Source organism: Pan paniscus, chromosome 5 (genome assembly GCF_029289425.2).
Source record: "Pan paniscus chromosome 5, NHGRI_mPanPan1-v2.0_pri, whole genome shotgun sequence".
NCBI classification, from domain to species: domain Eukaryota; kingdom Metazoa; phylum Chordata; class Mammalia; order Primates; family Hominidae; genus Pan; species Pan paniscus.
In genome coordinates, this window is record NC_073254.2 from 111,737,887 (window position 1) to 111,809,975 (window position 72,089).

The following is a 72,089-nucleotide window of genomic DNA, read 5'->3' on the forward strand; positions in this document are numbered from 1 at the left end:
AGAGAGAAGACCGCTTGACTTTCACAGTACCCCAGGCCAGAGTACAAGGGGAAATCCTATAGATGACTTGCCCAGCCTCCTGCTGTTTGGAGCTCAGCAAATTTGCCTCATGGGAAGCTCCGTTGTCTCCCTTCCTCTGAGTCCCCTCTACTCTGACTGGTCCCTGCCAGCACTGCCTGTTTGCTGTTACTACTTCCCAGTGATCAACAGCTATTTTATGTTTCCTCCCATTGTGCTTCATTGCACTTTTGTGGCCCCTCTGCCCACCTACCTGCAGCTCACCTTCATGTTATTGAAGGGCGGTTGTGTTTGTGGCTTGTTATTATGTTCTTGAACAGCCCTATGATGTGGAACTTAAAGGGGCCGGGTTGTAGAGGAACATCCATTATCCATCACTTCTCTCCATATTTCTCACTTTCACTAGGTCCTTTATGATTGTCATATACTGGGAAATTTAAATCCAAAATCTGTAGTCTGGCTTAAAAAAATTATTGGTTAATGTTATCTTTTAACATTTGTTGACATTAATTGAACATTTGCTATAAGAAAAGCAATATGCTAAATGAATTACGTAATTACCCTGTTTAAATCTCAAAATGACCCAATGAGGTGAGGTTTTTTGTTAATTTCATTTTATAAACCAAGAAACTGAAATTTATGGTGATGAGGTAGTCTGCCCAAGGTTACAGAGATAGTAACCTGCAGAACCAAGATTCAACCTCAGATCCGGCTCACTGCAAAGTCCTAACTCAACCAAAGTATTAACTCTACCAAATTAACTCCACCTACTTTGTGCATCTGTATATGTTAATGTAATTGCTGGAGTCTTGGTCAGTTTCATCTTTATATTCACAGTTTTCAGCACAATCCTCACTATGAACTCTGATAAATTAGCAAATTTATATTGTGGCAGAAGGATTGAGAATCAAAATGCAAATTATACACTTACCATCACAAATCTGATGCTGATTTCTTGGATCAATTTATAAAACATGGACCAAATTTGATTTGTTTTTTGATATGCCTGTAATCAAAAATATTTCTGTAAAGATATTTCTGTAATCAAACAAACCTGGTTCTATTATCTAACAGACTGAGATCCTTGCTGTGTGGACACAATTCAGACCCGCCTAATAGTACCTTGGGTCAACAGAGGGAAGTCTGCAATGGTACTGACAAGTGTGTGTGTGTGAAGCAGAATGTGTTTTGCAGTGCAGAGCTGTCAGACTAGAAATAATGCATCAAGATGCACGTTCTGGGCAACTTTAATGATGCTCCCATGGGTATTCTTAGTGCTATGTTAAGCATGGCACTTATAAAAACCTCACAATGGTGCTTAGAGCTTCTGGAAAATAGTTGAATGTTTTGTTGTGTAGCTAGGCTTGCAGATCTTGGTTATGGCTTGAAGGTAAATAAGAGATTAAAACCTCCACTTCTAATTACTCAATTTTGACATTAAATTTCAATATTTATAGAAAAGCTAGAATTTCATAAATATCAGATTATGCCAATATCATCGATGAACTGTTTTCTTGGAATTACTTAGATCAAGCAACCAGTTCTGAAGGTTACTTTCACAATTTTAATTAGTAAAAATGCTTCTTACTTATTGAAAACTTGAAGCTCAAGCAATAATCTATCTATTGGTAATAGAGAAGCACTGCTGAATAATGTTCTGTGTCTTACAAACATATCTTATTGTTTTGAGCCATTAAATGCTGATATAGTAGTTGCCTGCAGCATGCTGAAGCGATAAGCCATGATGAGGTACTGTACCACTCCTTGATGCCTGGGGTACATCGTCCAGAAGAGTTTTCTAATCACGCAAAAAGGAGCAACTCCCAAATATATTATGCTAACTAACTGTTCCTTTCCTACATGATAATCATCTAGGTTGTTTATTATATATCTGTTTAAAGAATTACTATGTATCGTAAGTCAAGCAAAACCACATCAAATATTTGCATCCCTAAACAATTAGAAGAAAGAACAAGAATTCTGATGCGCATATCCTGCTTTGGGTATTTCAAGTTTTGTTTCATTATTTCATGCCCTCAGCGCCCTCCGTCCAGGGATTTTGTCTCTCTTGTATCAAGGCTTCTTTCACCTCTGTCTGCAGTAACACTTTCTTCTTTTATTTTAGATTTTTAAAAAGCTATCTCAGGAATTTTGGTGTAGCTCCTGATTCAGCTGTATTGATGGTAATTGAGAGGGGAATACAAACTGAACTCAAGTGCAGCTCCACTTAAATTTACTTCCCCTGAGAGAAGAATTTCCAAAGCTGCCAGTCCAAGGGTTTCTATAAAATTTGTGTTTGTAAGAGCAGCACTTCATTATATTTTGTTCTTTTTGAAATCATCTAGAGTACTATGAAAATTATCACAGCTTCCAAAGGAGGTTGGTAAAGTTTGTCTGTCTTTAAAAGAAAACTAATGGGTCTTGAGAGCTTTCCCTTTTGTTTAAAAATAAACACTGATATTTCTGAATAAAATATCGTGACTGCACTGTCATTCTGTTTATAGACCTCTCCACAGGGACATTCTTCTGCACTGAGAAAATCTGTGAAGATCATTGCTTTTGGATTTAAACATGATGGGTAGCCCCTGTCCCTTTTATATCTTTATTTCTGTATCTGTAGATATAGATGTACATATTACAGAGCTAGAGATAGTGATATTCACACTGGTAGATGTAGATATAGATATGAATGAATTCAACAAAATGTCTGAGAGATGACTAGTGGCCCCTCACAAGGACGTCTGACTTTTGTATGGTATGTACTCTTTTGAATGAGATATGGTCACAATGACACTTAAAACAGATATCATTTTGAGTGACAAACTGTGCCATCCTTACCATTTTCTTATTCTGCAGTAGTCCATTGGCATTAAAGCTGCCTGCAAAGTTGTAGGCTTGGTGATCTGAATGAGAAGAACTAGGGAATAGATTTCTATAAAAACCTGACTGCATAATTTAATCGGGCACACATTCAGGGTATATGAAATCAGAGCAGAGATAAGTAAGAGTGTCACTGCATTTGCATGTTCCGATTAGATAGAACAGCATAAAGAAAAAGATTTCTTATCAGAGAAGACTTCACGATGGAAGTTACATTTCAATAGTAATTTGAATGAAAGGAGAATTGATGAGTTGAAAATTGGTAGGATACCACATTATGTGATTTAAATAAAAGGCTAAATTTTAAAATGTTATCTGGAAATTTTGGAAGACTATGCTTTTTTAAAGTATTACATTTTTACTTAAAGTATTAGGATTGTACTTAATCACACTCCTGCATTCCCTGACCGTGAGTTGCATTAATGTGAAATCATGTAAACCAGACGAGAAATGGGAACAGTCTTTAGGATGAATGTTACCCATGATTTTTGCTTAGCCCTAAGGGTGACAGAAATTACTCTATCTGTCTTGTTGATCAGTCCAGGGTCTTCTTTTCTATTCTCTCTGTCTTCCAGAAATATTCTATCAAAATAAGCTAACATTTTCTTGAACACCTTTTTTTCTCATTAGAGCTTCCTTTCTTCACTTTGGTATAATTCTAACCTCCTGGTTGTTAGCTGATTTGACCACTTTTTCTCAGCACTTAGCTATTCTCTCACTTACTAAGCGACTTAGATTTTTGACTTACTCCTGTGCTTTGTATTTTAGCTTCTACTCCACAGGGGTGTTTGGTTCCCTGTTCAAATTCTCTCTCTCTCTCTCTCTCTCTCTCTCGGTCTTTTCTTTTGTTTCTATCTTCATATTGGAGGAGGCAGAGATTATTATTTAAGAAGTACTATCTTCCTCTTCACTACCGTTTTTTCTCATACATCTCTTTGTAAGTGCTATAAGCAGTTTGGGCTGATGTTGAGCAGGAAAAGGAGACTCTACTCTTCTTTTGATGAGTGGTGTCCCTTCAGGATTCATGATATTTATAAGCAGAGGGAGAGGGAGAGGTGGGGAAATGCAGACCATTAGGCTAGCACTGGAGAAATCAAGGGAAAAACTGAGATTCAGTCAAGACCAAACCAGGGGGTACACGCAGGTAAAAGAAGGGACCTCATATTAGGAATAGTCCAAACCTGGGACTGAATTGAAGGTGATGGCTGTGATGTTCCGCCTCTGTTCCCATTCAGGACTTTGGTGCTTTTTCTTCAAATTCCTGAGTTTGCTGCTGACAGTTCATAACAAAGTCTCTCTTTAGAAATTGTTCTTGGCTAGAAGAAGCTTCCTTGCCCAATATTATGCCCCCTTTATAGGAGCAGCTTATATCCAAATGACAGCTGATGCAAACCTCAGTGTCTCAGAATTTGGGGAACTTGGGCTCTGGCATGTATGATCCAAGATTAAGACAAGATAATGTGTTGTCCATATATGCAACAACATGTGGTACATCATTTCCACATAGTTTATGAAATAGAATTTAGAGAGTGTACACATGTAATGACTTAGCCTCCAACATATTGGGCAGGAATTCATAAAGCAGCGATGTCCCAGACTTTGGGTGTGTGAAGGGGAAAGAATAATAGTGCCAACACAGAGTGCTACCATCCCATACTGTTCAAATAAAGTAAAGGGATCTCTGTTTGAAATTCTATCCCTAAGCAATAAGTGACTCTTCCATTGAAAACAGTTTAAATCCTCTCAAACAGCATGCCGATCCCATTGAGAGCTGACACAAATCATATGCTTTTTAACACAGAACACTTGGTCTAGAGTCAATGAACCATGGCTGCAGAGCCACTCAACACAGGGAAGGGCATATGGGAGGAAGGGAAGTCTTCCATGGAGACCGATGAGTAATTACTTCACAAAGACTGCAATTTGATCAAGGACACATTTTAAAAATCAAAATATTATAACACAAAATGACCTAAGAAAACTTAGTTATGCACACAACTCTTAGGGTATTTTTGGTGAGAGTGTAGCTGCTGATTCCCATACTTCCCAACCAGATAATAATAAAAGCATGGATCAAATTCTGCCACCTACACTGACATATATTAAACAGTCACTTATTGGCAAAAAGGCACAAAACATTTTAAACAATACCTACTATTTGAGATGAACAAAACCCCAGTCTCTTATCTTTGTAGGTGCTACTATTATGCTTTGCACAAAAGAGGTACTTGAAGCCCCAGACATGACAATATTCCAGAGACCAATACTGGACACAAGACCCTTGATCAAACCTCAGTCACCATTCCTGAGGGTACGCCCTAAGGGGTTTGCTAGAGTTTCATAGGCTTCTCATGAGAGAATAGAGATTGTCTTGGAAATAATTAAGCCAGTCCACATATCTGAATAGGACTATTTTAACTGAGAAAGCTGATTTCTAAAATATATTAACATCTGCATCAAATCACCAATTTTACCAATGAAAGCACATTTTAAAATTATATTAACCTAAATAGCAAAGCTCTATGCTGATCAAAGTTATGAATTGCTGAAGTTATTACATTCCTTTAACCATAGGAAATTGATAATATTCAACCATGTTTGATCAACAAAAATGGCATCCGGGAGTGTATTATTTTTTAATTAGATATTTGATGACTTTTGGAGTGAATTTGTAATTGGGCAACTGACTACCTCTAAAGTGGCTGTCGTCTACATGGCCTACAGTGAGATATATTTTAATGAATTCTAACTATAGTATGAAATGGTAATAAGGGAACTGAAAGACACAGCAGATATTCTTAATAGTCCATTTCTTGTGAGAGAAAAAGAAAGTGGGAGAACAGAAGAGGGTAATACTGAACCACAGCCATTTGCCTTGCTGGCCATGCCACAGATGACTATCACCAATTTGTTAGCAAGAAGGCATGGCTCTCAGGAGAGCGTGTGGGATAAATAAATTTCAGTGAATCCTTTGATTATTCCCATAAAATTCTGGGTAAAAAGAGCCCATCTAGGTACTACTCCATGTAGATAAGTGGACCTCTCTGACTACTACAGTCAAAACCCTCCTCTGCAGCCCTTGTATTTCAGAGAAAGCTGTCTTATGGAAGCATATTTATTTATTTAGATGTGAAATAGGTTAAACTATAGAGTAATAGGAGCAAGGAGACAGTCAAGGCCCCTATAGGTTAAGAGAATTTAAGAGTTAATACTTTTTTAAAGATCATCAAATTGTACTTTTGAACTGTAATTACAGATATAATAAAAACTCAATCAATAAAATAGACATAACAAGACTCACAAGACTACCATTCATTGATTTTGTAAGCATTCCACTAGTACATTTGATGTGCATGGTGTCTCCAAGTATTACTGATTTAAGAATCTGTTGCAGGTTGAAGAAATGCTAAATCAATCTTGAGAATGGTGACATTTGTGCAGAGTGATTGGCCTTTGAACATCATTTATATCTCAGAGAGAAAACACATTTTAGTACTAATAGCTAAGAATCATGTAGGTATGTATCTCTATAAAAACAATTCTCACAAAAAGTAATCTAAGGGAACATCAGAATCCTCTTAAATTTTGGAAGGAAGTAACTTCCAAAGGAATAGCACTGTTTTCAAATATCTTTTTTTTTTTTTTTTTTTTGAGACGGAGTCCCGCTCTTTAGCCCAGGCCGGATTGCAGTGGCACAATCTCGGCTCACTGCAAGCTCCGCCTCCCAGGTTCACGCCATTCTCCTGCCTCAGCCTCCCGAGTAGCTGGGACTACAGGCGCCCGCCACCGCGCCCGGCTAATTTTTTGTATTTTTAGTAGAGACGGGGTTTCACCGTGTTAGCCAAGATGGTCTCGATCTCCTGACCTTGTGATCCGCCCGCCTCGTCCTCCCAAAGTGCTGGGATTACAGGCGTGAGCCACCGCGCCCAGCCTCAAATATCTTTTATCTTTAGTGTTTATTTTTGGTATTTCATAGGACCAGTAAGAAATATGAGAACATTATAATAATCAAAGTACCTGGCTTTTCAACATTTTTTTCTCAAGCTCTATGAGTAATAATCTCTGAATAAAGATCATGTGAATCATAATTATTCTTATCTTTTGTTCTATAATTGCTTTTGGGGGATATAATTTTCTCTGAAAAATGTTGAAACTAAGACTAAGAGGTGTTAAATGAGTTGGTGAAGGACACATGGTTCCTTAGTGGTTTCTTTTTTTTTCAACATACTTCATTTAATAAGCAGGTTTTCATGGCTAAACTCTCTTTTGCTACAAGAAACTACTTAAAGAAGAAGAAAAAATAAAATATTTATTGAGCACCATCTATATGTTATACACCATTTCATATATTATAAACTACCTATTCTCCTTTTGTAAACATGAGATTTTGCAAATTAGTGTAATTAAATTAACCTGGCTAAGGTCACAGCATAGCTCAAAAGTCCTCATTGAAATCTAGTAGTCTGACTCCAAAGCCCATGCCTTTTCAGTTGACTAAAAGTTTCCCTTGCCAAAATGAAGACACCTGTCGTCAATCATCTAAAAATGTTAATAAGTCATTCCTGTTTTCCCTCTGCTGAGGCTGCCACTGTCACCTAGCAAAATAATTATCTGCTATGAGTGCTATGAGACATTTGACTTTGCTGCTCTGACTCTTCAATAATGAAATATTTAAAAAATGGAAGCTAGGAGTAGCTTTAGATAGATGGCAAATAGCCAGGGAGTGTTTGTAGGACTATTGCCCAGGGAGTGTAGGACTATTGCCTTGTCTAAAGGCTGGCTCTAGAACTTCAATTATGCTGCACACTCTTTTTTTTTTTTTTTTTTTTTTTGAGACAGAGTTTTGCTCTTGTTGCCCAGGCTGGAGGGCAACGGCACAATCTTGGCTCACTGCAACCTCCGCCTCCTGGGTTCGAGCGATTTTCCTGCCTCAGCCTCCCGAGTAGCTGGGATTATAGGCATGAGCCACCACAGCTGACTAATTTTGTAATTTTAGTAGAGACGGGGTTTCTCCATTTTGGTCAGGCTGGTCTCGAACACCCGACCTCAGGTGATCCGCCTGCCTCGGCCTCCCAAAGTGCTGGGATTACAGGCGTGAACCACTGTGCGCGGCCTGCTGCACACTCTTTAGGTGCCCAATGACACTGGAGGTGATGGAAGCCCCATCGGCACCTATGACCAGAGCATGCAGCCTTCATTCCCACCTTGTCAGGGATGTTCTCAAGACCAGAAGCACCATGACCAGTTTTGAAACACTTTAGAGCATAAGTTGGCCTTTAGCTTCCACCCTAAGGGACTTCATTTTTGTTCCTGTTGTACATAAGCTCCATTTGGAAGCCATTCCAGGTGACTACACTGACAAGGCAGCCTAAGTTCAGGGAGGGAAGCCTGACACTCATCTACTTTAAAGGCATTTTCTTGCCACCTGGTGCTGTCCATCCAGGGAGAACCAAATTAGACCAAACCACTTATTGATCTCCTTTTTCTTGTTATTAACGTTTTACTTTAATGTCGGGGAGATGTCTTCTTTTTCAATTTTCTTATTAATTTTTTTTATACTTCTTATAATTGCATTTATTTGCTTATTTTTTGGACATGAAAATTTTAGGGATACATTTTTGTTTATTTAAGTGCTATAGAAACTAAGGGGAGAAATAAAAAGTGTCAAATTATTGAGTTTTGCAAACAAAACTATAACAAAAATCCAAATAAAACCTTCTTTGTTTGGGAAAAGTAATAAAAAGAAAATGGATTTTAAAATCAGGCAAGACTGAAGTTTGAATGCTGGCTTCACCACTTGAGATTCAACATCTGCTCAGACCCATAAAATTTATCATTTTGAAAGTGGGAGAAACTATCTACATTGCAGAGTTGATAAGAGCACTAATGATGATAATGTATCTGATGTGGCTTGGCTGTGTCCTCACCCAAATTGCATCTTAAATTGTAGCTCCCATAATTCCCACTTGTTGTGGGAGGAACCTGGTGGGAGATAATAGAATCATGGGGATTGTTTCTCCCATACTGCTCTCGTGGTAGTGAATAAGTCTCATGAGATCTGATGTTTTTATAAGTGGTTTTCCCTTTTGCTTGGCTCTCATTGTCTCTTGCCTGCCGCCATGTAAGATGTGCCTTTTGCCTTTCACTGTGATTGTGAGGCCTCCCCAGCCACATGGAACTGTGAGTACTTTAAACCTCTTTTTCTTTATAAATTACCCAGTTTTGAGTATGCCTTTACTAGCAGCATGAGAACAGACTAATACAGTGTCCATCACAAATACCTAGCCTGTGGGCAGCATTTAGTTAATTGTGGCTCTTATTATTTATCTGTATTACTGGTATTGTTGTTTTCTTCACTGGTCCATTGAGAAAGTTACTGGATCAGAGATTCATGAAACCTCAAGCAATAAGCCATGGTACATGGCTGAGGTGGAGCAGGCTGTCATGTCTATTACACTCCAGGAGCCTCCAAGGTGCAAAGCACATTCTGCAGGGTATATCAGAACTGTTCTCTCTTCGTTCCTCTCTCTCTTTCAGGTTCAAAGTCCCCAGTGAGTCACTTGGGTAAGTGAATGCTCTTGGACTTATGTCAGTCTCCTGGCCATAAATAGTCGTGATCAGGCAGGAATAAGTAGAGATGTACAGAGATCAGAGAGTGGTGTTTTTACTACCTTTCCAGATCTACCACATCCTCTACATTGTGGCTACTGTGAAATATTTAGAAAGTTTTTCATGTCACTTCCTGCTTAAATCTATCTATACTTGGTATAAAATCTAAATTCTTCATCAGAGTCTAAAAGCCTTTATGTGACCTGAAACTCCCTGTGTCTCTAAGAACCTCCTATATGAGACCACTTGTTCATCCTAGTCTAGGCACCTCTTGCCTCATCTTAGATTCTTTCCTTTCTGTTTCCCCTATGTGAATCAACCTGTCCTTGGTGCTTCAAATGGCTGGCTCCTTCTCAAACTGCATATCTTGACTCAGATATCTCTCATTTGCAGAGACCTTACAAACTCCTTCTCTCTGAATGAATATTACCCAAGCCCCCTATTATGATTATTTCCTTTTGTTCTTTTTTTTTGGTCTCACTCTGTTACCCAGACTGGAGTGCAGTGGCGCCACCTCTGCTCACTGCAACCTCTACCTCCCAGATTCAAGTGATTCTCGTGCCTCAGCCTCCCAAGTAGCTGGGACTACAAGCGCCCACCATCACACCTGGCTAATTTTTGTATTTTTTTAGTAGAGACAGAGTTTCGCCATGTTGGCCAGGTTGGTCTCAAACTCATGACCTTAGATGATCTGCCTGCCTTGGCCTCCCACAGTGCTGGAATTACAGGCATGAGCCACTGCACCTGGCCCCTACTGATTATTTTGTATTATATTGCCATTTATTTTTGCTGTGTAGCTTTCTGAAAAGATACAATTATAATTTACTATCTTTTCTATGCTTTCTAGAAGAAATGAATTTGAGGACAAGAACCACCATATACTAGTACATAATAGGCATTCAATAAAGCAGTTGTTGAATAATTTTATGTTCCTGGAATGCAGGTGTGTAAGGTGAGAATGGCAAGAGGTGAGATGAGAGAGACACACCTAGGAGCTACAACATAACAGCTCTTATACTCCATACCAGGCTAAATATTTTTTTCCTTTTTATTTTCTTTTCCAAAAGGAATGGAAGTTTAAGGACTATGAACAGATAATAGCATAGTCAGGTTTATATAATATCTCAGGTATAATATAATTTATATATGGACTGAACAGTGGTAGGTAGATAAAGCAGAGGTGAAGAAACCAAGACATTTTAAAGATATAGACCTGATAGGAGTTGGTGATTTATTTGAATAAGGAAAGAAGAATATTAGAAAGTAATTTTTGATCATGAATTGTTGATTATTCACAGAATCTTATTTATTCCTGTAACTGATTTTACAATTACTGATAATCTCTGTAAAAAGAGTCATGGTTCTTCACCTATACAGACATAAACTTTTCCTATCTTATTGAATGTCAACTTTAGGGCTGATTTTAAAAATACATAGGAATTCACATATGTATTTTCAGCTGGTATAATATAATATCATTTCAACAACCCCACAAACTCAGCTTGATCCATAGTTCAGATTCATACCTTTGTATTTATTAATAGTCTATTATTTTTTTTCCACGAACTGTTTTAATAAGTCATTACTAAATCCTGTGGCCAATGGTACTCTTCAGAGATCTCTATGTACAATGGAACTTACTATGACAGAAATATTTTACAAATTGTCTGCTGCCTATTGCTTACATTTCAGTTTTTTATCTGGTTATTTCCTGAAAATTATAAGAAAACACTTCAGAAAAACAACCAAACACACACAATTATAAATGAGCTTATGAAAGAAAATTTCAGTTGGAAGAACTGCACCATCCCAATTGCCTTGATATTCTCGTTGACTCTTTTTCTTTTTCTGAATTTCCCCTCTCACAGGTTTTCTCTTAGAGGTGATTGTGGGCCAGATGAGTCTAGTAGGCAGTGTACTGTAATTCTATGGCATCGTGGAGTTCTTCTCCAGTAAAAGAGATTTTTAAACCCAAGCCCAGGGGTTTTGTTTGAGTTAACCTATCCATCAGTTACATGGATGCTCTTTGTAAAACTTGACCCTGAACAGGGACCAGTTTTATTTGAATATTGTTGAGCTTATTAGCATGACTCCTTTGAAATGCTATCTTTTATGTTACATGTTTTCTCTTCTTTTGTTTCCATTCTTTCCATAGACTTTAAAAAATTCTGTTTCGGTGAATAGAAAACTCATTTTTTTTTTCTTAAATCAAAAGCTCTTGCTCCTAAAGAATATCGAGTGCATTCATATTTTGCGATTCAGGGCAGTGCTTGGTGTTACCTTTATAAATCAGATAAGTTTGGCCTACCTGGAGATGAGTGACATTCAGTGTGTTACTTACTAACTCCTGCCAGTTTCCCAGTTAACCCCTAATGATCAAGCCAATCTCGTCACCTTCATATCCTCTATAAGGGGAAAGTCTAGATAGAAAATGGCTTTCAATTTAGGGTCACAATTTCACTTAATAAGAACATTATAGTGACCTTGTTTTACAATGATTTATTTTTCTCCCTATTCTAAGTCTTACTTAAAACACATATGCACCAAGAAAATATTTTTCTTTGTATATTTTAAAATAAGATTTCTCTTATTATAATAAAGGTGATAATAGATCTTTAAACTGACATATTTAGAAAATACAGGGAACAAAGAAATCACCCTATATGTCTTTCTGGCCTAACATCCTTCACTCATATAGCAAAACTGAACTTCTCATCAAGTCTTGTGACAGTCCTTTATATAACCTGCTGCCTCATTGGCCCAGCTTTTGCAGTTTTCCAGGAATTGGGGCTTCTTTTCTGCTTTGAGTGCTCTTTCCTCAGAACTGCACATGCCTGGCTAATTCTCAAATTTCAAGTTTTAATTAAAATAATTTCAACAGCAGGACGTTTCCACCTAACCCATTCGACTATCCTGAAGTTTTGTCAAATTTCTCAATCTTCCAGCAAAAGCCAGAAATTCGGATTTTTAGGTGAATATCTCCAAATTTTGAATGTTATCTAATTTAATTTAAAAACAAATACTATGCAAGTCAAACAAAACTGGCCATCTGCTAATCATATTTGGCCTGTTGATGACCAGTTTGGAACTTCTGGCTTACCACAGTCAATGCCTAGTGTGCTTATTTGCTGTTTCTTTAAAAGTTACCTTCTATTGGAAAGTGAGCTCCAGGAGAGCAGGAGCCTTATTTGTCTTCTCGGTGCTATTTCCTCAGCACCTGGCTCACAGCAGGAATTCAATTAATATTGGTTGTACAAACGAATCTCAAAACCCGAAAACAACATTTTAGTATCTATGTATTACCTTTTCCTCCAAACAAACATTAACAAGAACAACAACAATAAATAAGAAATTTTTACAGTATGCATTTTCTGGTAACTTGATCTCACAGTTTTTCAACTGCAATTCCATTATTACTGTATATTCTCCCACACTGTGGATAGTAAAATATTAGATTTTAGCTGCTCTATAGAATTGCCAGAGGACTTTGTTGATTGCTTTCTACCCTCATTATTCTACACATTCTCAGCATTTATATGCACCATGAATATTGTCATTTGGTTAGTGTTTAAATTGTAGCTCTTTTTGAATATTTTCCATGTGCACCTGCTTTTCTATTAGGTACAGAATTCTTCAGGAGGCCAGAGACATAGTTTCAAAATATGTATTGTCCAGATAGGGTAAGTTAAAGTATAGTTTTAGTCTGGTTAGACACATTATACCATGAATTACAAAACAAAATACAACTGGGCCATTTTTGGAAGCCTGAGTTCAGGTTGTTGACCGAGAGACCTGGGTTCTTATTCCAGCTCCACTACTAATTATGCAGCCGAAGAATTTCTGTCCCAATATTTTTTTATGTGCAAAATAAAGAAGCTAAAGTTAATTGTATCTAAGTCATCTCACTCTAGAATGGCTACTACCAAAAAAAAAAAATAATAAACCCAGAAAATAACAAGTGGTGGCAAGAATGTAGAGAAATTGGAGCCCTTGTGCACTGCTGATGAAAGTGTAAAATGGTGAAGCCACTGTGGAAAACAGTTCCTCAAAATTAAAGAAAAGGATTACCACAAAACCCAGCAATTACATTTCTAGGTAAGTACCTCAAATAAGTGAAATCAGGATCTCCAAAAGGTATTTGTACACCCATGTTCATAGCAGCATTATACACATTAGACAAAATGTGGAAGCAAATCAAGAGTTCATTGACAGGTGAAGAGATAGACTATATATGATATACACATACGATGAAATATTGGTCAACCTTTATAGAAAGGAAATTCCGACATATGCTACAACATGGATGAACCTTTAGGACATTATGCTAGGTGAAATAAGCCAGTCACAAAAAGGAAAATACCATATGATTCCACTTATGTAAGGTCGTCAGATTCATAGAGACAGAAAGTAGAATGGTGGCTGCCAAGGGGCTGAGGGAGGGAGATGGGGAGTTATTGTCTAACAGGTATTGAAGTTTCAGTTTTGCAAGGTAAAAAGCATCCTGAAGATGGATAGTAGATTGTCATTATTGCACAAAAATGTGAGTGGACTTACTACTGTTGCACTGTATACTTAAAAATGGGTAAGATAATTAATTTTGAATTATGGGTATTTTACAAGTAAAAATAATTAAAAGTGTACCTGAGGACACTTCTTGGTAGAATGTTTTACAATTCTAGAAGTTCTCATGGAGACCATGCAAAGAGCAACTTTCAGGCTCTTCCTCAGCCTGGTAATGTATTCCCTAAAGGGGAGTCAGGCTTTTGGCAGGTCCTCAACCTCCGTCATCTGTCCCCCAGTTCTGTGTCCCAGAAGACAGAATAGACACCTGATTCTCTCCACCCTGATTACACGTTTCCATGAAAACAAGCAAGTTCTTGTAAATGATCTTTTCTTCTATGTTTAAACTGAAGGTTTATTCTTCCTTTTCTACTATGACTAACACATTTCCTGGCCCTTAGCCTAATCAACCTCCAAGCAGAGTCATGGCTTTTTTTCATAGGCATTTTATCCTTGCGTCTCAAAGAATCAATCCACCCTCTTCTTTCTGCTCCTCCTGCACATTCAGTTCCCCTGAGCTGTGTTCAGCTGTCTGCCTCTGCAATGAGCGGCACCGATTCCCCGAGTTATTAGGGAGCACTTGGAGCGTCTCTGCAACACTGATACTGACAGTTGAACGCACAGGAGCAGCTGGCTCAGTGGGGAAAGAGAGGGGAGGGAGTAAGAGCTATTCATTGCAGTGTATTTATAACTTGGCCCGGAAAGCAGGGATGGCGGTATTCAAATAGGAAAGGGTGAAAAGACATTTTATCCTAATTAAAAAGGTAATTAAGTAACACACCGAAGAATTTAAATCAGTGCTTTTGGTTTTTATGACAGGTCTGATGGTATAACTACCCAGAAATCTTTTTGGAACAACAAATGCTGCTTCTTAAGCTCTGCTGCTTGCTGAGTGGCCACCTATGGATGACAAATTACAGTAGGAATCCTAGGCAAGAGTGTCTGAGATAAGTAAAGATTTCTCTCAAAGGAAAACATTGTATACAGGCATGAAATCTCCAGCTCGCCTAGATTAAAACTCTGTGCCCACGTCATCACCACTGTCTCCTCTCTCCCTACCCACACTTCCCATCCAAACTGACCTGATCAATTTAATGATTACCTAGAAGATCTTCTAGTTTTCCCATACTCACTTCTTTTTCGTCAGCCTATTCTAATTTATGGCATTTCCTGTTATGGTCTTCAGTGGGTTTTTGTTTCCAAATATTTACAAATTAAATGTAGTTTTATGTATATATATATATGTGTTTCTTACCATTTGATGCTGCATCTCCTACTGAGGTATTTTTTAGAGAGTGAGGAAGTAGGCCATTGATTTCAATATCAAGTTCAAATGCGTGAAAATTCCTAAACAATTGCTAGTCAGCCTTTGAAAATTTCAGAAGTTTCTTTGCAACTAACAGTCCTGAAACAAAAATTTAATTATCTCTTACAAATATTATTTTAACCAGGTGCTCTTATACATTGCTGATTGTTTTGAAGTACCATAAGTTCATTATTTTTAATCCATTCAATTTCTTACTTTGTGAATACTAGTTTATTGTTTTCTTTGGATTACACCTGTAACAAGTTTATAATTATCTTCAAATTTATCTGAGTTTATTGTCCTACATATAAAATAGTCACATGTGTGTATTTATATATAATAGTGTTTTGTTTCTACAGATGAAAATATAAGACATAAATGTAAGGCTACACACATGTACATACAGTGTGAGATTTAATATATATAACAAATATTTTATGCTATTTAACATGAGAAATATGGACTATCTCTTAGGTCAAAATGATATGACAATTACCTTTTTCTTTTCTTTTTTTTTTTTCTTTTGAGACAGAGTCTCACTTTATCACCCAGACTGGAGTGCAGTGGTGTGATCAGTGCTCACTGCAGCCTCGACCTCCCAGGTTTGAGCAATCCTTCCACCCCAGCCTCCTAAGTAGCTGGGACAACAGGTATGCACCACCATGCCTGGCCAATTTTTCTATTTTTCCTAGAGATGGGGTTTTGCCCTGTTTCCCAGGCTGGTCTTGAACTCCTGGGCTCAAGTGGACAATCACATCTTAATGTGACTTACCAAAACAAAATACAATAAAAAATATTTGGATGTGAGTTATCCCTATGAAATGATAGTCCTCATTAATTTGCATATACATTCTTTGGACTACTCAGGTTATTAAAGAAAAGTGGAAAAGATGTTTATAATACTGCATTTGTTTCCTATATGAAATGAACCATATCATAGCAAACAGTCTTTGGGTTACGAAGAATATTGAATTTGTGCTTTGCCAAAGTAAAGAGCAATGTCAACAGTTTTAGTCTCACCTGAAAGGATTTATCAGAAAAATATATATATATATACAGCACATTCATATTATTCATCGTAGTTATGTCCTGTAAAGTCTCTGCAAACACTGAATTAGTGAATACTGAACCATTGCTCCTAGAGGAAACGCAGGGTTAAGTTCCTGGCAGCCTCTGGTCGCAATTTTATCAACTGTTCAATACATAACTTTCTTCTATGTGTGTTTTTTTTTTGTTTAAAGACCCCTTATTTAATATGTATTGTTGATACATTAGCTTTGAACTCACAGCCAAAATGCTATAGCTCATAAATGAGCAAAGCTTATCTAACACATGTATTTTCTCCATAAGTCATATCACAGTCTACTTTTCCCTAAGAACACTAGAGAGTGCTTCAGGATTATGCATGGGGACCATTTTAAATACTAAAATTATCAACAAAAGGTAAAAAAAAAAAAAAAGAAGCATAAGACATGGCACTAAATAGACTGAAAAAAAGGATACTTGTTTCCAGTATGAAAACTGAAATAGGAAGGCAGAGAATCGTCTTGTTCAACTAGGAATGTGAGCATTGAGTGACTCAAATTTTTCACTGTTGTGTACATAAACACAAATTACCACAAAAGTAACATGAATATTAATTCTGAGGGTATGAGTGCATTTTAGAATTTGCAAATATAAAATCTGTAATGAGGACCAACTCTATCTTTAAGTTTCAGAAAACTATTAAATTATCATAAAAACAACTATTTTGTTAATACAGTAATTTTATCCACCCATTTACATTTATTTTGATTTTCTTATAAATGCCCAAATTAAAAATGAAAGAAGATAAATAATTTTTGACAAATGAGGATTATTGATTCTAGTAAGAATCAAAGTTCTCTTGGATGTAGGTCTGCACCCTGAATTGGTTCCAACTTCTTTGTCAGTAACCACATTGTTTTTCCATTTTCATGGTAGTTAGAAATTCTTCTGGGGAATATAAACGGATTCCTATTTTTACAGCCTGCACCAAATGTCTGAATAACCTTGGTGGACACACTATTGGAATGTGTGGGTTTTGGGGGATTCAGGAGGTTGAATCTTCCTATATCCTTAAAATGAGCAACCTTACTGCATTTACATGTTTTAGGAACTTTTTATGATTTCAAAGAGAAATGTCCAATATTTTGTCAAGTGCTAGAAGAAATTAACATAAAAGAATTTAAAATGATAAAATATGGATAACTACAATGTTAAAGTTATTATTCGATAATTGGGCTTAAAATCTCTTAATTTCCGGGTAAAGACTATACAAAATATGATTATGTATCCTACATCTACAAAATGACCTATATATTCAAATATTTTTGATCTGCAATTTGCTGGAAAGCTTATTTAATTTGAAGTGCCAAAGTTGTATACAATTGAAATCAGGTTAGTTTTAGGAACTTTGCTTTAATTCAGTTCTATTGAAAATTTTTATGGGCTGTATGGTGCATGGATCATCTCTAAATGTGGGTCCATGGCTCCTGCTTTACAGACCACCATAAAGAAAGCATCATTTTGGGGAAAATAATACTTATATTTTTACCGATTTTTCTCAATAATATTTGTCCCTAAAAGATGTTCCTAATTCAAATCCAAGGAACTGATCAGAATTTTTTTTTATTCCTACCTTGTTGTTTCTTTTCTCTGAACTTAACACTGATATTTTCCAAAGGCAAACTATAGGAACTTCCACACAGCATTCTTTTCTCTCTCATCTACCAATCTCCATACCAAAAAACAAAATGACAAAAAAAGACATTAGACTCTAAATTCTAACTTACAAATATTGGCAGTTTTCAGTATTTTTTTTTTCTCTGCATCTCAAGCCTAATGAGGGTGAACAGTAGTGAGTTCATGAGCTTCTCCAAGTGAGCCTAGAGGGCCCAGCTTATCCCTGATGAGCTGTTCTCTGAAGCTCTGGTGTTTACCAAATGTGTCAGATGGATAATGTTCATTAATGAACCTGAATATCTTGAAGCAGAGCGATTCCTCCAAATATTATGATGCTTTAATGACACTTGTAATAAGACCGCCAAGGACTACCAGCAGCTAACAAATACACATTTCCAAATGTAACATTAGTAAATGTTTGAATGCAGCAAAACCTTAAAACTGGTATATGAAAGCCTGCTTATTCTGCCTCCTGAGGACCTCATAAATGAATAAGCGATGAGTGAGCCAGTGCCACAAGCAGAACTGGGGCTTCGGGGAAATGGGCAGCAATGGCATTTACAGCAATTTGCATTGAATATGTGGAAAAGGGAGAAAAACCAAACAGACATATAAGTGTAGAAGGGAGCAGAGACACTAAAAAGGGTTATGAAATATAGCAAACTAAATGACTTCCTGTATATTCGCACAAGAATCACTGTGAGAATGTGACTGAAGTGCCATTGTCTGGTCCAGCTTTCTATTGACCTCCTTATACCAAAGCGTTGTCCTGGGATTGCCTGTCTGCTTGTGACATTGCTTTCTTCTTCCTACCCTACTCCAGGGTTCTGCTAAGCAACGAGTCTTAAGTCAGTCTCTTTCCAGCTTCATGGAGAGAAAACAAGTGCATTCAACTTTTCAGTGCATCTCTGTGGACTTCTATAGGCAGCTTTCACATCCTTGAGCTTGTGTTTTCATACATGAGTTGAATATGGTGGTTGCTTTTACTATTAAGTAGCCAACAGGATATTATTTGGAATCTATGTCTGTTCTTATTTTTTTCTCCACAGCAATTCTTACTGAAAAAATACTGAAAACTAATAAATCTAATTTCTACTTCCCCACAGAAAGGTTAGTGAAATGTTTTCTGAAGGGTAAGAAAGGGCATGACTATTAATAAAGTGTCAGGTGGAGTTCACAGTCTTACACTATTTTATATATCCTCTTTGAAATAAAACCTATATTTACCTATAATTCATTCATTCAATAAATATGTATCAAGTGCCTATTTGACATAGAGTGATACGTGGATGATTAGTAAATTATTTATAGGAAATATTTATTACATGATACAAAAGGCCATAAAAGAACATGGGACATTCAAAAATTTATCAAATTGCTATCCACCAAACTTAGTGCAGCTTTTACATATTTGTGTGCAAATATTTTGTAAAATGTGACAAACCTTATGTTTATTAGGAATGTAATGTCTTTCTTACCTCCTTCTCTGTCTCTTTCTTTCTTCTTTCTTTGTAATCTTTAATAATATTTCTTACTTGCAGATAACAGAAAATATTTATAAAAATGTTTCTCCTTTCTCCTTATGTCATGTAGATTTGAGTTCTAATTTTTGTTCCTACATACGTGTAGGTAGTTACTGATTGAAATACAATCATTGTATTTATACTGTGTATATATTCTGTGAGTATAAATTGTATACTCACAGAATATAGTACACCCAGATTCTTCAAACTTTTCGACTCATTATTCTACTCCCACCAAACTTTATACGTATCCAGGACAGCCCCTCTGAGCCTTCTTCGTGCTATCACTAAAAGCTATAATTATACGTGTAAAGTTTACAGAAACAAAGATTAATTAGTCAAATACTTTATTATACTGCTTCAGACACTTATAGTCTTAAGGGTGACTAAAAATAAGTAACACAGCTGCTTTTATTATGCCTTTAGTAAATAAAAATAAGTTTATATTTTCCTGTCATCATTTTGTCGTAACTAATTAGATTCAGTAAACACTATCTTAGCAAAGAATACTAACTAAGGTTATGATTTGGGAGCAGATTTAAAGACAAAAACATTGCTTATGGGTTTATATCTTGTTTTTCCTTGTTATCTTTCTCTTTTTTTTTTTTGGAGGTAGAGTCTCACTCTATCCCCCAGGCTGGAGTGCAGTGGCGTGATCTCGGCTCACTGCAACCTCTGTCTCCCGGGTTCAAGCGATTCTCCTTCCTCAGCCTCCCTAGTAGCTGGGATTACAGACGTGATCCACAACGCCCGGCTAATTTTTGTATTTTTAGTAGAGACAGGGGTTTCGTCATGTTGGCCAGGCTTGTCTTCAACTCCCGACCTCAAATGATCAGCCTGCCTCGTCCTCCCAATGTGCTGGGATTACAGGTGAGAGCCACCGTGCCTGGCCACCTTCTTCTCTTAAGGCAATGCCATGCCTATTAGTAAGTTTCATTTTGTGAGTTCTTAGAGAAATGAGTTAAGACATGGTCTATTACATTTAACTTAAAATGTTTATCTTGCACTTACTGTTTTATTCACTACCTTCGTCAACAGAAATATGAAATGAGTCCTAAATTTCATTGTCATGGATTTTAAATTTCATTTCCAAATTCCGTTTTCAGTAATATGGCAAAAAAAAATTGACCCTAATAAGCCTTCATTCCTCACAGCTATCTCCATTAGAGTATATTCTTTTCAACCCAAATATCCAAATGTGGGGTTGACTTTTTTCTTGCTTCCCACTGCCATATTTGTGGTAGCAGTCTCTCCTGGTGGATTCATTCTTTTATCACCATTAGGATTCTTCCATGTTTACATTTATGCCTCTCAGCATTCTGCCATTTCAAGTTTGTGGTGTTATCTCTTTCAGTGATTTCTGTCTCCACCTAGTTACTGACTGACAAAACCACATCTCATAATGACTATCAATAAAGATGACACATCTCATAATGACTATCAATAAAAATGACTTTCCAATATTTCTTCTTAAAATTACTTTTCTGTGGATGTGATGGTTAATTTTATTTGTCAACTCGTACGAACTAAGGAATACCCAGATTGCTGGGAAAACATTATTTCTGGGTTCACTGTGAGGGTGTTCCCAGGAGAAATTAGTATTTGAATTGGTAAACTGAGTAAAGTATATGGTCCTCCCTGATGTGGATAGGCATAATCCACAGCTATCCACCAGCTTGAATAGCACAAAAGGAAAGGAAAGTTGAATTCACTTACTCTGCTAGAGCTGAGATGTCTATCTTCTCCTGCCTGCCCGCAGATATCAGTGTTCTGGGTTCTCAGGCTTTTGGATTCAGACTGGGATACATAACATCGGCCTCCCAATTCTCAGTCTCCTTCAGACTCAAACTGAGTTACACCATCAGCTGTCCTGGTTTTCCCTCTTTCAGACAGCAAATAGTGAGACTTCATAGCCTCCATAACCACATTGAGCCAATTTCTGTAATAAATATCTTCTATATATATTAATATATGGAGAAGTCTGACTAATACAGGTTTTGGTAACAAGAGTGGGATGCTACTAAAATAAATATCTAAAAATGTAGAAGTGACTTTGAAACTGGAGAATGAGTGGAGGGTGGAAGAGTTTAGAGGCACATGCTAAAAAAAGACTACATTGCTATGAATGAATTATTAAGGATGATTCTGGTGAGGGGCTACTTCTCAGTCATATTAATTATTTACTTGTGATCAATAGGGACCAAGTCCCTCACTGACAACACAACATTGTCATTCTGCCATTCATACCCAGACAACACAGTATTGAATATTCCCCACTGTTTACTTCCTTTTTTCTCCCTAATACTCACTTCCCAAGGTGTGTAATTAAATTTTGTATTCTACTTTCTTTGTCCTATTATACACTCAGATTTCAACTCCTGGTCTGCTCTTCATGGAATTTCTCTTGTCTTCTCACTTTTAAAGAACTCTTAGTTTCCTATTTCAAGGAGTCCTATTTAGAGGGTTAATTAGAGGTGATCCAGCAGAGTTTTCTAATTTTACAATATTTTAACCATAAATGGAAGCACTAACTGGCTCTTCACTAGAATTAATTTTCTTTTTTTTTTTCAGGTCACAACTAGGATCTATTTCCTGCCTTTTCTTACAGTTGGTTGTATCCTTGCTATTGAGTTCTATCTAACCAATGGAATGTGAGTGAAACTGATATGTGCTATTTCTGTTTCAAAGCTTTTAAGAAGCAGGCATGCAATATGCTCCATCCCCTTCCCCTTTTGTAAAATAGATCCAAATGATGAGGTCTTAAGGGATGGTGGATCCATAAGATGAAAAATATCTTCATCTTGCATTCAGAGATCTTTGAATCTCTATATGCAGTATATTGACCTGCTTTGATTTCTTATGTAAATGAGAAATCATCTTCTATTATGCTTGTGTCATACTTTTCTGCCTATTCTCTGACTATTGGCAAGACCCTAAACAATACCTCATTTATTAACAAGACAATGAAAGGGGGAAAAATGATGCCTCAGATTTTTTTGAGGTTTTAATTTTGTACTTTAGTCATCTGTGACTTGTAAAATTTTCTCGTACTGGATTTTAAGTTTCTAGAGAATAAGAACATCCATTTTATCCTAAACAAATGATGATATGTGTATAGTAGTCAAGTAGAAGGAAATAATATTATGTCTATAAAACTTGTACGTAAGTTCCTTAATATAAATGTTAAACACTAGCGTATAAAAACACTTGTTTAAAACATTCAATAATAAAGTGTGATAAATTATTTTAGTATAATGAAGTATTAACAAAAAGCATAAGACCAAGAAGTGTACACATAGAAAGTGCTGTATTGTGTCATTTATTATTTGCCACCCATTCTAATTATCATAGCTCTTATAGTTACCTACCATTCTTAAAAATCCTCAGAGAAAATGAATGTATAATCTGCTTTTGTTGAGTTCTTAATTAGCCATAGCATCTATTCACTTCGAAATTATGAAAAACTCCAGCAGGCTGTTTCACTTCACAGAAATCCTGCAGCAAGGCACCTGGCTTTCTGGTTTATAAATAACCTTGCTCTGTACTTTATTTTTTTGGTAAATGAATTCACTTGAGCTATATATCATTAAGGATTTTGTTTATGAGAGGTTCAGAAAGAAATAGCCAACATAAAGTAGCAGTGGCAGATAATGAAGCAAGTCATGAAGCATATGACAACACAGGTTTGAGAATCAGCTTATGGATGATCTGCTGTCTGTGAACCCTCTCATCTAATATTTGTAAGCGCACAGCTGGCAAAGCTTCCAGTATTTTTCAGAGCCTTTATTGATTTATGTAGGAATAACAAATAGACCCACAGATATTCTACTAAAATGGTGTTGTTATCATAAGGGAATAAAAAGTATCTCTTGTTTTGTCTGATTTGGGGCACAATCCCCTTAGTGTGTGAAGCATTAAGTGCCTCTAAAACAAGCCTCTTATTGACCACACCAGAAACAGGAGGAAGGCTCCTGGTAACAAAATCATTCCGGAAAATTTGAGATTTAACAGCCCATTAACCTGCTATTAAAACCACTGATGGGAATTTCTTAGAGAAATGAACTTGCATTGTGTGGGAAGTTAGCAATGACACCACAAAGGGAACTTGGCAATGGGAGGGGGAGGGAAAGGAAGATTCTTATCAAAACCCATGCTATTAAAGAAATGAAATTGGAGCTGCACAGAGCTGAAGACACAGATTATGGGTAATGGTGCAGAACCGGGTTACATCAGCATTGAGTTTCACGCAGTTCCCATTCTATTTTACCTGCATTGGCAGAAAGTTGAGCCAGTGTCAACTTCCACTTAGAATGCAGTTGATCACAGTGCTATGGAAAGCCAAATTGACAGTTAAGAGGAAGCAAGAGGTTTAGGGTCATGTCTCAGCTGGGTTTTAATTCATTCTCGTTAGGCACACTAATACAGCAGAGCATACAGGGGGTGGTGGATCTTTTTTTTCTTCTCCTTCTTCTTCATTTTTCTTTCTTTCTTTGTTTTGTAGACCATGAATCATGAATATTAATGCAATTCCATTAAGGTTGCCACGGAGTGTCCAGGATGCTGGTGGAGGGGGCGGTAGGCTGCCACATTATCATGTTATTGGATTTGTTTAAAGAAAGGTTCCTGACACGATTTTCCAAATGCAGCCTGGTGAGCAGTCCCGCTCTCTTTGTGTTACATAATGTCCCATCTGTGCTCACGGAGTGTGGCTTGATGAGGATGCCATCAGGTGATGTATCTGACTTAATGGTATTCTTTCAGAGCTGGAGCAATAAACATTAAGGGACCTTAATTGTATTCTTTGCAGTGGGAGCAATAAACATTAGGGGCCCTATTGTACCCTGTTCCAAAATGTCCCCCAAGCCCAATTTGGGAAGTGTCTTGAGATATAGCTCTAATTTCAAATCCTCTCTCCCATTCCATGTATTTTGAAATTGGGAGACTGAACAAAAACAATGAAACGAAATTAATAGGCATACTGCCACATAGCAGCCCCTCATATTATTTACCTGACGCATCAGGGCCCTAATAGTGGGGGGGGGGAAAAGATGCTGAGTGATCTGACTTATTTTTCTATGGTGACAACTTTTGATAAACTGCAGCTGCTAGCCACAGAGTCACAGGGGTAAAATTGTTCACCTGGTACATAGAGAAGATCCATGGCACAAAGGATTAAGTTGCCTTGAAGACTGAGAAGATTGTGGGATTTTAAGTTGAATCAAACATGAGGTGATAATTCATGATAATCTCTGACTCTATTTCATCTACATATTTCTGTTTTTGCTTTTTTTTTTGGTTAAACTGTATGCTAAAATAACAAATTTCCCATGAAATTACAGGAGTCCCATTTTACCATTTGTAACATCAGATGTTCAACATGCTATCAAGGAAGAAAGACAGTTTTAAAATTATTTTCTTAAGATCTCCACTGGTCACATTCATTTCAGCGAGTCGTTAGACTGTATTGATTTTGCCTGAATTAAGGGTACACTTGTTTTACTCATTTTGTTATTCTAATTTTGCTCTCCTCTCTTTTTCACAATTCTGTGAGTCTCAGGTATTGGCCTGTGAACTGGTGTATGATAGTATATCATTTAAAATGATAACCCCATCATTTCTTCCATAGCATATTTTGTCATAATTCCCAATACGTGAGATATTTAGCTAAGGTAAAGTGCACATGGAAAATTTAGAGAGGAATTGTCATCAGGGTGAAATGCTGTGTACTATGCAGAAGGCTTCTGGTTTGGGGTTCTGAACAATCAAAATTAAATAGACATAAATGCAATTAATGATATTACGTGAAGAGTTTGATACTATGTCCGTTTAACTTCTAGCCTTTATTCTAGCTTGGGAAGTTTTGTTTCCTTTTATTTTAACATAATTTTAACTTCCTACCACAGTAGGGAATGAGCCTGTGAGTAGATTTAGCAAAGAAAGTAGAAATAAATTCCTGTTGATTATTGTATTTAACACTGTGGTTTCTCTCACAAAGACATTTAATTTCAAAGTGTTTTGACTTGGCCACAGCCATAATTGTGCATAATATCCATTATCTTTTAATTGGAATTATCTTTTATCTTTGGCTACATTTATCTGAGGATCCCTTCAGAAAGCCCACCAGAAGTTCAAATTCCAATTTGTTCTCTCAGCTTGACTAATGATGAAAAGTATCAAAAACGACTATTATGTGTTTATAAATCACCTCTTTTATTCTGATGCAGTTCTGGGATTTTATGCTGTTAAGTACCATTTCTCTGTGGAATGTAAATGCAAAAACAACAACAACAAATTCAGCATAAACAATGGCGCAAAATGAGAAAGAACAAAAAGTCTTTAAAGGAAGCATCACAAAAGCAAAGTTTGAACAGAGAACAGCAGAAAATATCGATGAGAAAATATATTTCCCACAGATTAAAAAAAAGTATGAGTCAAAAATAGTCCCCATTTGCTTAGCATCTAACAGTTCTATTTGGAAAAGCATAGAATCTGTGGCACAAAAGCAAATATATCTTAATTGGGCTCACTTGCATCCACCTGCTACAGTTCCTTTTTAGTCACATTGAATTTGTCTAACAACACTTGTTTACATTCCCTTGCTAGCACATTAGCATTTATTTCATTTCATAAAATAAGAAATATGGCCAGTTTAAAATGTTGAAGATACAGTGGCCAAGAAACTTAAGGTCAGCTTGTGGAACACAGCAATCAACTTGGACTTCTCATTGTGAAATATTACTCTTAGATCATCACATGCTACCAAACGTCCTCGATTAATTGAATCATTCATCCAATAATTATTTATTGAACAGCTGCTGTGTGCCAGACAATCTGCTAGGAACTCAGATGAAAAGTGCACCAGGCATTGTGGCAGCTCCCTTTACCGCAGCTTTTGTCTGTTTCAGCTCCTCACCACTACCTCCCACCGCCCCATCCAGGTCTGCGCAAAACAGTTGCAAGTCCTCTTGACTGAGCTCTGAATCTACACAAGCAAAGATGATATGCCACCCCCACATGCCATCAATATTACGTCCCCCGCAGCCTCTAAGGCATGAACTTAGTGGCTCATTGATGTTCGTGGAGCTTCTGCATTGTTTCCTCTATCCGTTTTATTATCAAATGGACCCAATATCTACTGCTGCCAGTAAAGTATACAGGCACTTGCGAAACTGCTGTGACTTTTAGGGCAGTAACTGGGCTGAGCCTCTGGATCTCATAGAGAGCACTTGGATGGGACTATGAGGCTTGACATAGTTTTGCCTTATTGTGAGAATAGACATAACTTCCTCTGTTGCCAAGAGATGGACTCAGGTCCAGGATTGCTGTCTTTCTTTCAGTCTCTTCACTTCCTGACAGCCAGACACCTTCTGATGTATTCAGACATGATCAAAGAAGGCCCCATTACCCCATCCAGCCACATTTTTGAATACGGTGTCTATCATCCCCAGCACAGTATGGTACTACAAAGTCCATTTCCTAATCATAGCCCAGGTAAATGATATCTCCTCACTCATCTTGTGTATTGATCTTTATCCCTCATTCTTCAAAATGTGAGTGAACGTCCCAGCATAACTGACCTTTCTCATAATATACCTATGATTTTCTGCTCATCCGTCCTATCACATTTCAAAGAAAGACATTTAACAACTTGCGTTGTCCCCAAATCAGTATTCATCCTTCTGTATTACCAAATTGACTGAGTATCTAAGCCTCACTTCCAACCCAGAGGTTTTACCTGTTTATCTAATCCCAGCGACCCCTGTATAGACTGCAAGACTGCCAAGAGCTCTAGTTGGATAATTGAGGACTTGCTTCTTGTGATGTGAGGTCTCAGATGGTAAGCATCTGCCTGCTTCCCCATGCAACTAAATGTCACCTGCATATGAGAATATCTTAATATCTTCCTGTATCTTGGTACCTCATTATCTCACCTTGGCAGCCATGGTGCTTTACATGATCTCAAGTTTGGCAGACTAATGTCCTCTCTTGACACCGTGATTTTCTGCTCAGCTCTGTCTCCCCATACGGATTCACTAACTGATCAGTCCACTTAGTCTTTTTTTGACCTAACATATAGGTCTTGTTTTCTTCCCAACTACTTCCTTTTTTCTACATGGTCTGCAGCAGATTACTTCACTATGTTTAAGTTCTAGGACATAAATTTTTGAGCTGCAAAATGTTTTTCACCTCCTTCACTTAGTTAGATCAGTTAAGGTACTTTTATACCCAAACAACAAACCTTGACTCAGATGGCTTAAATAAGAAAAAATTATTATTTCACATTAATGATTCTGGAGGTAGGGTAATTCCAAGTTTGGTTATTTCAACAGTTCAGGGATGTCAAGAAACTACATCCTTTCCATCTTCCTGTTCTGCTCTCTAAGCATGTGGACTTGCCCTCAGGGGTGTGTTCCTTATGGTTAGGAGTTGTCTGTCTCAGTTTCAGGTACCACAATGACATCCAAGACAGAAAAATAAGAATGTTACTTTCACTGCATATATTTCCTCCATGAGGAAAACCTTTCCCAGCAGTCCCTCAGAAGATATCTGTTACAGAATCATTGATTATATTTTCTCCTTATGCCCTTGCCAAAATCAATTATTGGTAAAGGGAATGGGATTATAGTAATTGGCTTTAATTAATCATAATCCAGTCAGTAGGTCTAGGGAGGGAACTAGCTCTCCATAAAGCACATGGAGGTCCAATGCAGAACTAAACTTCTGTTATCAAGAAACAAGGAAAGTCATGCCTGTTGGTTAGTCAGCCAAGCACACCTGCCACATTAATTATCCACATACATGCTGTGGAGCAGAAACGAAAGGTCTGCCTGCCCACTTTTCAATGGCACAGGACTCTCAGTCCCTCCGGGGTTTGTTCACACAGTTGTTGGTTACACCCCATGCCACATGAAGAGTCCTTCCTTTTCAACCCTCTCTCAAAGCCTGAGGAGTAAGGCACATGCTGTAATTCTTGATGGAAGCAGTGAGTGTTACCTGTTTTCTTATCATTTTATTGTTAAATGCAGCAAAGGAAATTTTCCATTTATTTTATTTTATTTTATTTTATTTTATTTTATTTTATTTTAAGACAAACTCTTACTGTGTTTCCCAGGCTGGAGAGCAGTGGTGTGATCTCAGCTTACTGCAACCTTTTCCTCCCAGGTTCAAGTGATTCTCCTGCGTGCCCAGGCCTCCAGAGTAGCTGGGATTACAGGGGCTGAGTCACCACGCCAGGCTAATTTTTGTATTTTTAGCAGAGACATGGTTTCACCATGTTGGCTAGGCTGGTCTTGAACTCTTGACCTCAATTGATCTGCCCACCTTGGCCTCCCAAAGCTTCTGTTTCTTATTTTATTTCCATAACAGTAATAAAGGAAGGTGGTTACTTAAAATTCGGCTGGAGATATATGTTACTTGAGCAGGTCAATGAATAGTCTGGAAAGAGGAGTAGAGAAGGAGGAGAAGGGTGAGACAAAAATCAATAAATAACTCTATATTTCAGTTTGATATCAGGCTCTTAATACCACGCCTGAGACATAGTACATGCTCAATAAATGGAGCAGAAAGGAAGAAAGGGGGAGTGTTTCACCAGAATTCCACAATAAGTTTTCAAATATAATCAATTTCATTAGGTAATCCAGATTTGATTGGGTTGTAAGGATTAAAGTGATCCAAAAGCACAACTAGTCTTATAAATAAAGTTTGTTGATTTCCAATAGGGGCACACTCCTTCTGAGTGATCTAGACAACTGTCTTAAATTCATAGCCATTGTTTTTCCTTTGGAAAAGAACCTAGAAATAGGGGTATTTTGAAGTAAGTATGAAATCAAATCATTCTGGAAGATTATTTGCTTCGTTACACTATAGGAAATATTGATTAACTGTCCTATCAACATCTCAGAAGAAGGCAAAAGTAAGTAGATATATCTCAGCACAGAGAACAATGCCAACAGCAGAGTAAGGAGGAAAGTTAGAGACAGTGGAACTGGGATACTTAACAACATGGCTGTAGATTCAAGGCCAACACCTCACAGAATGTTATGCAGTTCCTTCATTATTTTTGCTTTGAAATAAGAATGGCATTATTTGTTTATTTAGCAATGTTTTTGAAATTAACATTCACTTACCTGTATATGTATACATATATGTGTATGTATATCTATGTATATGTAATACTTGTTTCTAAACATGTTTTATAAACATCTTCAAACGAAAGCAAAGCTGACAAAATGTTACAACAAATACCTGTACATTCTCCATCTAGGTTCATCAGTAGTTAACATTTTGGAAAATATAAATGCATACTCATACACACACACACACACACACACACACACACACGCACACATACTCTACATAAGTATGTTACAGACTTACAATACTCCTTGTCTTAGTCTGTTTCTGTTGCTACAGCAAAATGCTTGCAACTGGGTAATGTATAAATAACACTAACTTATTTCTCACAATTTTGGAGGCTGGAAGTCCAAAATCCAAGTGCCACCAAGCTCAGTGTCTGGGGAGGGCCTGGTCTCTGCTTGCAAGGTGAGGACTTCTTGTATTCTCTGGAGAAGATGAACGCTTTCATCTCGCCCAGCAGAAGAGCTAGAAGAACAAATAGGGCATAGCTACTTCCCTCAAGCCCTTTTTTATAAAGGTACTAATTCATTCATGAGGAGTAAAACCCTCCTGATTTAATCATTCTAAAGGCCCCATCTTTTAATACTGTAACTTGAGTCTCAGTTCTCAACATATGAATTTTGAGGGACACATACATTCTAGCCATGGCACTTTTGAATACTCCAGCATGCATCTCCAAAAAATACATTTTTCTAGAAAACCAAAATGCCATTATCAAATTTAGAAAAACTAACAGTGACTCCTTAATGTCCTCTATTATCCAAACTCATTTAACCTACATATGTCACCCTAAACTTGGATAAGTTCACACACTGCATTAGATTGTTTTGTTCCTTAAATGTCTTTAAATTTCTCCTGCACAACCATCTTTTTATTTTTCTCATAATATTGTCCTTTGGACAGCCTAAAACTTTCTGTTTTGTGGAATGTACTACGTTTGGATTTTATCTGATTATTTTCTCATCGTGCTGTTTAATTTGTTTCTTTATCCCCTATATATCTTGTTAACCAGAAGTTAAGTCTGAGTGCTTAATTAGATTCAGATTAAACATCATTGTGTATACATTATATTGCATTGCTTTATGAGCTGCATAATTTCAAGTTGTCCCACTATTAGTTATGCTAACTTTGAACTTTCGGCTAAGGTCTGATTTTCAAATTTTCCTATTGCAAAAAAAATTTTAAAAATTATTTTATATAGAATATATATTGAATAATTTTGAACAGTTATTTTTATTAGGCTTACTTTTTCAAAAAATTAACCCCTTTCAATTTATAATTCATTATCATGAAGATTTTTTATATTTATAGCAAGAGTACATGATGTTCACCATGAATATGGCTATTTTTAAAATGGTTTTAAATGTGGCTTGTATTTTTATTCTCTAACATATTTAGTGTGGTAATTTTATCTTTTGAAATAGGTCTCTTGCATTACGGAGATTGATTTTCTTGTTTGGGAGAAGACATTAGTAGTTTTAGCAGTTTCTCATTGACTCGTGGATATTATTCTGCTAAAAAAGTGAACTGGCAAAGTGAGTGGTTGGTGTACTACCCGGCTCTTTCAGCAGGATCCTCATTTCAGCAGGAGGGCTGCATTGAGCAGTTACCACACCAATTGCTCAACCTGCCAAAATATAAATTATAAGGGGAAAAAGTAGAAAAGTGAGTCAGTATTTTAGATGTGAAAATATATGTAATTTGAATTCTGAGGGAAAATAATTTTAATCAAGAGAAAAATATAAATCTAAATTTCTGTATAAGGAGGTTAAAACCAAGAAAATTGTGGGGTTCTTCCTGTGAGATTTCTCCATAACATGAACAATGTATACACTTCCATAGGAAAATGCTAACCAAATAAATAAATGCTCAAACATTTTTACTTATATAGATATTCACAATTTAGTTTAAATAATAGGATTGTACCTTTTATTATTATTATCTTACCATTTGGCAGTGTTTAGTTTTCTTCTTTGGAAAATGTATTACAAGTAATATAATTACAAAGCTATATCAAATATTCTTGATGTGCCTGGTAGACTTGATTTGAGGATGAAAATATCTTACTCAAAGATACCTGCTTCTTTTAACTTCCTGGCCTCATGATTCAGCCTTTATACTAAGTTTTTATCAGCTGTGTTTGTCATCTCTAAGGGTGAACACTGTGTAAAATATAAAGAAAGTAAGTATGGGTGGGAATTCCTCTTCACACCTTTGTCTCTACATAGCTTTTTAACTTTTACTATTTTGAAGTGGTTGTTAAATTTGCTGAAGTCAAATTCTTCCTCTAGAAGTGGTTTATGTTTTGAGAAACAGTTCTAAAAGATCTTATCAAGCTATATTATGCTAAGAACACAGATATGCTTCCAAGAGAAAACCACAAATTACTGGTCATTCATATTCAGAAGATAGTGTTAAACATATTTACTATAGAGAAAGTATGTAAATAAAAGTAAGTTTATCTACATAAACTTACATAACTTTATTTTATTTATTTAAATAAACTTACATAAAAGTAAGTTTATTTGCATAAACATTATTATGAAGTTCTTAATGTAATTTATATTGTCAGATATGTGCAAAACATTATCAGAAATGGATTTCAACTTCAGCAGCATAGTGGCTTAACACATCTATATGTATAAATCATGTACACCTATATGTATAAATACATAAATAACATGTATTTATACATCAATATGTATGAAACACAGCTATATTTATAAATCACATCTATAAGTACTGTTAGAAACAATCCCACTCATTTTGGTCTTAAGTTTTTAACAAATCCAATACCCTCCATCTGTGTACAGTAATGAGGAAGACTGGCAGAGGCCTGGATTATATTGCTATATTTGGTCCAATGTCATGATTAGATTAATGGTGTAAATTTCTTTATTGTTATAGTTCTAGTAACAGACTTCCCTCTACTTCCGATGCCAGTACTGACTGACTTACTGTATAAGTAAAGCAGTACACTTTATTATTTTCTTTGTAAAGGGATTTGCAATAATACTAATTTGTATCACCTGAGTATTGTTGAGATTCATAAAATAACTATTGAAAAACATTTTAATATACTTCATTGAAAAGAATGATAATAATTGGAATAACTGCTATGTGAATTCACATGTAATCTTTTTATATATTTTAGAAAATAAAATACATTTATAAAAATTTTTAAATAATGTTACAAATGTTAAAAAAGATTATTTTACAAACACTGAAGTTCTAAGCAATTGTAGCATTATTTTTTGGGGAGGTCACAGTAATAAAGGGTAAAAAAACATGACGTGAAGCTTTAAAATTGAGATATTTCTATGTCTTAGTCTGCAAGACAGGATAGTTAGAAAAGTAGATGATGTCCTGGCAATCAAGTAAAAGCATTGTGGCATGTTTTAAGCTATAACACCATCCACCAACTTGTGCTAATTAGGGAGACTGATGGCAAATAGGCAAACTGATGTAATTATATGTTATGTGACAAGTCCAGAGAAATAGATTGGATTCAGGCAGTGTTCTGTGTGAAACCTTACTTCTTAGATCTGCTAGTATGAGTTTCAGAATTTTGACTGCAAATGCAATTTTGGTCCTCTTGGTTCACATTCATATACTTAATAGTCCCTGAAGCTTTCCTCCTTCCCTCTCTTCATACCTCCTTCCTTCCTTCCTCTCTTCCTTCCTTCCCTCCCTCCCTCCCTCCTTCCCTCCCTCTCTTCCTTCTTTCTTGCTTTCTTCCTTCCATCCATCATTCCTTTGCTTTCTAACTTCTTCCCTTCGCCCTCCTTTCTTTCTACTTATGACTTTATGAATGCAAAAGTATTTGTAGAAGAACTAAGCATTTATTACAGGATAAATAATATGCAGCTAACTAAAATATACCCAAACATATAATGACACATTTAAAATAATATGCAGGCCTAATGGCAAGTTATGTTTAATAGAACCAACCATTATATAACATGTAAATATTATCTATATAAGATCCATCAATATCTTGGGATGAGTATTTCAGCCTATTTTAATATATATTTTTCTTTGTAAAAAAGAAAAAATAAGTGTTTGAAATTAAAAAGCCATCTATTAGTGTAACTGAGGACATAAATGTTGATCTACAATGAAGAAAGCCTTTTATGAATAGTTAAAAAAATATACTCAGTCTTGGAAAATTGCAGAGATTCATTTGGGAGTGGAAAGGTCAGAAGCCTATTTCTGTACACCTTGCCTAACATGGTCCCTAACAATATTTTTATGTAGGCAAATTAAGAATCAAACTGTATGCAAATATTTCAGGTTACATAGATTAGGTACCACTAAATTATATAAATCATAATTCTACTTAACATGAAAAAAATGTTTCTCTATCATTTTTCCTCTGCTCATTCTGCCACACCCATCTCGCTAATTAAGTTCCTTAACCTTGAAGATAATGATATTGCAGATTTTTTTAGGAAGAAATAAATTTGAGGATAAATTTACATCATATTAAATGAAAACTGTACTTCTGAGAATAACCTTGAAAAGGACCATAATATTTGCTACTGCAGATGAGTGTAGTGGCAGGAAATAAAGTAAAAATATGATATTTGTCACTGTCCTTGGATTTTTGTCTAAGCCCCTAATTATAGATATAAAACCTGATAAAGATCATGTTTTAATGTTTTAAGGTTTTCCTGTGAGAAACAATATATAACTTTATTCTTACATACTAGAATATATCTATAATTTTGTAGAATACTGCCCTTATCTGAAGATTAAATAAGATTTTTTGAAAACAAAGCAAACCTTATAACTTATAGAAGAGTGTGCTTTATTTCTCACATAGATAAATATTCCAACTCAAATATAGCAGTCTGCATTAAGGAGAAATTTTAAAATCTACACAAATTGTAGGACTCTGGGTTATTATTATATTAAATCAACAAAAATCGTGCTGTATTTGGCTATTCTTATTACTAGATGTTCATTACTAGACATGCATGTTTTAACTTAAAATGACTTGATGTTGAGGTATAGTGAGTGAATGAAATGTCACAAATACAAAATAAGTATTTCAGTATAAAAAATTATACATTTGAAATGCATCTGTTCCCTTTAACATCTATCATTGTTTCTCCAATGTTTAATAAAATAATAATCTTTAGGTCTCTGTCTCACATTTACACAGGACTTTACAATGATCTTTATCTTCTCAGTAGTAACAGATCAACTACCAGCCCCTAATATTTACACCCCTCTGGAGACCCACCAGCAATGACAGAAGGCACACTAATGCTATGCAGCCAGGAGCACAACATAAGCAAACAAAGTAATTAGATCTGTGAAATATAAAGTTGATCCTAGAAAACGATTGTAAAAATGCCCCTTCTAGCTTGGAGCAAAGGGCAACTGTGTCACTGCCTCTTATCTTCCCAGCCTGCCCACATTTCCATCTTCCACCTTTCACCAAAATCCACATTCTGGCGTTTTTGGAGATCCTGAGACTTACCAAGGCTTGATGATTTCTGCAATTAAGGATTTCTTCAAATCAGTTGCAGTCTTATCTGACTACGTGTCCTGGAGGATTATGAAGGCCTAATAATTTGGACTGGATTAACCGAGAACACTCAGCAGACACCACAGAACTTTTTCATGCCTCTTCAGATGGCAGCTTACCAGAAGTATGATGAGTGATTTCATGGCTGCTAATCAATAAAAATTCTCCCCCAAAACGTTGAGCACTTGTTTTCAAAATGGCTTTGAAGACAGTTTTAAAAATCATAGAGTACATGGACAATTCTTTAGAAACAAAAAAACCAGAAGTGTAAATATCCTATGTCTAAATAGTGACAATTTATAAATCAGAGTGTTTTATCTTTCTACTTTGACAAATATATCTTCATAATGACAATATCAGAAAAATTTGATTTAGCTGTAGTATTTACATAACATTGTCAGCAAATTTTCTTGTCTTTATCTCAGCAAAATAATAATCTTGATACAATAAAGGCTTTAGTAAATTAATGTTCTATTCGTACTAATGGTCTAAGAAATTAACAAGAAAATATAATTTTATTCCAAATGCATAAATTTTGAATATATTTATCAATAATGTAAATTAAAGTAAATGTAATAAATCAAAAACTATTTTCAGTAAGTTTTCTCTTAAATATTCAGAATTTATCTATGCAAAATATAAATTATAATTATTGAATACCAAATTTTTGGTGGCTCATGCCTGTAATCCCAACACTTTGGGAGGTCGAGGTGGGCAGATCACGAGGTCAGGAGTTTGAGACCAGCCTGGCCAACATGGTGAAACCCTGTCTCTACTAAAAATACAAAAAAACGTGGTGGTGGTGGGTGCTTGTACTCCCAGCTCCTAGAGAGGCTGAGGCAGGAGAATGGCTTGAACCCAAGAGGCAGAGGTTGCAGGAGCCAAGATTGTGCCACTGCACTCCAGCCTGGGCGACAGAGCGAGACTCTGTCTCAAAAAAAAAAAAAAAAAAAGAAAAAGAAAAACTTTAATTTTTATTAAATTAATTAAATTGATATAATATGTTCATAAAACATAAAACTATTCAGAGTTGTAGCACATTCCACTAGTTGACATTGTAAGAAAGTGGTCTCACAATGCATGCTTGTTAAATCGACACCAACATGCATACAAATTCAAGACTCATAAGAATTGTTTAACATTGCAAAATGTTTCTCAGCTGCCATGTGCATGATGTGCTAATTGTTTAGTGTTCTGGAACCATGAATTGGAATGTGAACAGAAGCAAGAAAATGGACACTCAGCACCACTGGGAAACAATACCTTGTCATGATAAAATCTCTTGCATTCCTGCTATCTGAGAGAAGGATTTGACAAGTTAATTTGAATTTCCTTAGGTAAGCACATCTGCGGCTCCAATTCTCCCTGCCATTTGAAATACTGTCCATCTCTAAATTGGGCAGCAATAGAAGCCACGAGCCTTCACGACATTCCGACATCGTCACCTTTTGTTTGTAAGAAATAGGGCAAAAGAAGTACGACAGTGTATCCTTGGATTCTGAAAGCCCTTAGTCATGAGTCACAGGTTATGCTGTTGCCAGTGCCGGCTGTTTGATCCTGAGTAGTAGGGGCATCTGTAGTCTTTAATACATTTATTTCCTATAGATATGTGACACTTGAGACCCTATAAAACAGGATTTGACAAGGGCTTCCTTTGCCAGTGTCTATAGTGGTCCTGCTTCAGTACAAATCTCCATGATAATTTAAATGGCTTCCTAAGGCACGTACAGAAGAACAGTGTCATGTATATGAATATGGATCTATATGAAGCTGTATGTATATACATGAACACATATATCTGTACATATGAAATGTATTTATACCTACTATGAAGTGGGTTTTTCATTGTTTTAGGAGTAAGAGAAAATACTACTTGGAGAATCAGAAAGTGTTGAACATCTTTCCTAGGAATTAAGAGTAAGAATAAGGAAGGGGAAAGGGAATAAGAGAATATGCTTCTGGTTGAGTTTTTGTTTTAGCACAAAGATACAATAATAGAGAATTTGAGTCATGAGTTTAGAGACAATATAATCAATGACACTAAAGTTATATCCATTTACCTTCTTGAGATTTGTACAGGTATAACTATCTAATTATACAATTGCTACACAAGAAGTCACTATGATTGGAAAGATGGGAAAGACGATCAGAAGCATTTCTCTTTGAAATCTATGTAATAGAAAAACAGAGGTCTCAGTCTCTAATGCTTATGGTACTTATCACATTTATACCAACTGTGTATGTGTGTGTATAGGAAATACTTGAAGAGAAAGGCTCAAGAATGTTTCAGCTCCCGACTCAGCAGGACCATGACGGTCATTTATTACTATTGCCGGTCCTGGTCACAGCAGACAGAGGGTGGCATTCTTGTGGGGGTTTTGCTGGACCGTTGTATTTTAGCAGAAAAATTAGATGCACAGGTCCTGCTGTGGAAGAAACCAAATGGCAGCAGGCTGTATAAGGGAATGTACAGATGGGGGTCATGAAAAATTGGAGAGTGTTTCTCAGAACCTGCTGCTGCAGCTTTGGTTGGGAAAAGGATGTGAAAGAAATTATGAGATGGAAGTTGAAGGTAGATGGCAGGGTAGCTGGTATAAATGAGTGAATGAATTTAAAGTAGAATGAACCTTTTAAAAAATTATCCAATCCAAGCTGCATTTTTTACCTCTAGGTTTATTAAATCTGAAAGCATCCCAAGATCTTTGGGGGATGGCATTTTTGCCAATATTTGCATGTTCATGAAACATCGCAAGTAAAAACCAATAGTTTAATATTATATTGGGGAGGCTAAGCATTCAAATAGGTGAACAGGGATTAGCTACCTTCTGATTATAAAGAGGGCTCTTACAGCTTAATCCCCAAGAGCTATTTGCTCCAGTGTTTTTAATGGCCCTTAATAGCTCAAGCCTGAATAGAACACATATGCATGTATTTATATTTGTATTGATACATATTTCATGTATCAATTTCTATTCCCTAGCTGGAATTTGTACTGTGAATTACTATAATACTCTTTTGTCTAAAATGTAATTATCTAATTATGTGTTCTGGGAGATGGCATAGCTGACTCATAGAGCACCAATTCACAAGCATTTAATTTTTGTTTTTAATAGGAGACTGTGAGAAAAACGATCTCTCTCCCTCTGGAAGAGGGACGCAGTACTCACGCGTAAGTGGTACTTTCAGAATTGGAATATTTTTGCCAGCTCCTCTGGGTACCTCATTAAGTATTTCTAGTACTACAGGGTAGTTTTGCCCTCCAATATGACCCTTAAATATATCCTATTAGTAAATCACAGGCTAAGAAGTCGTGCAATTTGAACCTAAAGTGACTATGCAACGTTAAATAATGCCATTAAGACGCAGTCTTAATTTTTGCAAAGATGTTGAAAACCTCTGTGAAGTATCCTCTTTTTTTTTTTTTTTTTTTTTTTTTTTTTTTTTTTTTTTTTTTTTTTTTTTTTGATGGAGTCTGGCTCTGTCGCCCAGGCTGGAGTGCAGTGGCGCTATCTCAGCTCACTGCAAACTCTGCCTCCTGGGTTCACGCCATTCTCCTGCCTCAGCCTCCCGAGTAGCTGGGACTACAGGAGCCCGCCACCACGCCGGGCTACTTTTTTTGTATTTTTAGTAGAGACGAAGTTTCACCGTGTTAGCCAGGATGGTCTCGATCTCCTGACCTCGTGATCCACCTGCCTCGGCCTCCCAAAGTGCTGGGATTACAGGCATGAGCCACTACGCCTGGCCAGAAGTATCCTCTCTTAAGATTCACTAAATTAGTAATATTATGAGCCAACCATGAGTCATTCAAATAATTAGATTGAATCAAAGGAGCATGTGGAAGCTTATAGTGATTGACCAATAATCATAAAAAGAACAAAAACGGGTTAGATGGAAGCAAGTCAGCTCCCCACCCACATGCACAGGCTGTGGAAGTTTCGAACTACATAGTCATCAGTACTTAACGAGCTAAATATTACAGGCTTCCTTTGATAATGGAGGTTCAGTTAAAACTATGTTTTGGCACACTGGTAGATGAATTTAAAAAGTTGGTATATCCAGTACTAAATGTCACATTTTACTGGTTGGCACGCATTTATCACTTCATTTTCCAGTATAGTAAACAACTTGTAACTCACCAGTTAATTTGATTGACAGCAGCCTTGGGCATTTCTTAGCACTCACGTACTGTATTGCATGGAGTCAAACTTCCATGGTAATTGGCTTCAACAACAACAATAATAATAGAAATAATAATTCCAGAGTTAATTTAAAGGAGCAAAAAGAAGTAAGTCAAATATAAGAACAATAAATTATGGGAATTTCTCATTTGAGTAAGTAACAGGTTTAATAGCTTTTCCTAAGTACTGAGATCATTCAATTGAACATCTGCTTTCCAGCTGTGCATATTGATATATTACTAGGTTTTTATTCCCTTCTACTCTAAATGTATCCATAAGTTTTTAGGAGTTTCACTACCTGACTTTTTGACAATGCCTTGATTGTGAAAGATATAAAAATGTCAAAAATTCTGTAGGCCATATTATGCCCAGGATATTATTTTTCAATAGACTCCAAAGACAGATGTCTATGAACAATTAAACCATGCTTCAACCACACCTTGTTCCAGCTGGGATCAGAGAATTAAAAGGAAATAAGCCCTCATAATTTACTTATTGCTGAAGTTCCTATAGTTTCCTGACTGTTAATGGATTCTTATTAAATAATTCTATCAATGGAAAACATTTCATTATATTGTATGTATACTATACATTGTTTGAAATTCTGAATTTGGCTCTTTGATATTAAATTGAGTATTTCTTCTCTTATATATGCTGAACAACTATATTCAGAAAAATCCCATTTGATGGAGATTGGGTTACTTCAAGCTGGTGAAATCCCAAGTCAAGTTTTAGAGAGTTTAGTCATAAAGTACGATACTGAAACAATCTGTACTGAAAAGAAAAGTGAGACCTGCTAATCAACATGGATGTAACCCAATATCTTGTCTAATAGGAAAGCGTAGAATGTACTCTCTCCTTTCAACTGAAAATGTCCCAAATAAGATGTTATCTTCTTCCAATCAGCTTTCATCGTTACTGTCACCATAGCAACTAAATAGCTCTGAGATGCAACCTAAACAAGGGACCAAATAAGATGAGCTGATAAAGCCACTGCATTATCAGTGTTCATAAGATAGTAATTCAAAAATGCTCATCATATCCACAAAGGAAAAGCATTTCTTCTCTCTTTTCCTAACGAAAGTATGGTTAATAAAAGTATTTCACCATATTCTAAGCTTTATGGATTAAATAGCTTAAGAAGTGGGATGATGTAATCTGAAGGGACCATGTACTCAGCACAGTCCCAGGACTCACTTCACAATGGCAATCTGATGGCTTGCAAAGTAATATACAACTGAAGATGAGACTTATTGATTGATTGGTTTAATTTCATTAAATGACACTAAAGAAATGTGGGTTGCTTTTCTGTTGTTAACAACGTATGTAATTAGGAGAATACCATATATGAGAGTGTAAAGTAGGACAGATTTGGAGTACTCAGGAAAATGAGTTCTATAAATAATAAACCCTTGAGCCACTGAAGCTTTTCACATTCTTTAAAGAACACCATATTCTGTAAGATGTTTTCAAAATTTTCTAATTTATTCTTATTTAGAGAGCAGTACTGTTCTGGGTATTTATATACTTTAGGTGTATATCTAAGGAGAAAGATCAGTAATAAGAACAAAATTAATAGTTAATAGGCCTCTCACACCTTATAATGTGCGACTTTACATGTACTATGCCATTTAATTCATACTATAGTTATCTCCAATTTAGAGATGAGCAGGTCAATTCATGGAGACGATAAGTAACTTTCCCAGTTTAGAAAGGGGCAGAGCTAGGATTTGAACATGGGCACTCTTAACTCTGAAGCCTGCTCTCAACCAATAAGTACTATGCAAACGTTTTTGTGCCAGGCTCAGAAGACCCAATAGCATGGCCAAAAATACACATTAATGTACAGTCGTCTACTGCATAAGGACATTTCAGTCAATGACAGGCAACATATACAACTGTGATCCCCGTTAGATTGTAATGGAGCTGAAGATTTCCTATTGTCCAGTGTTGTCACAGCAGTCCTAATGTCATAGTACAATGCATCATTCACATGATTGTGGTGATGCTCTTGTAAACAAACCTACTGCACTGCCAGTCATATAATAGTATAGCACATACAATTATATATAGTGCATACTATTTGATATTAATAATAAATGACTGTTATTAGTTTATCTGTCTACTATATTATACTTTTTAGTGTTATTTTAGAATATACTCCATCTACTTATTACAAATAAGTTAACTGTAAAACATCCTCAGGCAGATTCTTCAGGAGGTGTTCCAGAAGAGGTCATTGTTATCATAGGAGATGACAGCTCCATGCATGTTACTGCCCTTGAAAACTTTCCAGTGGGACAAGATGTGGAGGTTGTAAACAGAGATATTGATGATTCTGATTCTGGTAGGCTTGGAATAATGTGTATGTTTGTGTGTTAGTTTTTAACAAAAAAGTTTAAAAAGTGAAAGGATATTTTTAAAAAATTAAATAGTAAAAAGCTTATAGAATAAGGACATAAAGAAAATACTTTTGTACAGTTGTGCAATGTATTTGTGTTTTAATTTAAATGTTATTACAAAAGAGTCAAAAAGTTTATAAAATGAAAGTTTATAAAGTGAAAAAGTTAAATTAACATAAGTTTAATATATTATTAAAGAAAGATTTTTAAAATAAATTCAGTGTAGCTTAAGTGTAAGATGTTTATAAAGTCTGCAGTAGTGTACAGTAATGTCCTAGGCCTTCACATTTACTCACTACTCACTCAGTCATGCAGAGCAACTTCCAGTCCTACAAGCTCCATTCATTGTAAGTGCTCTATACCGGTGTTCCATTTTTGAATGTTTTAATTATATTTCTGCTGTACTTTTTCAAAGTTTAATGTGTTTAGATACACAAATACTACTGTGTTACAGTTGCCTACAGTATTTATTGCAGTCACATGCTGTACAGATTTGTAGCGTAGAAGCAATAGGCTATACTATATAGCCTAGGTGTATAGGCTATACCATCTAGGTTTAAGTACACTCTAAGGTGTTTGCACAATGACAGATTACCTAATGACTCATTTCTCAGAATGTATCATTGTCTTTAAGCAATGCCTGACTATTTCTCGATGTCCTTTCATCACTATATTGAGTGTTCTGTCTTTTCAATTATGACTGCACCTGCTTCATGTCAAACATATACAGATATACCTCAAAGATATTGTGAATTCAGTTCCAAACTACCACAATAAAGTGAATATTGTAATAAAGTGAGTCACATTTTTTGGTTTCCCAATGTATAGAAAAGTTATGTTTACACTATCCTGTAGTCTATTCCATGTGCAATAGCATTATGTCTAAAAAATGTAAATACCTTAATTAAAAATGCTTTATTGCTAAGAAATGCTAACAATCATCTGAACCTTCAGCAAGTCATAATCTTTTTGCTGATGAAGGGTCTTACTTTGATATTGATGACTGCTGACTGATCAAGGTGGTGGTTGTTAAATGTTGGTGTGGCTGTGATAATTTCTTAAAATAAGACTACAATAGAGTTTGCTGCATTGATTGACTTCCTTTCAAGAAAGATTTCTTTGTAGCATGTAAGGCTGTTTGATATAGCATTTTACCCACAGTAGAACATTTTCAAAATTGGAGTCAATCCTTTGAAACCCTGCCACTGCTTTATCAAATAAATGTATGCAATATTCTAAATTGTTTCGTGTCACTTCAACAATGTTCACAATATCTCCTCCAGGAGAGTAGATTTCATGTCAAGAAACCACTTTGTCCATCCATTAGAAGCAACTCCTCATGCATTAAAGTTTGATAATATGATTATGGCAATTCAGTCACATCTTCAGGCTCCATTTTTAATTCTAGTTCTTTTGCTATTTCCACCACATATGCAGTTAATTTCTCCACTGACGTCTTGAAAACCACAAAGTCATCCATGACAGTTGAAATCAACTTCTTCCAAACTTCTGTTACTGTTGATATTTTCACCTCCTTCTATGAATTATGCATGTTCTTAATGGCATCTAGAATGGTTAATTCTTTCCAGAAGTTTTCAATGTACTTTGTCCAGATCCTTTAGAGGAATCACTGTCTATGGCAGCTATGGCCTAACAAGATGTATTTCTTAAACAATAACAATTGAAAATCAAAATTACTCCTTGATCCCTGGGATACAGAATAGATATTGCGTTAGCAGGCATTAAAATGATATAAATCTCTTGGTACATCTTTATCAGAGTTCTTGAATGAGCAGGTCCGTTGTCACTGGGAAATAATATTTTGAAAGACTTTTATTTTTCCTGAGCAGTAGGGCCCAACAGTAGGCTTCAAACATTTGGTAAACCATACTGTAAACATACGCTGCCATCCAGGCTTTGTCATTGCCTTTATAAAGCAAGGCAGAATAAATTTAGCATAGTTCTTAAAGACTGCAGGATTTTCTGGATGTTAATGAGCATTGGCTTCAACTTCAAGTCACCAGCTGCATTAACCCCTAGTCAGGGAATCAGCCTGTCCTTTGAAGCCTTGAAGCCAGCCATTGACTTCTCCTTTTGATTATGAAAGCCATAAATGGCATCTTCTTTCAGTATTAGGCTATTTTGCTACCTTGAAAATTTGTTGTTTAGTCTAGCCACCTTCATCAATTACATCAGCTAGATCCACTGAGTAACTTGTTACAACTTCTCCATCAGCAGGTGCCGCATCACCTTACACTTTTATGTTATGGAGTTGACTTCTTTTCTTAAAAGTCATGAACTAAGCTCTGTTAGCTTCCAACTTTTCTTCTGCAGGTTCTTCATCTCTCTCAGCCTTAAAGTATTGAAGAGAGTTAGGACCTTGGATCAGGCTTTTGCTTAAGGAAGGGCACATCTGGTTTGATTTTTTATCTAGGCCACTCAAACTTTCTCCATATCAGTAATAAGACTGTTTCACTTTCTATCATTTTTTTCTGTTCACTGGAGGGGCACTTTTAATTTCCTTCAACAAATTTTGTTTACATTCACAACTTAGCTAACATGTGCAAGAGGCCTAGTCTTCAGCCTATCTCAGCTTTTTACATGCCTTCCTCACTAAGCTTAATCATTTCTAGCTTTTGACTTAAAGTGAGACATATGTGACTCTTCCTTTCACTTGAACCCTTAGAGGTCATTAAAGGGTTTTAAACTCACTTAATTTTAATATTATTTTGTCTCATGTACTAGGGAAGCCTGAGGAGGGTGGAGGGAATGGTCGGGTGGTGGAATGGTTAGAATGCACACAATATTTATCAATTAAGTTTATCATCTTATATAAGCACAGTTGGTGGTGTCCCAAAACAATTACAATAGTAACATCAGTGATTACTGATCACAGACCAATATAACACATATAATAATAACAATAAATATTGATATATTATTAAAAAGTACCAAAATATGACAGAGACCTGAAGTGAGCATACACTGTTGGAAAAATGTCACTGACAGAATTGCTTGAATCATCATTGCCATAAGCTTTCAATTTGTAAAAAACGCAATATCTGTGAAGTGCAATAAAGTGAAGCTCAATAAAGCGAGGTATGCCAGTATTTAATTTAAGTTCTGTGTCTTTATATCAACCCTGGAAAGATTAATTTTGGTCACTTTTTATAAACTTACATTTTTAAAGTGGTAGACTTTGAACTCCTCTAGATTATATTGTCTACACCATATATTCAATATTTAACATATGCAATCTTATATCATACCTTAGATCTTTAAAGACAGCCAAGATTTCTCTCTCCCTCTGCCTCTCAGAAAACCTACTGATGGAGCGAAGATTGCAGGCTGGATCATTTCAAAGTGCCTTGGTCAAAGGACTTGCCCAGGAGGCAACTTAAAGCCACTGAACTTTGGTGATGAGCACCAGCCATAAATCAAAGAAGTAGATCCCCAGGGTAAGTCTTAGGATGAGTGGCAGAGAAGCAAACAGGCTGACAGCAGCTTCATGCCAGCTTTGCACACCGTGTGGCAAGAAGAAAAAACCTTCAGAGTCAGGGATCTGTCACAGGGGCATCTCCAACAGGCAGATAACAAGTCATTCGCTGTGGATGACTGGGGACAAGTGGTATTAGAAGCACTACAGACCCTATAAAAACAAGAGATTCCAAGTCTGGTGGAAAATCAGAGAAACAGAAATGGTGATTCTAGTTCTATGTTGTATTTATGTTACTATGAAATTATAAAGGGAAATTATGTAGAAAGTTGAATTGCTTCTCTACAAAATTACACAAAATTCTAAACACATTCCCTAGCACTTAACAACCAACACTTTTTTCTCTCCTTACAATCAACCAGCATGCATTTTTTTAAATAATAAATTATATGACGAAAGTTTTTGTGTTTTTTACCTGAATAGACTGACGAAATAATTATGGAGACATGCTAAGGTATTCTACTCAAGGCAATAGTAATTCTACTATTGAGTAACTCTACTCAAGGTAATAGTAATTTTTAAGACCTAAGAGGGTCATTGTAGGGAAAGAGGATCAGCCACTTCCAGGACCAACATCAGCAGCTTAGATACAGATAGATGGTGAGAATTTAGTTTATGAGTCCTGAAGATTTTGCAACTTAAATAAGAAATGACGTATGAACAGCCCATATAATTACAACACAGGCACATGTGTTAAAAATATAAGTGCAGGAAGCATAGATAATCCATGTTTTAAATAGAATGGAGGGAGGAGGTCTAAGAAGGCAGAAGGCAAAGTATATCGGTAATGGCTTCTTGGTGAATGTGACATCTCAGTCGAGCTTTGAATAATGAGGAAAAATTTGCCAGGAATGGGCTGGGTGGAAGAGATGGTATTCTGCACAAAAAGTCCAGCATGGCTTTTTCAAGGATCCTTATAGTTAAACATGGTTGGATGATAAAAGTCCATTAGTCAGAAAAGTGAAACCTGCAGACTTTTCGTAGATACCAGATTATGAGCAGATTTGGCTATGCTTTGGAGTTCGAACTTTATCCTGGAGGTATTGATGAGCCATGAAGGGGTTGTAAACAATAGAATAATAACTCTTCAGGTTTTTCAGAGGTTTTACTTAAAAAATATATTTTTTTAAGATGAGGTCTTGCTCTGTTGTCCAGGCTAGAGTGCAGTAGAACTATCATGTCTCACTGCAACCTTGAGCTTCTGGGATCAAGCAATCCTACCACCTTAGCCTCCTGCATAGCTAGGACTACAGGTATGTGCCACCATACCTGGCTAATTATTTCTTTTTTTGTAGAGATAGGGTCTTGCTAGGTTGGTCATGAACTGGCCTCAAGCAATCCCCTCATCTCAGCCTCCTGAAGTGTTAGGATTAGAGGCATGAACCACTGTGCCCTGCCTTGAAATTTCTTTCATCTTTCAGCAAGTAAAATATAGAAAGAATCAGAGGCCAAGCCAGGCAAAGACCTAGAAGATCAGTCACAACAATTCAGATGAGAAATGATGCAGCTGACGGAAGAGAGAGGCTGTGGGAGCCAACAGGCAGGTATGAAGATGAGCATGATAAAAAGTCAAAATTGATGGGACTGAGTCAGGAGAAAGGAAATAAAAGCAGCGGCGTGAGGGATAGCAGCAGTGCGAGTCCCATTCATCCTGGGACACAATGTGTTTCCAGATCCTCAAGTCCTGAACTGTTAACCTATTGTACAAAGTGTCTAGAAGTGGAAAAATCTAGCTGTGGCCAAATTAAGGCACTGGTGCTAGCAATGGCTGGTGTATTCTAAGGAATTCTATGTTGGTAGGCCAGGAGGAGTAGCAGTTTCTTGGAAAAAAAAAAAAAAGAAGAGAAAGATGGCATTTCTTGACATCCTTTTACCTTTTGAGTCAGAAAGAAGAAATAGAAAAGGCTGAGCTAACAGTCAGTTTTCAAATAGAAGCTTATACCCTGCATTAGTCCTGGCCTTGTGGCTTTCCAAAAATAAATATTATAATTTTAAACATCTTTTCTTCTCAGCTTGATTTTTCAAGGTTTGAATTGTGACATATACCATAATAGTTCTAGAAGTGAGTAAAAAAAATTATGTTGTGAGGTTAATTTACAGATAATCTTCTCTAAAGCTTGTGCACTCAGCATACAGTAATGTTAATGCAGCATTTCTAAGTTGTCATTATTCACAGAACGGGATTTATTGAAAATCTACAATGTGCTCACTGTTCAAGGGGCTGATGATATAGGAATGAACAAAATAGATACAAACCTCCGCCTTCATGGAGCTTACATTTCAGGGAAAGGACAGGTAATAGATAAGATAAATGAGTAAAATGTATAGAATGTTAGATCATGGTAAGTAAGTGCTGAAGGAAGAAAAAATAAAGGAGGGAAAGGGAATAGGGAGTTTCCAGAGGTGGACACAATTTTAGAGAAAGTAGTCAAACCTGGTCCCACTAAAAAGGTGATTATTTGAATAAAGATACAAAAGAAGCTAAGGAGCAAGGCATAAAGATACCCAGAGAGAAAAAATAAAAGTTTCCAAGCAGAGAGAGAAAAGATGCAAAGGCCAAGAGATTTAAGGGACAGTGGTGACAGAAGAAGACTAGACAGAGAGAATTAGAGGAGGAAAAGTTGGATATGAGATCAGAGAGATAATGAGTGATCACGTCTGGTAGATATAAGCCCTGCTAAAGTAAGGGCTGGCTGCTATTCTCAGTGGAATTGGAGCCATTGGTGGCTCCTTAGCTGAGAAAGTATCTTAGTATATTTTGTTCTGCTATAAAAGAATGGGTATTCTGTTAATACCTATTAACACACTGGGTAATTTCTAACAAATAGAAATTTATTGGCTCACAGTCCTGGAGGCTGGAAGTCTAAGATCAAGGCATCTACATCAGGTGAGGGTCTCCTTGCTGCTTCATTCATCATATGGTGGAAGGTAAGACAGCGTGAGAGAGAAAGAGGGAGTTGAACTCATCTTTTTGACACAAATCTCACCATGAAGTTGGAGCCTTCATGGCCTAATCACCTTGTAAAGGTCCCACCTCTTAATGCAGTTACAACAGCAATGAAATTCCAACATAAGTTTTGGATGATACAAAAATTCAAACCATGGCAGGAATGACATTATCTGACTCATGTTTTAATAGGATAATTCCGGCTACTGTGTTTAGAATAGACTGTAGTTAGGGGTGAAATGGGACAAAGCAAGAAAGAATTAGGAATATTGTGCAATTATTCATGAAAGAAATGATGACACCCCCAAAATTGCACCAAGATAGTCCAATGTAGAAGATTAGAAGTGATCAGTTTCTAAATATACCATATACCATTAAACTTCCCATATTAAGGGATAGAAAGCCAATTGAGAGAACAGCATGTGGTGACTGGGTTTGAAACTGCTTTAGTCACCTAAATCAGGAGTATTAGCCAATATATATATGGAACCAAAAATGAGCCCAAATAGCCAAAGCAATCCTAAGAAAAAAGAACATAGCCAGAGGCATCACACCACCTGACTTCACTACATTATAAGGCTACAGTAACCAAAACATCACGGTACTGGTACAAAAACAGACACATAGGCCAATGGAACAGAATACAGAACATATAAATAAAGCCACAAATCTACGACCATCTGATCTTCAACAAGGCTGACAAAATAAGCAATGGGAAAAGAACTCCCTCTTCAATAAGTAGTGCTGTGATAGCTGGCTAGCCGTATACAGAAGAATGAAACTGGACCTCTAACTTTCACTATATACAAAAACTAACTCAAGATGGATTAAAGATTAAATGTAATAATTCAAACTATAAAAATCCCAAAAGAAAACTTAGCAAACACCATTCCGGACATTGGCCTTGGCAAATAATTTATAACTGAGTCCTCAAATTGCAACAACAACAACAACAACAAAAAATCGACAAGTGGGACCTAATTAAAGTAAGGAGTTTCTGCACAGCAAAAAAAAAAAAAAAAAAAAAAAAAATCAACAGAGTAAACAGATAACCTACATACTGGGAGAAAATAATTTGCAAACTATGCATCCGTCACAGTTCTAATATCCAGAACTATAAGGAAGTTAAACAATTAATCTAGCAAAAAACAAATAACCCCATTAAATATTGGGCAAATGACATAAACAGACTTTTTTCAAAAGAAGGCATACAAGTGTCCAACGAACATAGAAGAAATACTCAACATCACTAGTCATCAGGGAAATGCAAATCAAAACCACAATGACATACCATCTGATACCAGTCAGATGGCTGTTTTGAAGAAGTCAAAAAAACAATAAATGCTGTTGAAGCTGAAGAAAAAAGCAAATGTTTTAACACTTTTGATGGGAATGTAAATTAGTTCAGCTATTGTGGAAAGTAGTTTGGAGATTTCTCAAAGAACTTAAAACAGAACTATCATTTAACCCAGCAATCCCATTACTGGGTATACATCAAAAAGGAAATATATTCTTTTACCAAAATGACACATGCACTCTTACGTTCATTGTAGCACTATTCACCATAGCGAAGACATGAAGTCAACCTAACTACCCATCAGTGGCAGACTGGATAATGAAAATGTTGTATGTATACACCACAGAATAATACACAGCCATATACAAGAATGAAAGTATGTCCTTTCAGCAACATGGATGCAGTTGGAGGCCGTTATCCTAAGCAAGTTAATGCAGGAAGCAAAAACCAAATATCACATGTTCTCACTTACAAATTGGAGCTACACACTGGGTACTCACGGACGTAAAGATAGCACCATTAGGCATTGGGGATTACTAGAGGTGGGAGGGAGAAAAGCAAGTGTTGAAAAACTATTGCACACTATGCTTATTACCTGGGTTATGGAATCAATCATAGCCTAAACCTCAGCATCACCCTAAATACCCATGTAAAAAACCTGCACATGTACCTCCTGAATCTAAAATAAAAGTTGAAATTATAAAAAATTAACTAAAGCCAGAGGCTTAAGACTTAAGGACAGTTAGTGTTCGAGTCTGAGTCCAAAGGCCAAAAAAGACCAATATCCCAGCAATTGGGGAGGAGGAGTTCCCTCTTCCTCAGTCTTTTTGTTCTATTCAAGTTGTAATTGATCATGAGATCCACTCACAGTAGAGAGGGTAACCTGCTTTACTTAGTCTACAGATTCACATGTTAGTCTCAACCAGAGACACTCTCGTAGACACACACAAAACAATATTTGGCCGAATGTCTGGACATCAAATTGTCAGATGAAATTAGCCATCATACCAGGCTTTTTTCTAGCCTAGCCTCAAGAACAGATGTGCTTCTAAATCAAGCCTGTCTCACCAGTGCTAATATTTAGTAGTGGTCAAGTTTGTTGGAGAGCTCATCTGTAACTTGAGCCAACCGTTTATTACCTTAAGGCCACAGTATGGACTAGATTAATAAACGAGAGAAAGGATCTCGACATTTGGTATATCCTGTTCTGTAACCACAACCCCAGGTGGGACAGGATGAAGGAAGTAGGAGATCAAGAAGATGCTGTAAGCTTGCTCTATGGAAGGCAATGGTAATGAACTGTTTAATATATTACCTAGTAGAGAAAACTAATTTCTTTCTAGATTTGATACTGAGTACAATATGCAAAGTTCAGCTAAAAAAAACCCTTGATTTTATCACAGGAAGTATGTCTAAGTGTGACCCCTCATAATGGTTCTTGAGGTTCTTGAAAATATGGTACCACAACCTTTGAGATGCTGACCTTGATGTTACATTGACTGCCTTATTGGCACCAACCTCCGTTTGATAATCTACCAACAGATGGTCAGGGTATCTTGATATGCTTTCTAGTCCCTTCCCTATTCGTGCATCATTTGACAGGATACTTCTGAGACAGCAAAATTTAGCTGAAGATGTTCTGGTTCATTGTTTCCAGCAATGGTTTCGGCTTTATCTAGAATTCCTTGATTCAAATTTATAAGTGACTCCAATCTTATTCAACCTTACTGTGGCATAACAAAGATGTGACAGTTCTGTAGAGTTTCATGATCTATTGTCGTCTTCTATAGTGTGCATTTCCAGGGTGCTGTCTTGCTGTCACTTGTAAACAGAAATATGTTGAGAGTCGATTTTAAAATGTTTTAAAGTTTAGCTACCTTTTGAATTGAACATATACAATTAAATAGTTCTTTAATACTAGAACAATGAATTTCTGGCTGATACAAAGTTATTACCAAGTTCACCACTATTTATTTATAGATAAATGTTGGCATATGGATTTTTATTACACTTTTAATGGTAGTAAATTATTCTCCTCATACTTGGAGTAGTTCCACAGTAACATGTAAGAATTAATGGAGAGTTCAAAGCCAAAAACCATTTGGGGTTAACATTTATAATGAATCGTTTGGCAGAATTCTGTATGTACATGATTTCAGAGCCCTTGTAAAAATATCAAAAAAGTAATTTGACAATACAGATTATAAAGGATGGAATTTCACATCATTTGTTCTGAGAATTCTATTATTTTTTACCTTGATGAAATATCAGAAATTTGAACTCAATTATTTGTACAGAGATGATTGCCACAAAAGTATATCTAAAGACAGAAGTGGAAAGTATTTTGATTATGGAGCATTTAAATTAACGATGACATAATAACATGATGAATATTATGTCAGATATATAATGTTCCTAAAATATTAATAAATAAAATAGTATGTATAAATTCAAGTATGTACATGTGATTGTATGTGTGGGAAAATATAACAAATTATCAACAATGTATCTTTGATTAGAGAATACAGGTGACTTTTTGTTGTTGTTATTGTTGTTGGATTTTTGCCAGTTCTCTACAGTGACGTATAAAATGTAATGAGAAAAAAAAATCCATGGGGTTTTAGAAAATAAAACATAAAAATATTTTAGTTGGCTATTCTGCACCATTAATAGTGTGGCAAATACAAGATTTTGAGTCTAAATGATAGTTAGATTGATGTACCTAGAAAAATCTTGAGTTTTACTTGCTTATTGACAAGCTTTATTATGATATTCTGAAAACCCAGAAAGACATCTTCACTTATGTGATATTTAGGAATTTAAAAATTGAAAGAGTAAATATTTCTTGTTTTTGAAGATCCCATAAGAATTAGGCAATACTCCCAGTGATTGAATCAACCTATTATCTCTATATCTTCTGAATTTGAATGGCACCTGTGCCAGAATAACAAAAACGAAATTAAACAAACATACAACATTGACTAATCAATAAAAGCCACACAGAGGAAATTACTATTTCCCATTAAGTATTAGATATGATAACAACAGCAGGCATGATAGCAACTTATATAAAGATTTACATTTTGTAAAACATCTACAAACAGAAGACAGTTGAATGACAAATTTATTCTAATCACATTTGCTTCAAAGAGGATTTTGCTCCATGTAAGATACTGATGCATGCTGAGAAATGTTTATTAACATTATGTTTCTTTATTTTACAGGTCAGGCAATCATTTCATTTCTATATTTTTGTATAAGGTATGGAAGTACTTCATTTTTATTATTTAATTGTTTACTAAGGTCTATTGTGTCCATGTCTTGTTTTAACCTCTTTACTGCTTTGTCCAATTTTCACTTCAGCGAATTCCTCAGTGAAACCCAAAAGCTTAAGTAACACTAGGGAAGAATAATTTATAACTCTGATGGCGGATAAGTCTTAAGTCTTTGTTCCTTATGAAATTATTTTTAAAAACTAAGAAAAAAATAAGCCAAAGTTTCAACATCATTTCTGTTTTTAGGTATTTTCAATACTAAATCTTAGCATTTAAGTTGTTAAAGAAAAAAAAAATCCTAGAAGTTTTTAAAAGTAAAATAAATAAATTGTGTTGCACTTGAAAGTTTGACCTAAAATAATTTTTCTAATTAAAAACTAATTTTGTAACTGAACACTATTTGCAGTTTATACTTTGGGGGCCTGCCATGGCAGCTCACCACCTGTAATTCCAAAGCTTTGGGAGGCTGTGGTGGGAGGATCACTTGAAGCCAGACGTCTAAGACCAGCCTGGGTAACATAGCAAGACCACATCTCTACAAAACAAAAACACAAAAAAATTAGCCAGGCATGGTAGTATACCTGTAGTTCCAGCTACTCTGGAGGATCTCTTGAGGCCAGGTGGTGAAGGCTACAGTGAGTCATGATCATGCCACTGTACTCCAGCCTGGGTGACAGAGCAAGACACCATCTCATAAATAAACAAAAACAAAAAACAAGAACAAAACACTATACTGTGTCACAATAATTTAGGGTTTACTCTGATTCATTAGTCAATAGAATTTCAATGTCATTGACACCATCAAAGAGGCTTATGACACAATAATGATTCACCCAAAAATCCAATAACAGAAACACTTTTTCTCTGATGAAGTATTTTTTTCTATTATAGATTTCTGAAGTTATTTCTTTCTAAGTTATACAATTGTAGCAATTTATAGCCTAAACCAATTAAATTTAATAAAAATAAAGCCAACAAGTTAATTAAAAGATTTTTATCAGTGGAAGTGATACAGTGGTAAAAGCATTCATATATTGAAGCCCTAACCTCCTATGACTGTGTTTGGAAGTGGAAGGTCTGTGAGGAGGTGATAAAGGTTAAATGAGATTATGAGGATGGGGCCTAATTTAGTAGGTCTGGGACACTTATAAAAGAGGAAGAGACACCCCCCTCTCTATGTCATGTGTGGACGCAGCAAGAAAGTGATCATCTGTAAGCCAGGAAGACAGTCCACGTTAGAAATTGCATCAGCAAGAACCTTGATCTTGGAATTACAGAGTTCAGAATTGTGAGAAAATAAATGTCTGTTGTTTAAGCCACCCAGTCAATGGTGTTTTGCTATGGTAGTTTGTGTAAACTAAAACCTCCATTTTCCAAATCTATACATGTGGTGAATAGAACATGGTAGTTTTGATCTAAGTGGGGGAAATGATACATGCTTTATGTTTTTTTAATTTTTCTTATGTGAGGAATTTACAGGCTACTCCAGAATTGTCTTACTCTCACTGTCACTGTCTAGTTCATTGTAGTGGATTTATCACTTGCTGTCTTTTCTCAATTTGCCTATTTTTAAAAATGTTTTTAGGACCACCTTTAGCTTAATTACCTTTTAAATCCAACTTTATGTTTCAAATATTTATCCCAGCTCACAAACTTTTGAATAATTCAGATTTTTACCTCTGTGATGAGACACAAAATTGTCTAATCTAAGCTGCTGAAACCGTAAGAATTCACATTAAATTGTATTTCATGAATACTACATTGTAGATTGGAAACCTACAGAGAGTTCCTGACTTCCAAGTGTCATCCAAGTGTCTGTTTTCACTAACAGGAACCTCTCCAGTAACTACTAATTAATTATACAAACACGTATTAAGTAACTTTATGTGTTAGATCCTCTCACAGGTAAGAGCATCATAGAGGATGCCTTCCACACCCCTCACCCCCACTCCACCATGAACTAGTGGTCTAAGTGGAGGATATCAACAAATAGACTATTACAGTTCAGTGGGATAAATAAATGATAGAGTTATAAAATTTTTGCTATTTTAAGTGAAATGCATCTGGGTAGCAATAAATCTCTTTGGGGCAGAGTCTGCAAAGTGTGACACTGGCTTTATTTTCTCATACTGGACACCAGAATCTTGATATTAAGTAGTCTGAGAGAGTGAACCCTGATTATAGAGGTTAGGGGGTTTTTGTTTGTTTATGTGAACATTTGTCTTTTTCCTTAGGGCTTTGTAAAGATGACAAAATGATTTGTTGGCAATAAGTGAGCACACACTATGTAATGACAACTATTTTACAGTCTCCTATATGTGTAAAGTATATATCCACAGACAACAAACTGTGAAGGATATACAGTGGGTTCTGATATCAGTGTCTTCTCTCTCACTAAGGAACAGACAATGACTCTCAACCAATGCAGCTACAAAGACAAAAGATGCCCTTCAATGCATCCCACATGGCCCCTCCCCATGCCATCTGCCTTGTCATGTGCATACCCGTGCTGAGATAAGACCTCTATAGGCCTAAGGCACAGATAAATTGTTGACACCCACCCCCTTGTCTATTCAAACACTATGTAATTCAAAATCCAAATAATGATAATTTCTAAAAGCAGAGTTAAGGAAAGTTCAACATGACCTCATTTTTTTTTCTCCTGATCACTACAGCAATGTGTTTTTTAACAGCATTATTGAGGTAAGATGAACATACCGTAAAATATATCCATTGGGATTGTACGATTCAGTGGTTTTTAGTAAATTCATGCAGCTATGAAGCCATCACTACAATCCAGTTGCAGAAAATACCATCTTCTCTGAAAGCTCCCTCAGGCCCGTTTGCATCAATCCCTTCTACCATTCCACCAATCCCATCCCTGGTCAATTACTGATCAGTTTTCTGTCTCTAAAGATTTACCTTTTTCAGAATTTTATATAAATAGAATCATGAAGTGTATGGCTATTAGTGTCTGTTAATGTAGTTTTTGCCTTTGTGTTTTGAAATAATTACAGATTCACAGAAAGTTGCACAAGCGTAACAATGAGGTCTCATTTATACTTCACCCTATCTCTCCTAATGGCGACATCTTATGTAACTACAGTAACAGTATCAAAATCAGGTATTTGCATTGGTACAATGTGTGTATATAGTTCTATGTCATTTTATTACATGTGTTGGATAACATGCATAGATTTGTATTACATGTGTAGATTTTGTCATTTTGAGAATGTTATGTGAATGAAATCATGCAATAAATGACTTTTTAAATTTAATTATTTGCAGTTTGTTGTACATCAATTATACCTCAAAATATATTAAAATAGTGGTAGGCAGTGCACTTATTGACTCAAATCAAAGGAACCTTTCTCTACACCTTTGAGGCAAGAGTGATCATCTAGACATAAAATCTCTTTCATCCCAGCTCTTTTTAAAACAAAGTTGACACATTCTGCTAATGTCAATACAATCCATAAGCAAATCAAGGAAAGAAAATAACTTTTTATAAAAATTGTGATGATAACCCTGTAAGTCAGCTTGAGAGTGAATGCATTCCTATTTGCTGGAATGCAACATTTCAGCTCCTCGTGGGGGTTGCCCAGTCCATGGGAAAACTGTCAGGTGAACAAAGCTGATGGCACACAAAATTTCATTCCCACTTTTCCCTCTTGTCAATGGGTAAAAGGGCAGTTATAATAATGACACAATAGCAGATCATTCCATTACCTTTTCCAGCAGAGCTAGTTGTTTTGATTTCTCTAAAGTGTTTAGGGAAGTGTGTGTCTTTGTATAGACATTTAGTGATTGCTCTAGATATTACATTAGAGATACATGACTTATCACGGTTAACTAGTGTCATCATTTTACCAGTTTAAATAAAGCGTAAAAACCATGCATTTCTTTCAATCCCTTTACTCCTCCTCATTTAGAAAATAGTTCTCTTACATATTAGCTCTAAACACACTGAGAAAAACATCAAACAATGACATAATTTTCAGGATTGTTAGCCTCTTCAGTACCCAGTCAGGGATATAAGAAACAACTAAAACCCTCAGAACTTACTGCTTGGTACTTCTTTGGGTCCTGAAGTCTCTAGCCAGTCTTCCTTCTTCCTAAAGCCTTTCAAAGTGTCTCTCTCTCTCTGTCTCTTTCTCTCTCTATATATATATAATAATATATATCTATAACTATAGCTATATCTGTTATAATATATATTACATACTATATAGTATATATAATTCTTTATATAGGTATATATAAAATTTTATGTATAAAATTATATATTATAGATAATTCTTTATATAGGTATATATACAATTTTATGTATAAAATTATATATTAAATATAATTCTTTATATACATATATACAATTTATATGTATGTCTATATAAAATATATATGTATATATATAATTTTATATGTGTGTGTGTATATATGCCTATTCATCTTGTCCCCTCATTCCTTTTTAATTGTTTTATGTGTTTTTATTTTCTCTTTATCACTAGATTGCTACAGAATCATGGGATTTGCAGGCAGGGGGGTAAAATTCTGCCAATGCCTTTTAAAAATACCGCAGAATCTTTAATAATATAGTTGTTTGTTGGTATCCAAGAAGGTGTCCAGTCTATTGTTTAACTTTACACTGGGCTTCCCCGTGTATATGGCTCTCACTTATGACTATAGGGTTTAGTGTTTGTTCATGTGTTCTTTGTTCATTTGCTTAACATACAGCCTTTACATACTGAGACTACAGTGCCTTATTACTGTGGAAATCTTTACTCCTTTGGAATAGACTCTTCAAAATGTTGTGAGTCATTGTGTGAAGCTACACCTTTATGACTTTCTAATCTTCTTCCTCTCTCTTTGTGTGTTCACTTTGGCACTTTGGATACTTCCCCAGGAAAAGTGTTATCTTGGACTGTATCTGCATAAATACACCTATTTTTTTCTCCCTCAGCTGCTGCCCTTGGAGGTTCATCACATACATAGCCAACTCCACCTGCCAGTCCCTCAACCTTTCATCTTTTTCCCCTAGAATCAACTCCTTTCCAACATCTGCCATTTGCCAAGAACACCACTGGACCAGCTCCAATTTGGAATTCATTCCGTCCTCATGCCCCCTGCCTTCCACGTGATGACTTTCCACTGAAACCTCTCCCAGTCCTCCCCTCTCCTTTTCCTACCTCATATTCTTTATGCCAGTAAAGAGAAAACAGTTAGGAAGTTTTTCATCCTTGAGGAAGTTAAACTTTCCTGATGCTGCGTTTTGTATATGCCTTTTCCCACAGAAGAACTCATCAGAAGCAATGATCTTGTTATTCCAACCCAAATTCCTAAGTGGATTTTATAGGGACATTGATAAATACCCAGGTTATGATATATAATACTCTTCATATTATACCTGGAACAACTGTTTCTTCCTTTTTTCTTTTTTCATTAGGCTTATGTGAACTAGTTTCAAATTTGATGGCTATTGATGTCAATTGTATTAAAATACACTCTGAATTTTGAAAAACTGACTTTAAAAGAACTACCAGAGCCTAACTAATTTGTAAGTTTTAGACAATTTAATTAATAATATGGTTGATTATTTGGTTATTAAATTGAAATGTTGAGGTTAGTAAAGCACAAGTTTTCTAAAAATAATGACATACAATTTAGAGATGAGCAAATGCAATTGCATATTCTAAAAAGAGGATTTCAAGGCACCAGCTGCTTGCCCGCACCACTCCAGTAGGAATACACTAATATTTGACTATCTTAAGTGGGCTAGTGATCAGCTTATTGAAAAATTCTAATTAATTCTAAGTTTTCATTTCTTATTCATACAATCATAGCAAATAAACTCTAACTGCAGTTATTAACATAGATTATGAAAAAGCATTTAAAAGAATATATCTAAATCTCATACAACACACGGCTTATTATTACATGCAACCAATTATATTTAAAATAAATACTTGTCTCCTACAAGCAACTATTTAAACAAAACCTGCTATGACTAAGTTGGCCAACAGGGTAGTTATTCATCCTGCCTTGCAACATCCATGTTACAAAAAGTCTCCACTGTGGTTTTATTTAAAGATCACCTTTCAAAAGCCTATCACAAAATAAAATAGTTTAAGGTAACTTTGGCTTCAGTTTTTGTTTTATATTTGTGTTTTGTATATAATGCTCATGTTCTTCAGTGATAGAATTGTAATTTTCTTCTTTGACATGCACTATCTCACCTGCTGCTTCAGGTAATTACATAGTAGAACTCCTGAAATCCCTTGACCCCTTATTAGGATGTACATTCTCTTCCACCCATCAGTCACCAAGTGTTCGCTACCTGTGGAGTCTTGATGACATAGCTCAGTTCTGCATGTCAAATAGTCACTTTAGTCCAATTAAATTCTCATTGCATGGCATTTTGGATTGCTGATGAAAGCTAGAAGAAGTGATGCTTCTACTCTGGGGTTTAATAGTGTGTTTTTTTGACACAAAGTAAAGATAAGTATTCCAAAGTTGTGCTGCATGGCTATTTTCTCTCTTAAAAAATAATCATCTGACAGTGCAATATTTTCCTGTCTCAAAAACCGTAATAAATAGGAATTTGACCACCGTGGTTAATATAGTGGCTCCATGGACTGAGATACTGAGGTTTTATTATTGACTTCTCACCAGGAATTAGACCTGCCAGGCTATTTCACTGATTAAAATCTTGATTAATCACCTGTTAACGTTGTCAGATTTTACTCACTATGACAAGGGGCACTAGCCATGAAGAACAGGTGAACAAAATGCTAAAGAAAATGCCATTTATAGCCAATCAGATTTTTATCTAACTCCCATTCCAAGGATTAAATTATTTTTCATCCATTTTTTTGGGGGGAAAATAATTCCATAGGCACTATGAAAGAAAAAAATGACCTTTTATATTTAAATTCAATGGATTTACCCAATCAGTTGGTAATTTTACGTTGTGATATCAAGTAATGAAATGGCATATATTATGGCAGAGAGCAGTGTCTTTTTTTTTTTTTTTTTTTTTTTGAGACAGAGTCTTTACTGTGTCACCCCAGCTAGAGTGCAGTGGCCTGATCTCGGCTCACTGCAACCTCCGCCTCCTGGGTTCAAGCAATTCTCCTGGCTCAGCCTCCTGAGTAGCTGGAATTACAGGCACATACCACCATGCCTGGCTAATTTTTGTATTTTTAGTAGAGACGGGGCTTCACCATATTGGCCAGGCTGCTCTCAAACTCCCGACCTCAGGTGATCCATCCGCCTCGGCTTCCCAAAGTGCTGGGACTACGGGCATGAGCCACCACGCCAGGCCGGAGCAGTGTCTTGATATAGGAAATAGACTTAACCAATAAATTATTTCAAGTAAAGATAGTCAAGATACAGTTAATGATTAAACAGCAGCTACAAATGGTGGGAAAACAGCTGTATCTTATTGGTTATCGTTATTAGAGTGGCAGTACTGTTTGCTTGTGAATGAGCAAGTTAAGGAGAGTCGTTGGGTGATTCAGCACTGTGCTGTGAGGCTCAGGAGTGACCTACAGAGAGGGAAGGTTTCACAACCTTAAATTCACACCTTATTTCCAAATCAAGCCTCAGCTCTTTTATTCTCAGCTTTGTGCCTCCCTCAAACCCCAACCTGACATTGTTTCTAAGAGACATTCACACAATCATATCAAGCACTATCACTTTGTCCTTCGTCTTCAAGGAACTCATCTTTTTTCCTGCGAAGTAGCTTCCTGTTGGGCATACTCTTCCCCCCGTACAATATCTGCTTTACAGATGTCACATCTATCACTAGTAACAGTGGCCCTTTCTGAATCTAAATGTCATTCTGGATTGTCTAGATCCTTATCTATTTGAGTTATGTTATTGTAGAAATCATACAAATCTACACAAATCAGTCAAAATATGTAATATTTATGGATAATTTATACACAGATATTTACAAAATCACTTGCAATATTGTATATCACAGTCAATTTTAAGAAAATACAATATTTTTTCCAATATTGTTTTCTGTGTATTACATTGGCAGTCATGACCAAAGGCTGTTATTAAGGTTACAATTCCAGCTCTGTCTCTGGATTCTTAACTCTTGGTTGTGTGAACGAATATACACTTGAACTTATTTCATATTATCTTTTATAATCCCTTCTCCCAAAAAGGGGTGGAAATTAGGGTGGAATGGAGACTTCCCAGGTGGAAGTTGTGCCTGTCACATAGTCAACCAGAAGGGAGTCACTTCAGAGTGATAAAGAGGAGAAGATATGTGCTTGGCTCAACAGGAACCTAGGGACGGGGGAGGAACAGGTCTTTCTTTAGCAGTTCCGAAAAGGAGTAGCAGCAGAGTTCTCTCTGCCTCAGAGAAAGGACTCACCATTTCCTCTTATGACGCTGGTCAGTTGTCACTAGATTTACCTGGTTGTTTCACTCTTTACTCCATACCAACCACTGGAATTCAAACCAAGGATTAGATCATCAAGCAACATTATTTATATTCCTTAGGCACTCAGGCTTCACTAATTTGTTCAAGGGATCTTATAAAGGAATCTCATTAAACAGTTCAAAATATGCTGCATTAAATGCCCACCAATCAAGAAAGATTTTCCTAGTATTTCATGCCCATTCTTTTGGACCATCAAAGACCATTAATATATAAAGAATATTAAGACAATCAGTCCATGCTCTAGTTACTTCTCTATGGCAAAGGATTCATACTGTAATGGTTTTACTGAAAAGAGTAGGTCTTCAAGTTTTTCTGAATATTAAGGGAAAGGGAACTTGTAGTAACAGGGAAATCATATTCCATCCAGGCAACTTCAGCCTTCTATTGATACCCAAAATGTGGTTCACAGATAGTCCCAGGTGCTGCTCTGTTATCACAACAAGGGAGGAAAGAAAGGACAGAACCATGCAAGCAGAGGAAAAGTAAGGAAATGAGAATGAAAACCTCTACTGTAGCTAGGCTTGGTGGTACATGCCTATAGTCCCAGCTACTTGGGAGGCTGAGGTGGGAGGATAGCTTGAGTCCTGGAGGTTGAGGCTGCAGTGAGCTGATAGGGCTACTACACTTCAGCCTGTGTGATGGGGTGAGACTATATCTCAGAAAAGAAAGGGGAAGGAAGGAAGAAAAGAAGGAAGGAAGGAAGGGAAAGAAGGAAAGAAAGAGAAAGAAAGAAAGAAAGAAAGAAAGAAGAAAAGAAAGAAAGAGAAAGAAAGGAGAAAAAGGAAGGAAAGGAAAGGAAAAGAAGCAGAAGAAGCAGAAGAAGAGGAAGAAGAACAAGAACAAGAACAAGAAGAACAAGAAGAAGAACAAGAACAAGAAGAAGAGGAAGAGGAAGAAAATGATGGAGGGAAGGAAGGAAGGTAGGAAAAATAAGCAAAGCTCAGCTCTACTGGCTATATGTTTTGTGACAATCATATGTTTATTCTTCTTTTATTTACCTGGCTGATAAGCCAGCACAAAAAGAGATTTCAAATTAGGAGTTCTTTCGGTTTTAAGGCTGTGGGCATCACAGAAGTTATTATATATTGTAATATGAATTATTTTGAAGAAGAATACTCATTTAGATGCATTAGTTATATTGTGCTTGATAAGAAAATTTGTTTGTGTTGTAATAACAAATAGTACATCATTAAAATTAACTTAAAAACAAAAACACATACACAAAATCAGTAAGAATTTCAATACACTCTATTCAATCAATAGTTTTAACAGAGATGAAAAAACTTAACTTTTAGAAATGCAAGATGAGCACATTCAATAAACAATACCAAGTAGAAAGCACATATTTGGCAAAGTGAAAGATTTCAAGAATGTTGCACTCAACACAGGGTCCTGGGCGGCATAGCAGCATGCACTCTGGTTTAGAAGGACAGGTCTAGGACAGATTCCTATTCTGCTTAGATATATAATACCTAATTCTCTTTTCTGAATCCAACTACCCTGTCACCCCTTTAGAAATATTAATGTGATCCATATTTCAGCTTACAACACATACAAAACTTACCCTTCATGTTAATAACATATGGGGAAAAAAGAGAATATTAAAGACAGGTCATGCACTAGAAAGGTGTGTGAAACAGTCAAGCTGCTTATTCAGTAATTGAAAACTTGAAAACTGTAACAATAGGGAATTTTTTGGCCTTTAACATCATTGAAAATGTCACAATAAGTCCTCATGATGCAATTTAAAAATAGAAGTTCATGTGTGTTTTCTGTCTCTGTCTGATGGACTCCAACCATCCTATAGAACAAGACAACCCATTGGGGAAAATCCATTCGGTGCCTTTCACATAATATATAGAAGTGTGGGTCCAAAAATACCTTGTCTTAACCACTTCCTATTGCTGACACAATGGTTTCTAGTGGAGAGGCAAGGTGATCATAGATTCTGTCATAAAACTTAAATAAAACAATTCATAAATTGTTACTTTCAGCACCCCAAACTGAATGTGCTATGCAATTTCAGTTGGTTAACCAGACACTCTATATATACTGTATGTAAAAGTAGATGCAAAGGGTGCTGTCCTATCGGTGCTAATATTTACAATCAATTGAGAGGACTTAGTACCTTAGTAAACGAGAGTTTAGGAATAAAAACTATTGTCAATTTGATTTTCCTTTGATTGAGTACATGGATAGGCTAGTTGGATGGCCAGGGTCTAAAATGAACGCCATTTTTTAATATCTTTACTAAAAATTTACTTGGAAAGTGTATGTTTATGTACTTAGTTATTTAAAACGCTATTGTGTAGAAAAGGGAAGTTCTAGTTCAATCCTGCTCCTACTTCAAAATTTACAGCAAAAAAAATTAACTTATAAAGTGTTAGATCCGGGAATAACTAAAGATGCAACTTCCTCACAAGTCAAACTATTAATATAACAATAGGAATGTGAATTCATATTAATGTTTGTAATTTATATTATCAAGCATTTTCCAGTAGAAAAATTATTGCATACTTAGGAGTCAGAGAACCCTGTGTTCTAATTCTAGTTCTCCTACTTATCATCTGAACTTCTTAACTCTTAAAATGGGGATAATGATTATTTTTACCTTGAAGTGTTTTATAAAAAAGTGTATGAGCTATCCGTAAAGCATTTAACATTCTGCCTGGGTCTCAGTGCTTGCTACCTCCACACGAACATAGCACTTATACTATATTATCATCTACTTGGGAGACACAGCTGATACTAATAACATCAAAGATTTTAGTTTAAATAAAATAGGGATTAGGACTGGCCATAAAAATGGAGTGATACCATCAAGGGATTTCCTGATTAACTTGTATTAAGATAGATAGGGATTCCAATATGGCATGGTGTAAAATATACTAAAGCAATGGCTAACCAGTGAAGAGAAGGTATACCTCTCTACTTTCCCATCAGAATGGAAACGAAAAATTGGTACTATTTTTCTCTATGTCTCTATGTCTGTCTTATTAACATCAAAGAGTGCAATGAAATTGAAACATTATTGTGACTTCACCCTGGGTGGACAATTAACTCCACTGGCAACTTGAAAAGAAAAACATTACCAAATATATCATGGTTTCAGTGTCATGGTCTTGCCTCCAGAATTGAAGAAATCGTTTAGTACAAATACCTCATTTGAGAGATGAGGAACCTAAGGTCCTTAGAGAGCATGTAACTGGCCCAGAATAATACAGCTGGCTCATGGCAGACCTGGTGCCCAAGCCAATGCTTTGTCTTACAACCTAACACCACGGTGTTTCTCAAATGTGCTGCTTTAATGATTTTTTACTAAATGTGTTCCCCTTCTTTCGATAAAACTTCATTGTTTTATGTTTATGTCTAGATTACCATATAGTTTTTCCCAGAAAAAGGTAAGTAAAAATTTCTCTTCCAAATACATTAGCTCTTCCCTAAAACTTGGAAAATGAAAATTATTTTCTGTTATTTCACTGTGAGAACTAGTCTAAAAATTCAGTGTCTGAGAAAAACTAATGAGGAAAAAAACCTTTCCCAAAGAATAAAACAACATTCTCTCATCCTAGAGCTGATTTGGCTAAAAGAAAAAAAAAAAAGCCATATCTTCCTTTTTGTTATTTCAGGATTCAAATTAAGGCAGAAAATAATATTGGTCACAATATGCTGGTTTTGATATGATACTTCTGTGGGATTATTTTAAAGACAATTCTGGGGATATCAGGCATGACAGAAAAAAGGAAAGAGAAATTAATGAAGCATAAGCATAGTCAACAATATTTTTATATTTTAGAACCAGAGAAAGGGCTGAGCAATATTTTATGGGGCTCACTATCAGCCCTAAGATAAAGGCAGAAGGAATGGAAAGGGAGAGTAGCATACAAGGAAACAGAAGCAGTATAATGTAATAGAGTGGGAGGGAGAGAAAGTGGAGCAGAGAGAAAAGAATTGCATATGGAGGGGAGGGGAAGACTGACATAGAAAATGACTTCAGCTGTCACTCAGGGTTACCACTGCCATAACTGCCTACATTGATCTAGCTTAATCCCCTGCAGTATTACTCCCTTTTCTTTTGCTGTCAGGGCAAAAAATATAAGGGGAGGATATTTTTTTCTAGATAGATTCCATTCTTACAGAATAGTTAATCTTTAACTGGATTCAAATGGGGTGTTTAATGTCTCAGATAACATGTATTCTAAAGCCAATCCAAATTTTAGAGTGCAGAATTTGCAGTTAAAATACTTCATTGAAACCCCTTTTGACTTATTTTCTTTCTATTGGTTTTAAAACTTCAACTAAAGAAAAGATTTTAAAATGCCATCTGCAATATATTTTAAATCTTGCTACAAAAAGCATTGAATCTGTTCATTTCCTAATTGCACAGTCATAATTTCATAGAATTTACTTATCCTTTCTGTTAGGCTTTGTTTATGAATATGTACAGCATTGATTTATTCAACTTATGGTTTTTAACTGATGAGATCACTAATATGGTCCAACTGGTAAAACATATCGGCAGCCTGCCTGGTATCATGAGTTTGTAATAAAGGTAGGTCTAGATTTCTAGAAGGTGACTCTCAGTCCTCAGTCTTTATGAATTGGGGGGACGAATGATCCAGGTGTTTTTTTGTCGCAATAAAAAGAATAAGGTACAAAAATAAGTAAGGAGTCTCCATTCATTGTGAAAATATACATAAAACAAACAACTTTTATTCATACAACACTGAGAACTGAAATGGAAATCCAGTGTAGTGGATCCTTCTATTTTGTTTTTGAACTAGATACACCTAACTCTCTTGCTTCCAGTTATATCCAAACATTCTCAGGGAATCTCCCTTGTTTCTGTAAATAATTAGGACTGTCCCTTTTGCTAGTAAACAACATTAATTTCATTGCATTTTTATAATATAGTCCTTAAGAAAAAGGTGTGTCTAATAGCTTCTGGTATAGACATGAGCTAAGGCCGATATTTTTACTCAGCTCAGTCAAAGAAGAGGTCTTTCTCTCTATTATCTTAGAGACCACATACTACTACTTCTTTCATTCTTTTAAAACATCAGATAAGAAATTGGAATTTCATGCTACCCTTCTGCTCTCCTTGAACGTATAGCCAAGCTGCAATGTCCATTGAGCAATTTGGCATGATTTGGACTCCCTCCTCAAACAGGATAAGACTGGAGTAATAAGGAGGGAGCAGGTCAAGATGAAGGAGGATTTGCAGTGCTGTGCTTAGATACATGAACACTGGCCTGCATTATACCTGGCTCTAGTGGAGAGTGTTATTAATCCTCCACTTTAATGAGCACCAAGCTTTCTCACAAGACTTAAAATAAATCTCCTACCAGTGTCCCTTCACAGCGTTACTGCAATTGCATATGCTTCCATTAGACCTTGCAACTGGTAAAGAAAATGAGACATTTCAAGGCTATTGAACACAGTGAATCAGGGCAAGTTAGTTAATATGGATTTTTTCCATAATTTTGTCAGAAAAGAAAATCGTTTGTGTGTGTGCTTTATATTCTCACTGGTTCTGTGGATCTACCTAATATTAATATCATCTAGTTGCTTATTTTGTTTATGAGAATATTATTATAATAATTTTTCTCTCATGTTACCCAATCTAGATTAGATTCTCAACACTCTGCTCTTGGCCTTTATAGAAATTAATAAATATTTGATGGACAAATTAATATATTTCAGGTCTTTACCCAGACTTTTGGGAAAAAATAAACATATATTTTAAGAGAAAGAAATTAAATGTTTTTCTATGGATACAAATATGTAGCAAATATGAGCTTAAGGGGAATCAGAAAAAATATCCCTCACTTAATAAAATTGTGGTAAAATCAAAATAGGTGAATAAAATAAAATGGTTACATTTCAAATGAATGAAGATGATTGAAATTTTATCATCTATTAAATTGGTAATAGCCACTGACTCAGAAATAGGCAATGCATTCCCTCAACAAGGTGACCTGATCTTAAACCTCATGCAGTAGAGGCCTGAAGTTATGGACTGGAAGGAACTTGTGAAGCCTGGGTAGACACTGAGTTTTTAGGAATTACAGAGCCCACATTCATGCTACAAAATTGACTCATTCTCTGGCAATTGGTCTTCTTGCAAATGCCGAAAACAAATTTTAAAGCTGTAAATTAAGCAATAGAAAAAGTCAGAAGAAATATGTAGCCATATATTCTAACTTCTAGCCAATTCAGACCAAATATTACAGGTGCCTTTCCTTCATCATGTTAGATTTTCATGTGTTCATTAATTCATTAGTTCATTTCACTGACCTCTTGCTCTTCACTAAAGATCTATGGGGGCCAGGCACAGTCCCAGCACTTTGGGAGGCCAAGGTAGGAGGATTGCTGGAGCCCAGAAGTTTGAGACCAGCCTGGGTAACATAATGAGACCCTGTCTCTACAAAACATAAAAAAATTAGCAGGCATAGTGGCTCCTGCCTGTAGTTCCAGCTACTCTGAAGGTTGAGGTAGGAGGATTGCTTGAGCCCAGGAGAGGTAGGTTACAGTGAGCCATGATCTTGCCACTGCACTCCAGCCTGGGTGACAGAGTGAGACCTGTCTCAAAAAAATTAAATCTTCTCCCATGGAGTTTACACTAAATAAGAGGAGAAACAATGCATGTTTGGCTAAGGGAACTTGCTTTTCAGCTGAGAGGAAAGGAGACAGTATTCAGGAAATTGAAATTTATTCAAAAAGTGAAAAATATAATCCATAGTTAAAACAATATCAAACATCTATTTTCTTTGGATTTTCATGGAACTACCTTAACTTAATATCATTTTGGGGAAAACTGAGGGCCAAAAAGAAGATGAGAAGAAGAATAGGAAAAGGTAGCTACTGTAAAAGACTTAGCTGCATGCTTAGGGAGGAAGGTGTTGGTAAATAAACTCCCTCAATTAATGGGTTGAATTGAGAGTCCATGGACACAATTTCTGTTCATTGGGAAAGGAATGATTTCAGTGACTAAAATTGTAGACTAAAATTATGTTTGATTATGATTCATGCTGTTTAGAAATAAAAATGTCTATAAAGTCATTTAAATGAGTCAAAGCCAAATAACCCTGCCTGCCATGTTTTTGAATAATGAAATAGCAAGCAGTCTTCTTTCCCGATGATTGATATAACTGTACATGTTGTCTTTCATAAGTACCATGACAACCACTATCTAATCTTTCATATCAGCTTTCAATATAAATTCCAACACAAATATACTGGCTTACCAACAAGTCTTTTGAAAGTTTTAATAGCACAATTTGAAAGGACAGAAACAAATTTTTGCTTTACTGCATTTTTTAGTTTATTTTTTTTTAAATTAGAGATAATATAAAATCAAAATTTAAAAAATCAAAAAATAAAAGAATGCAAAAACAAACAAATGGAAGTTCTCTGTCTTTCTCTAATATTCTTTTTTAAATTATACTTTAAGTTCTGGGGTACATGTACACAACGTGCAGGTTTATTACATAGGTATACATGTGCCATGTTGGTTTACTGCACCCATCAACTCATCATTTACATTAGTATTTCTCCTAATGCTATCCCTCCCCCAGCCCCCCAGCCCCCAACAGGCCCCAGTATATGATGTTCCCCTCCCTGTGTCCATGTGTTCTCATTGTTCAGCTCCCACTTATTAGTGAGAACACGCAGTGCCTGGTTTTCTCTTCTTGTGTGACTTTGCTGAGAATGATGGTTTCTAGTTTCATCCATGTCCCTGCAAAGGACAAGAACTCATTCCTTTTATGGCTGCATAGTATTTCATGGTGTATATGTGTCACATTTTCTTTATCTAGTCTATCATTGATGGGCATTTGGGTTGGCTCCAAGACTTTGCTATTGTGAACATTACTGTGATAAACATACATGTGCATGTGTCTTTATAGTAGAATGATTTATAATACTTTGGGCATATACCCAGTAATGGGATTGCTGAGTCACATGATATTTCTGGTGCTAGATCCTCGAGGAATCGCCACACTGTCTTCCACAATGGCTGAACTAGTTTACACTCCCACCAACAATGTAAAAGAATTTCTATTTCTCCGCATTCTCTCCAGCATCTGTTTACTGTCTTTTTAATGATTGCCATTCTAACTGGTGTGAGATGGTATCTCATTGTGATTTGGATTTTCATTTCTCTAATCACCAGTGATGAGCATTTTTTCATAAGTTTGTTGGCTGCATAAATGTCTTCTTTTGAGAAGTGTCTGTTCATATCCTTTGCCCATTTTTTGATGGGGTTGTGTGTTTATTTCTTGTAAATTTATCTAAGTTCTTTGCAGATTCTGGATATTAGCCCTTTGTCAGATGGATAGAATGCAAAAATTTTCTCCCTTTCTGTAGGTTGCCTGTTCACTCTGCTGATAGTTTCTTTTGCTGTGCAGAAACTCTTTAGTTTAATTAGATGCCATTTGTCTATTCTGGGTTTTGTTGTCATTGCTTTTGGTGTTTTAGACATGAAGTCTTTGCCCATGCCTATGTTCTCAATAGTATTGCCTAGGTTTTCTTCTAGAGTTTTTATGGTTTTAGGTCTTACATTTAAGTGTTTAATCCATCTTGAGTTAATTTTTGTATCAGGTGTAAGGAAGGGATCCAGTTTCAGCCTTCTGTATATGGCTAGCCAGTTTTCCCAACACCATTTATTAAATAGGGAATCCTTTCCCCATTGCTTGTTTTTGTCAGATTTGCCAAAGATCAGATGGTTGTAGATGTGTGTTGTTATTTCTGAGGCCTCTGTTCTGCTCCATTGGTCTATATATCTGTTTTGGTAACAGTACCATGCTGTTTTGGTTTCTGTAGCCTTGTAGTATAGTTTGAAGTCAGGTAGCATGATGCATCCAGCTTTGTTTTTTGCTAAGGATTGTCTTGGCTATGTGGGCTTTTTTGGTTCCATATGAAATTTAAAGTAATTTTTTCCAATTCTGTGAAGAAAGTCAGTGGTAGCTTGATGGGGATAGCATTTAATCTATAAATTACTTTGGGCAGTATGGCCATTTTCACAGTATTGATTCTTCGTAACAATGAGCATGGAATGTTGTTCCATTTGTTTGTGTCCTCTCTTATTTCCTTGAGCAGTCGTTGGTAGTTCTCCTTGAAGAGTTCCTTCACATCCCTTGTAAGTTGGATTCCTAGGTATTTTATTCTCTTTGTAGCAATTGTGAATAGAAGTTCACTCATGATTTGGCTCTCTGTTTGTCTATTATTGGTGTATAGGAATGCTTGTGATTTTTGCGCATTGATTTTGTATCCTGAGGCTTTGCTGAAGTTGCATATCAGCTTAAGGAGATTTGGGGCTGAGACGATGGGTTTTTCTAAATATACATTCATGTCCTCTGCAAACAGAGACAATTTGACTTCCTCTTTTCCTAATTGAATACCCTTTATTTCTTTCTCTTGCCTGATTGCTCTGGCCGGAACATCCAATACTATGTTGAATAGGAGTGGTGAGAGAGGGCATCCTTGTCTTGTGCTGGTTTTCAAAGGGATTGCTTCCAGTTTTTGTCCATTCAGCATGATATTGGCTGTGGGTTTGTCATAAATGGCTCTTATTATTTTGAGATATGTTCCATCAATACCTAGTTTATTGAGAGCTTTTAGCATGAAGGGCTGTTGAATTTTGTCAAAGGCCTTTTCTGCATCTATTGAGATATTCACGTGGTTTTTGTCGTTGGTTCTGTTTATGTGATGGATTATGTTTATTGATTTACATATCTTGAACCAGCTTGCATCCCAGAGGTGAAGCCGACTTGATCATTGTGGATAAGCTTTTTGATGTGCTGCTGGATTCAGTTTGCCAGTATTTTATTGAGGATTTTTGCATCGACGTTCATCAGGGATATTGGTCTAAAATTCTCTTTTTTTGTTTTTGTGTCTCTGCCAGGCTTTGGTATCAAGATGATGCTGGCCTCATAAAATGAGTTAGGGTGGATTCCCTCTTTTTCTATTGATTGGAATAGTTTCAGAAGAAATGATACCAGGTCCTCTTTGTGCCTCTGGTAGAATTCAGCTGTGAATTCATCTGGTCCTGGACTTTTTTTAGTTGGTAGGCTATTAATTATTGCCTCAAATTCAGAACCTGTTATTGGTCTATTCAGAGATTTGACTTCTTCCTGGTTTAGTCTTGGGAGGGCCAACTAAAAATACTAAACACACACTATCACCTACCTGCCTCACCAAAATTTATTAACATGAAAAATCACAATAAACCCTGAGAGCCAAAATGAATGAAAATTTATTCACTTCATTCATTACCCCCACAATTCTAGGCCTACCTGCTGCAGTACCAATCATCCTATTTCCCCCCTTACTGGTTCCAACTTCCAAATACCTCATCAACAACCGACTAATCACTACCCAACAATGACTAATCCAACTCATCTTAAAACAAATAATAATGATACATAACATTAAGGGACGAACCTGGTCCCTTATACTAATCTCTCTAATTATTTTTATTGCCACAACTAATTGTGTTCAGTTGATGCAAAGTAGGGTTTTGCAGTCCTTAGTTGTTGCAGAAATTAAGTATTATTAACTTACTAAGGGCTTTGAAGGCTCTCGGTCTATGTTTAACCCTCCTTTACATAAACATTACACTAGCATTTACTATCTCACTTTTGGGAATACTAATCTACTGCTCATACCTAATATCCTCCCTGCTATGCCTAGAAGGGATAATGCTATCACTATTCATCATAACTACCCTCACAACTCTTAACACCAATTGACATCATGGCTCAGACT

The 72,089-nt window shown here is 36.0% G+C and overlaps 1 long non-coding RNA gene across 1 annotated transcript; it reads right to left on the reverse strand.

The window, feature by feature from the left end:
* Positions 1 to 28,266: 28,266 nt before the first annotated feature.
* LOC117980646 (uncharacterized) lies at positions 28,267 to 35,347 on the reverse strand. The gene is made up of 3 exons (XR_004672069.3): positions 35,225 to 35,347; positions 30,053 to 30,201; positions 28,267 to 29,034 (listed from the first exon to the last, which is right to left on the reverse strand). It is a non-coding gene; the product is annotated as an uncharacterized LOC117980646 (long non-coding RNA).
* Positions 35,348 to 72,089: the final 36,742 nt, after the last annotated feature.